The sequence below is a fragment of the Bos javanicus genome, chromosome 16, assembly GCF_032452875.1.
Source record: "Bos javanicus breed banteng chromosome 16, ARS-OSU_banteng_1.0, whole genome shotgun sequence".
NCBI lineage: Eukaryota > Metazoa > Chordata > Mammalia > Artiodactyla > Bovidae > Bos > Bos javanicus.
Window position 1 is genome coordinate 8,727,393 of NC_083883.1, and position 72,089 is coordinate 8,799,481.

At 39.7% G+C, this 72,089-nt stretch overlaps 1 protein-coding gene across 1 annotated transcript; it reads left to right on the plus strand.

Moving 5' to 3' along the window:
* The first annotated feature begins 23,069 nt into the window (after positions 1-23,069).
* Positions 23,070-48,145, plus strand: LOC133227554 (uncharacterized). The gene is made up of 14 exons (XM_061382155.1): positions 23,070-23,152; positions 25,375-25,500; positions 27,334-27,395; positions 27,851-27,872; positions 29,530-29,600; positions 30,055-30,079; positions 32,194-32,264; positions 32,721-32,745; positions 35,863-35,930; positions 36,391-36,415; positions 40,715-40,762; positions 45,621-45,706; positions 46,124-46,231; positions 47,876-48,145. The coding sequence occupies exons 1-13, from the start codon at positions 23,125-23,127 to the stop codon at positions 46,208-46,210; spliced, it is 744 nt and encodes a 247-aa protein (XP_061238139.1). The 5' UTR covers positions 23,070-23,124; the 3' UTR covers positions 46,211-46,231; positions 47,876-48,145.
* The last annotated feature ends 23,944 nt before the right edge of the window (positions 48,146-72,089 follow it).

Sequence of the window (72,089 nt, forward strand, 5' to 3'; positions counted from 1 at the left end):
TTCTCCACACCCTCTCCAGCATTTATTATCTGTAGACTTTTGGATCACAGCCATTCTGACTGGTGTGAAATGGTACCTCATAGTGGTTTTGTTTTGCATTTCTCTGATAATGAGTGATGTTGAGCATCTTTTCATGTGTTTGTTAGCCATCTGTATGTCTTCTTTGGAGAAATGTCTATTTAGTTCTTTGGCCCATTTTTTGATTGGGTCGTTTATTTTTCTGGAGTTGAGCTGTAGGAGTTGCTTGTATATTTTTGAGATTAGTTGTTTGTCGGTTGCTTCATTTGCTATTATTTTCTCCCATTCTGAAGGCTGTCTTTTCACCTTGCTAATAGTTTCCTTTGATGTGCAGAAGCTTTTAAGGTTAATTAGGTCCCATTTGTTTATTTTTGCTTTTATTTCCAATATTCTGGGAGGTGGGTCATAGAGGATCCTGCTGTGATGTATGTCGGAGAGTGTAAAACACTAAAATTTTTATAATTAAAGTATTATAGAAAATCTTAGTAACTTTCATTTGGGCAAATGTTTCCTAATATACTCACACAATGAATGAAGGGTATAATAAAATCAACAAATGTATTAACCAAACTTTTGAAAAGATGTTTAGTCTTCATAGATGCTGACAAAGAAGAGAAAGGATACATCACAGATTGGGAAGACATATTTATAAAATTTGTATGTGAAATTTGCCTCTGTTGTTGTTAAGTCATGTCTCTGCAAGCCCAAGGACTATAGCATGCCTGAGCCCTCTGTCTTCTACTATCTCCTAGTGCACGTGTATGCCCATGCGCAGTGTCCGACTCTTTGCAACCCTATGTACAGTAATCCACCAGACCCCTCTGTCCATGGGACTTTCCATGCAAGAATACTGGAGTGGGTTGCCATTTCTTCCTCCAGGGGATCTTCCTGACCCAGCCAAGGATCAAATACACATCTCCTGCGCTTTCTGCATTGCAGATGGATTCTTTACCGCTGAGCCTTCAGGGAAAACTATCTCCCAGAGTTTGCTCAAATTCATGTCCATTGAGCCATTGATGCTGTTTAAGCATCTCATCCTCTGCTGCTCTTGACTCCTTTTGCCTTCAATCTTTGCCAGCTTCAGGGTCTTTTCTACGCAGTTGGCTCTTCACATCAGGTGGCCAAAGTATTGAAACTTCAGCTTCAGCAATAGTTCTTCCAATGAATATTCAGGGCTGATTTCTTTTAGGATTAACCGAGAACTGACAATACATTTTGACTATTTTATTTTATATGATGATTAGATTATCACTAAAGAGATCAGGTTTTCTGGGATCAGTGTTATAATTTGCTCTGGTTTTATGTTAAGAAAAGAGAAAGTAACAATGTGGGAATAGTTGGTAAGTGAGTCTCATATCCTAAGAATAAGTGGGTTTACTTATTTTCAAAGGGCTACGTACAAAAAACAAAGTATAATAATAATAAAATTTATGACTTCTTCTTGCTACTTTTCATACAATTTATACACATAAAAATAAAATAAGCAACTCACTTGCACCCTTAATTTCATGGTGGACAAATTAAGGGTCCATTACAATAAAAGAAATATCCACAGTCCAGAAAAGGAGAAAATTTAAATTTTCATCCTTGCCTCCAGGTACACACATTGAATTCATACAGTTTCAAATTTTCAAAGCCTATCACTTGCCAGAATTGATTTGGGGAATCAGTAGGCAAAAACAAAATCACCAACAACAAGTAGTTTTAAATGAAGGCAAGCGTATCAGGAGTAGCAATAGCATGCTTAAATCTTAGTAGCAGCTGTATAATATAATGTAGTTCAAACCAAATTAATTCTAATAACCCACAGTTTTGTCAAAGAATAAGTCAACTTTGAAGAAAAAAAAAATGTGTTTAGAACTTTCAAATACCTTGAATAGAGTCTTCGCATTTGAAGGAAAAGAATAAACCTTCACTAACCCAAGGAGTTATCACAGTATGTTCATGTTACAAGTGCTTTGTATATTTTTTAAGAAGAATAAAGCCAATAATGTTCCCTTTTTGTTTAGATGCTAGCATCAGAAATCTATTATTATTGTATTTTATCTCATGATCTTTAGGGATTAAACTTCAGAGCTGCTGAGAACAGTCACCGTAGAGATATGTAAAATCTCTTGTTGCTTGACTGAGGGCAGAAGACTTAGAAATAATACTAAGGGTGAATCTACTCTTACTGTGTACCTAAAATCATTTATTCTACCTGGATCCAGTACTCAAGCTGGCCATGCTAACAGAACAATATAATTAACCTTTCCTATAAATTAAATGTGTGCATGATCTATGTAGCTCTTGCTTATAATAATTTTCCATCATTTGAAGAATGTGGTAGAAAAATAACTTTCTACCAGTGGTTAGGTGGTTTTAAGATTAATTACAAATTTAAGTTTTTAAACAAGCTACCTGTTTTCAGGGAAAAGAGAATAACAATGTGTGTGTGTGTAACTGTTCACACAGTTGTGTGTGTAAATGGTCAATACATTTCAAAAGGCACACATTCTTTTCAAGAAAATGAGGCTGAAATATATATCTTTTAGAATACATTCATGTTTTTAATAATAGTTTCATTAATGTTATTTTCACCGTAATTTGTCTTTATTAATTTCACACATATTTACTGGGTGCTTTTTTAAAAATACATTATTGTGGTAAGAGTACAACAGGAGATCTACCCTCTGAACACATTTTTAAGTGTATAATAAAGTACTGGTAGTTATAAGCACAGTGGTGTTCAGCTAACCTGTAGAATTTATTCATCTTGTGCAGTTGAAACTTTTTGTCCTTTGATGAACAGATCCTCACATTCCACCCCTCCCCCGCCACACTCCCTCCTCAGTCCCTGGCAACACCCACTCTGTTCTCTGCTTCCATGGGTTTGACTATTTTAGTTACCCTCATTGAAGTGAAATTATACAGTGTTTGTACTGTGACTGGCTTATTTTACTTAGCATATGTCTTCAAGTTTTACTCAAGTCATAGTATATTACAGAATTTCCTTTTCTTTTTAAAGGCTGAATAATATTCTATTGTGTATATAAACTATATTTTCTTGATATGTTTATCCATCAACAGACATTTAAGTTGTTTATGCACCTTGGCTGTTGTGATCAGTGCTGCAATGAACATGAGAGTGCTAATATGTCTTTGAGATCCTGATTTTCACACTTCTCAGTAAATACCCAAGGTGGAATTACTGGAATACTGGGGAGAATTTTTTTTTTTAATTTTTTGAGGAACCTCTACACTGCTTTCTGTTGCTGCTGCACCATGTTGCATACCCCAGCAGTGTGCAAGGGTTCTAATTTCTCCACGGTCTCACCAAGACTCATCTTCTGCTTCTATGAAAAAAACCATACTAACAGGAGAGAGGTGATTTCTCACTGTAGTTTTGATTTACAGTTCCCTGATGATTATTGGCAGTGTGGTCAAGCTCTTATACTACAGAACAGAACAATAGTATAATCCTGGCCTAAAGACAGACATAAAAATTGAAAGCGATTGCCTTTAAGAAAGTACAAATGAGTGTGGTAAATGGGGCAAGGGACTTTTATTGTTGTTCTAGTACTTTGATTTTATTTAAAATTTTTAAGTTGTTTATTCTGGCTTTTATTTCAATATATCTAAATACTATACTATTTTTGTATAAATTTTATACTTTATTGATTTTTATTTTTTCCACCCAAACCCCTGTCCATTGTGTTAGTAATGCCATCCAACCATCTCATCCTCTGTTGTCCCCTTCTTCTCTTGCCCTCAATCTTTCCCAGCATCAGGGTCTTTTCAAGTGAGTCAGCTCTTCGCATCAGGTGGCCAAAGTACAGGAGTTTCAGCTTCAACATCAGTCTTTCCAATGAACGCCCAAGATTGATATCTTTTAGGATGTACTGGATGGATCTCCTTGCAGTCCAAGGGACTCTCAAGAGTCTTCTCCAACACCACACTTCAAAAGCATCAATTCTTCGGCGCTCAGCTTTCTTTATAGTCCAACTCTCACATCCATACATGACCACTGGAAAAACCATAGCCTTGACTAGATGGACCTTTGTTGGCAAAGTAATGTCTCTGCCTTTTAACATGCTGTCTAAGTTGGTCATAACTTTTCTTCCAAGGAGCAAGCTTCTTTTTATTTCATGTCTGCAGTCACCATCTGCATTGATTTTGGAGCCCCCCCAAAAAAATGTCTCTCACGGTTTCCACTGTTTCCCCATCTATTTGCCATGAAGTGATGAGACCAGATGCCATGATCTTATTTTTCTGAATGTTGAGTTGTAAGCCAACTTTTTCACTCTCCTCTTTCACTTTCATCAAAAGGCTTTTTAGTTCTTCTTCACTTTCTGCCATAAGGGTGGTGTCATCTGTATATCTGAGGTTATTGATATTTCTCCCAGAAATCTTGATTCCAGCTTGTGCTTCATCCAGCCTAGCATTTTGCATGATGAACTCTGCAAATAAATAGGCAGGGTAACAGTATACAGCCTTGACGTACTCCTTTCCCAGTTTGAAACCAGTCTGTTGTTCCATGTTCAGTTCTAATTGCTGCTTCTTGTCTTGCATACACATTTCTCAGGAGACAGGTAAGGTGGTCTGGGATTCCCATTTCTTTAAGCTTTTTTTGTGATCCACAGAATCAAAGGCTTTGCTGTAGCCAATAAAGAAGAAGTAGATATTTTCTGGAACTCTCTTGTTTTTTGATGATTCATCGGATACTGGTAATTTGATCTCTGGTTCCTCTGCCTTTTCTAAATTCAGCTTGAACATCTGGAAGTCCATGATTCACATAATGTTGAAGTCTGGCTTGGAGAATTTTAAGCATTACTTTACTAGCTTGTGAGATGAGTGCAATTGTGCAGTAGTTTGAGAATTCTTTGACATTGCCTTTCTTTTTTTTTTTTTAATTAATTTATTTTTTAATTTATTTATTTTAATTAGAGTAATTACTTTACAATATTGTATTGGTTTTGCCATACATCAACATGAATCCACCACAGGTGTACACATGTTCCAAATCCTGAACCCCCCTCTCACCTCCCTCCCCATATCATCCCTCTGGGTCATCCCAGTGCACCAGCCCCAAGCATCCTGTATCCTGCATCAAACCTGTGTGGAAGAAATGGCATTGCCTTTCTTTGGGATTGGAATGAAAACTGACCTTTTCCAATCCTGTGGCCACTGCTGAGTTTTCCAAATTTGCTGGCATATTGAGTGCAGCACTTTCACAGCATCATCTTTCAGGATTTGAAATAGCTCAAATGGAATTCCATCACCTTCACTAGCTTTGTTCATCGTGATGCTTCCTAAGGCCCACTTGACTTCACATTCCAGAATGTCTGGCTCCAGGTGAGTGATCACACCATCGTGATTATCTAGGTCATGAAGATCTTTTTTGTAAAGTTCTTCTGTGTATTCTTGCCACCTCTTCTTAATATCTTCTGCTTTTGTTCAGTCCGTAACTTTTCTGTCCTTTATTGTGCAAATCTTTGCACCAAATATTCCCTTGGTATCTCTAATTTTCTTGAAGAGATCTCTAGTCTTTCCCATTCTATTGCTTTCCTCTGTTTCTTTGCATTGGTCACTTAGGAAGGCTTCTTTATCTCTCCTTATTCTTTGGAACTCTGCATTCAGATGTCTATATCTTTCCTTTTATCCTTTGCCTTTAGCTTCCAATTTTATTGATATATAATTGACATATAGCATTGTATTAGTTTATGATATACAGATACTGATTTGTTATATGTATATATTGCAAATGATTACTTCAATAATTTTGATTAACATGTAACACCTCACTAGTTACACATTTTTTGTGTCACATAAATTTTAAATTTTACTCTTTTAGAATTTCAGATATAAAGTACTTTATTAACTGTAGTCATCTACTGTGCATTATATTGCTAGAATTAATTGCCATATAGCTGTAAATTAGTACCTTTTGTATACCTTGTTCTATTTCCCCTGCCCCCAGACCCCTCCTCTGGCAATCACCAATCTGTTTTCTGTTTGAGTTTGCTCATTTCTTTGTACTTTGCTTATTTGTTTTCTTCAGTTCAGTAGCTCAGTCATGTCTGACTCTTTGTGACCCCATGGACTGCAGCATGCCAAGCTTTCTTATCCATCACCAACTCCCAGAGCTTGCTAAAACTCATGTCCACTGAGTCAGTGATGCCATCCTGAGATGAGTGTGATCTCATCCTCTGTCCTACCCTTCTCCTCCTGTCTTCAATCCTTCCAGCATCCAGTGAGTTACTTCTTTGCATCAGTTGGCCAAATATTAGAGCTTCAGCATCAATCCTTCCAGTGAATATTCAGGACTGATCTCCTTTAGGATGGACAGGTTTGATCTTGCAGTGCAAGGACCTCTCGAGAGTCTTCTCCAACACCGCAGTTCAAAGGCATCAATTCTTCAGTGGTCAGATTTCTTTATGGTCCAACTCTCACATCCATAGATGACTACTGGAAAAAGCATTGCTTGAGAAGATGGACCTTTGTTGGCAAAGTAATGTCTCTGCTTTTTAATATGCTATCAAGGTTCGTCATAGCTTTTCTTCCAAGAAATAAGCACCTTTTAATTTCATGGCTGCAATCAACATCTGCAATGATTTTGGAGCCCAAGAAAATAACGTCTCTCACTTTCCACTGTTTCCCCATATATTTACCATTATGTGATGGGACTGGATGCCATGATCTGGATGCCATGTGATCTGAGAACTTGCAGATGCATAAGCCGGATGTAGAAAAGGCAGAGGAATCAGAGACCAAAATGTCAAAATCTGCTGTATCATAGAAAAAAACGAGAGAATTCCAAGAACTAAAGATCCTCTTGATGAAAATGAAAGGGGATATTGAAAAATAAAGTTGACTTTTAAGTTAAATTTTTCACTATCCCCTTTCATTTTCATCAAGAGGATCTTTAGTTCCTTGCTTTCTGCCATAAGAGCCATGTCAGCTGCATCTGTGAGGTTATTGATATTTCTCCCAGTAATCTTGATTCCAGCTTGTGCTTCATCCATCCTGGCATTTCACATGATGTACTCTGTATAAAACTTAAATAAGCAGGATGACAATATACTGCCTTGACATACTCTTTCCCAATTTGGAACCAGTCCAAAGGATAAAGAGAAGCCATAAAGAGGTTAAGTATCTTGACCTTTAAATTGATTGGTTAGAAATAATGTGATTTAATCAAGGATATAAAAACTGCTGTAAGTTCCACCTTGGGGGGACTCTTTACCCCTCTCAGTGTCTATGCTGAGAGCTTTGTAATTTCCTCCTCTTTAATAAAGCCTGTTTACTTGCTCCATGAGTGTTTGTGTGTTTGTAGATTCCATTCATTGGTTCCATGGACAAGAACTCGTATTCCCATCGCATATCTGGGGTTATTGATATTTCTCCTGGCAATCTTGGTGCCAGCTTGTGCTTCATCGAGCCCAGCATTTCCCATGATGTACTCTGCATAGAATTTAAGTAAGCAGGGTAACAATATACAGCTTTGACGTACTCCTCTCCCAATTTGGAACCAGTCAATTGTTTCATGTGTAGTTCCAACTGTTGCTTCTTGACCTGCACACAGATTTCTCAGGAGGCATGTTAGGTAGTCTGGTATTCCCATCCCTTGAAGAATTTTCCACAGTTTATTGTGATCCACAGAATCAAAGGCTTTAGCATAGCCAATGAAGCAGAAGTAGATGTCTTCCTGGAATTCTCTTGTTTTTTCTATGATACAGTAGATTTTGACATTTTGGTTTCTGGTTCCTCTGCCTTTTCTACATCCAGCTTATACATCTTCAAGTTCTCAGATCACATACTGTTGAATCCTAGCTTGAAGGACTTTGAGCATTACCTTGCTAACATGTGAAATGAGTGCAATTGTGCGGTAGTTTTAATTGGTGGCTCAGATGGTAAAGCCTTTGCCTACAATGCAGGAGACCCGGGTTCATCCCTGGGTCAGGAAGGTCTCCTGACAAGGAAATGGCAACCCACTCCAGTATTCTTGTCTGGAAAAATCCCATGGATGGAGGAGCCTGGTAGGCTACACTCCATGGTGTTGCAAAGAGGCAGACACAACTGAGCAAGTTCACTTTTCTTTCACTTTAACATTCTTTGGCATTGCCATTTTTTGAGATAGGAATGAAGACAGATATTTTTAAGTCCTGTGGCCACTGCCGAGTTTTCTAAATTTGCTGGCATATTGAGTGCAGCACATTCACAGCATCATCTTTTAGGTTTTGACAAAGCTCAGTTGGTATTCCACTACCTCAAATAGTTTTATTCGTAATGATGCTTCCTCAACTTTGCATTCCAGGATGTCTGGCTCTAGGCAAGTGATCACACCGTGGCTATGCAGGCCATTAAGATCATTTTTGTATAGTTCTTCTGTGTATCCTTGCCACCTCTTCTTAATATCCTTTGCTTCTGTTAGGTCCATACCATTTCTGTCCTTTGTTGTGTCGATTTTTTCATTAGACATTCCCTTGGTATTTCTAATTTTTGATAAGAGATCTCTAGTGTTTCCCATTCTATTGTTTTCTTCTATTTCTTTGTTCACTCAGCAATTTTTGACTCAGGAATGTTTTCTTGTCTCTCCTTCCTATTCTTTGAAACTCTGTATTCAGGTGGATATATCTTTCCTTTTCTCCTTTGCCTTTTTCTTCTCTTCATTTCTCAGCTATTTTTTAGGCCTCCTCAGATAATCATGGAGAAGAAAATGGCAACCCACTCCAGTATTCTTGCCTAGAGGATCCTGTGGACAGAGGAACCTGGTGAGCTGCTGTCCATAGGGTCTCATAGAGTCAGAGATGACTGAAGCGCCTTAGGATGCATGTATGCATTGGAGAAGGAAATGGCAACCCACTCCAGTATTCTTGCCTAGAGAATCCCAGGGATGGAGGAGCCCTCTGGGCTGCTATCCATGGGGTCACACAGAGTCAGAAATGACTGAAGTGATTTAGCAGCAGCAGCAGATAACAATTTGTCTTGTTGAGTTTCTTTCTTTTGGGGATGGTTTTGATTATCACCTCCTGTACAGTGTTATGAACCTCAATCCATAGCTATTTAGGCACTCTGTCTATCAGATCTAATCTCTTTAATCAATTTGTCACTTCTACTATATAATCATAAGGGATTTGATTTAGGCCATACCTGAATGGTTTAGTGGGTTTCCCCACTTTCTTCTATTTAAGTCTGAATTTTGCAATAAGGAGTTCATGATCTGATCCACAGTCAGATCCCAGTCTTATTTTTGCTGACTGTATAGAACTCTGTGTTCCACTGCAAAGAGTATAATCAATCTGATTTTGGTTTTGACCATCTGGTGATGTCCATGTGTAGAGTTATCTCTTGTACTGTTGGAAGAAGATGTTTGCTATGACCAGTGTGTTCTCTTGGCAAAACTCTCTTAGCCTTTGTCCTGCTTCATTTTGTACTCCAAGGCCAAACTTGCCTGTTACTCCAGGTATCTCTTTATTTCCTTCTTCTGCATTCCAAGCCCCTATGGTGAAAAGCTCATCTTTTGTTGGTGTTAATCCTAGAACATCTTGTAGGTCTTCATAGAACCATTCAACTTCATCTGTTTCAGCATTAGTGGTTGGGACATAAACTTGGATTATTGTGATAGTGAATGGTTTGCCTCGGAAATAAACAGAGATCATTCTGTCACTTTTGAAATTGTACCCAAGTAATGCATTTCAGATTCTTTTTTGACTATTAGGGCTACTCCATTTCTTCTAAGGGATCCTTTGCCATATGTATGACTTTTTGTGAATATAGACTGCAGCCTGCCAGGCTCCTCTGTCCATGGGATTCTCCAGGCAAGAAATCTGGAGTGGATAGTGATCCTCTTCTCCAGGGGCTCTTCCCGACCAAGGAATCAAACCCAGATCTCCTACATTGCAAATTCTTTACCATCTGAGCTACTAGGGAAACCCCAAATTATTATATGATTCAGCAGTTCTACTCCTGCCTATGTATCTGGAGAAAAACGCCAATATGAAAAGATATATGTACCGCAATGTTTGTAGCAACACTATTTACAATAGGCAAAACACAGAAGCAGTCTAAATGCCCACTGACAGCTGAATGGGTAAAGAAGAGTAGTACATGTATACAATGGAATATTAGAATATTCAGCCATAAAAAGAAAGGAAATAGATGTGGGGAGACCTAGAATCTGTCATAGAGTGAAGTAACTCAGAAAGAGAAAGATGAATATTATATATTAATCAATATATATGAAATCTAGAAAAATGGTACAGATGATTCAATTTACAGGGCAGAAATAAAGACACGGACATAGGAAATGGACATGTGGATACAGTGGTACGTGTAAGGGAGGGTGGGACAAACTGTATATATACATACACACACACACACACTACCACATGTAAAACAGCCAGCTAGTGGCAACATGATATAAAGAAGCACAGGGAACTCATTTTGGTTCTGTCATGACCTAGAGAAGTAGGATGGTAGGGGTGGGAGGGAGGTCTCACAGGGAGGGGATATATGTATACATATACCTGATTCACTTCCTTGTACAGCAGAAACTAATGCAGCATCATAAATCAATTATACTCCAATAAAAAATAAAAACAAAACAAAAAATAGCATGATTTCCCCTTAAAGAAAACACATTAAAAATAATAGTCACAATAAATTCACACACTATATTTTAAATATATTACTTAGGTAAAGATGAGTGCATGCATAGTTGCTCAGTGATATCTGACTGCTACTCCATGGACTGCAGCCTACCATGTGCCTCTGTTCACAGGCTTCTCTAGGCAAGAACATTGGAGTGGGTTCCCATTTCCCTCTCCAGTTATCTCCTTTTAAACTAACTTAAATCACAATACTATTTCTTTTCTTTTCTTTGCCATGAAGCATGTGCAATCTTAGTTCCCAGACCAGGATGGAACCCATGCCCTCTTAATTGGAAGTGTGGAGTCTTAACCAGTGGACCACCAGGAAAGTCCTCAAGAAGTTTGTTTTATGAATGTTTCTGCACACAAAAAATGACAACATATTTTTCCTACTTCATAAATCCTATAAAAATAAAAATTAAAAAATAAATCATTTTAGTTAACTAGAACCTCCTTTCTCTGTTGAATTCATAATGGTAATAAGGCTTGAAGCCAAAGTGAAGTTAGCTCTCATTCATGATATAAATACACATTCAGTTTATAAAGCACTGAATATGTCTAAGTAAAATTATGTAGAGAGTTTATTAAATCACCTAAACTGGTTACATATTAATACTCTTCTTCCTCATTTTTCTTGTGGCTCAGATGGTAAATAACTCATCTGCAGTGTGGGAGACCTGGGTTCGATCCCTGGGTTGGGAAGATCCCCTGGAGAAGGGAACGACTACCCACTCCAGTATTCTGGATTGGAGAATTCCACGGACTATACAGTCCATGGTCCCAAGAGTCAGACACAAGTGAGCAACTGTCACATTCATGTGTTAATTATATATATTTCTTAATCAACCCAGTTCAGTCTTGTTTTCCTCCAGTTTTGAAACATATAAATCTGTCTATATTTGAACATGAGATGAGGCTACTGGCTTGAGTTTACAGCTATATTTAATATGATATAATATTTTATTTATTATATAATATATTAATAAATTATAATATAATTAAATAGTATACAATAATGTAATCTACAATATACATAATTATAATAATATTATATATTATAATGTGTGGTATTATATTAATATTAATATATAATCTATAAAATATAACAAGACCAGGAGATGACTGTGGCTCAGATCATGAACTCCTTATTGCCAAATTCAGACTGAAATTGAAGAAAGCAGGGAAAACCACGAGAGCATTAAGTATGACCTAAATCAAATCCCTTATGATTATACAGTGGAAGTGAGAAATAGATTTAAGGGACTAGATCTGATAGATAGAGTACCTGATGAACTATGGACAGAGGTTCATGACATTGTATAGGAGACAGGGATCAAGACCATCCCCACGGAAAAGAAATGCAAAAAAGCAAAATAGCTGTCTGAGGAGGCCTTACAAATATCTGTGAAAAGAAGAGAAGTGAAAAACAAAGGAGAAAAGGAAAGATATAAGCATCTGAATGCAGTTCCAAAGAACAGCAAGAAGAGATAAGAAAGACTTCCTCAGCAATCAATGCAAAGAAACAGAGGAAAACAACAGAATGGGAAAGAAGAGAGATCACTTCAACAAAATTAGAGATACAAAGGGAATATTTCATGCAAAGGTAGGCTCAATAAAGGACAGAAATGGTATGGACCTAACAGAAGCAGAAGATATTAAGAAGAGGTTGCAAGAATACACAGAAGACCTGTACAAAAAAGAGCTTCACGACCAAGATAATCAAAATGGTGTGACCACTCGCCTAGAGCCAGACATCCTAGAATGTGATCAAGTGGGCCTTAGAAAGCATCATTACAAGCAAAGCTAGTGGAGGTGATGGAATTCCAGGTGAGCTTTTTCAAATCCTGAAAGATGATGCTGTGAAAGTGCTGCACTCAATATGCCAGCAAATTTGGAAAACTCAGCAGTGGCCACAGGACTGGAAAAGGTCAGTTTTCATTCCAATCCCAAAGAAAGGCAATGCCAAAGAATGCTCAAATTACCGCACAATTGCACTCATCTCACACGCTAGTAAGCGTCTGTCTACAATGCAGGAGACCCAGGTTCGATTGCTGTGTTGGGAAGATCCCCTGGAGAAGGAAATGGCAATCCACTCCAGGATTGTTGCCTGGAAAATGGACAGGGGAGCCTGATAGGCTAAAGCCCATGGGGTAGCAAAGAGTCAGACACAACTGAACGACTTCACTTTCACTTTAACACGCTAGTGAAGTAATGCTCAAAATTCTCCAAGCCAGGCTTCAGCAATACGGGAACCAGGAACTTCCAGATGTTCAAGCTGGTTTGAGAAAAGGCAGAGGAACCAGAGATCAAATTGCCAACATCCGCTGGATCATCAAAAAAGCAAGAGAGTTCCAGAAAAACATCGATTTCTGTTTTATTGACTATGCCAAAGCCTTTGACTGTGTGGATCACAATAAACTGTGGAAAATTCTGAAAGAGATGGGAATACCAGACACTTGATCTGCCTCTTGAAACACATATGCAGGTCAGGAATCAACAGTTAAAACTGGACATGGAACAATAGACTGGTTCCAAATAGGAAAAGGAGTATGTCAAGGCTGTATATTGTTACCCTGCTTATTTAACTTATATGCAGAGTACATCATGAGAAATGCTGGGCTGGAAGAAGCACAAGCTGGACTCAAGATTTCCAGAAGAAATATCAATAACCTCAGCTATGCAAATGACATCACCCTTATGGCAGAAAGTGAAGAGGAACTAAAAAGCCTCTTGAGGAAAGTGAAAGTGGAGAGTGAAAAGTTGGCTTAAAGCTCAACATTCAGAAAACAAAGATCATGACATCTGGTCCCATCAGTTCATGGGAAATAGATGGGGAAACAGTGGAAACGACATCAGACTATTTTTTGGGGCTCCAAAATCACTGCAGATGGTGACTGCAGCCGTGAAATTATAATTATCATATATGTGATAATACTTATATATAATATATAATATAAAGTATATATTATGAAATAATATAATATGATATATAATATAATACATATAATATTATATGTTATAGAATGAAACAGAATGAAAACATGGAGACCAAGTGATAATCCTGAAAACATTGATCCATCCATGTACCCAGCTTTCCTAGAAATCAGTCAATCCTTAGAATATAGAATTACACAAGAGAAAAACACAAAAACTGAAACATATCTATTTGATGGTTTTAAATTTAAAGTTAAATATTTTTGTCCCATATCTTCATCACCAATGAAGATAAGGCATTAGGTTGTACCTCTGTATTACTCTCTGCTGCTGCTGCTGCTAAGTCGCTTCAGTCGTGTCCAACTCTGTGTGACCCCATAGACGGCAGCCCACCAGGCTCCACTGTCCCTGGGATTCTCCAGGCAAGAACACTGAAGTGGTTTGCCATTTCCTTCTTCAGTGCATGAAAGTGAAAAGTGAAAGTGAAGTCGCTCAGTCGTGTCCGACTCTTCACGACCCCATGGAGTTCAGCCCACCAGGCTCCTCCATCCATGGAATTCTCCAGGCAAGAGTACTGGAGTGGGGTGCCATCGCCTTCTCTAGACCCTAAGATTTGGGAACAGAAGGAGAATGTTGCTATTCCCAGAGTTCAGTAGTGTATCTATCACATTGTATCATTTGGAACATATTTATAAAACTCTGAATAAAAGGACAACAATCTCTGTCATATTTTCCATGTCACTCTATATCATAATCCTGAGGTGGAAAACTGTGAGTCCATGTTGATTTTTTTTTCCCATTTCTTTTCATTTTCCTTTTATTTTGATATAATTATTTCTTACCCTTCTGTGTTTTCTCTATAACCACACATTATAGGGGCTTCAAGTTAATCTACTTAACCTCAGAAATATTCAGGGATGTCTCCATAATCAGCAGGGATTTCTAACCATTTTATGACATGTGTAATAAGAGGAAATTTCTGACTATATAGATCACAACTGAAAAAAAAAAAAAAAAGAAATAAAAATCTAGTGACTTTAACTCATCCAAGATGTCTATAGGCTTTGCAAGCACCATTTCTCTATATTTAATTTATTTTTGCTTGAAGTATCTAAAATAGTTTTTGGTTTCTTTAAAAAAATTATGAATGAAGCAAAATAGAGCACTGAGTGTTTCTAAGAACTGGAAAATAAAAAATGGAAAATGAGAATTGTTTACTGGAAATTATTACATCCTAAGTGAACAAAGTATGCTGTCTTTCCAAGGCATCGTATCCCAAGTGACTTCTTAAATTATCATATGTGCTTGAAGAAAGTGTTCTTTGAAGGCATGGCTTAGAGAGGCTAACTGTCCTGTGCTCAGAGGCTCTGTCATGTTCCACTCTTTGCGACACTATGGACTGTGAAGCCCGCCAGGCTCCTCTGTCCATGGGACTTCCCATGAGACTCCAGGCAAGAATCTGGAGTGGGTAGTGATTTCCTTCTCCAGGGGATCTTCCTGACCCAGGGATTGAACCTGAGTCTCCTTCATTACAGGAGCCACCTGGGAAGCCTGGAAGGGTAACTAGATTTTACCAAAACAGAACTGAATAGCAACAACAACAACAAAAGTAAAAGATTGGCCACTAAAAAAATTGGTTACTTTTGTCGACATGGAATCTCCTACAGATATAAAATGACTAGTTTGGGATTTCAAGTTCTCAGCCCAAGCATGATAAAAAGGCTCTGATGCATTTTAAAGGGGTGCCTAGGTGGTGCAGTAGTAAATAATCCGCCTGCCAATGTAGGAAATATAAGAGTCTTGAGTTTGATCCCTGGGTTGAGAAGATCCCCTGGAGTAAGAAACAACAACTCACTTTAGTATTCTTGCCTGGAAAAATCCATGGGTAGAGGAGCCTGGAAGGTTACAGTCCATGGGGTTGGCAAAGAGTCAGACACGACTGAGCATGCACACACAGCATGGTTTTTTAAAAATCACTCTTTAAGTGATCTTTTACATTTTATAGTTGTAGAATATAGCAATCTATAAACACTAGACCCACCTAATCCTGTAGTTTTAATTAAGCAGTAACTGGATTAAAAGCATAAATAAATCACTTACATAAAATTTAGAGCATTAATTAGAAAAACACATCACCCTTAAATTTCATCTGAGTATGTATGTAGAAGGATTTAGATGGATCTGGGCATTGAGCTACAAGCTAGATAGTTTACATGCTATGTGTTTCATGGCTCTGAAAATAGCTGGCAGTGGTGTGGGTTATTATTTTGAGTGGAGTGGTGGATCCTGCCACATTATGATTGTAAAGACATGGATCTGCGACTTCCAGGGGTACTGCATTGGTCTTCCAAGTCTAGTTAGTAAAACCACTCTCTCCAACACAGTCAAGGCTAACAACAAACTTCCACAAAATTAAACAATCATGAAAAATTAAAATGATGGCTGAGAATAAGAAAGAAAAAGATAGTAGAAAAAGGAAATTAAAAAATTAAAAACACCAATACCTCAAGAGTAGTTTTAGGCCTTCAGTAATAGTGAGGTAGACTTCATCCATTACATTTTAATTGGTATGTATTTAATTAATTAAGATTAGCATTTAATGCCATATATTTAATTAGTACATTTAATTGCCACTACTTTCCTTATTCCTAAATATTACATATAAGATGTGTTGGTGCTCCACGTCCTGGCTGTTATAAATAGTGCTTCAGTGAGCACTGGAGTGCGTGTATCTTTTCAACCCTAAGTCTTAACTGAAAAATGACTGCAAATTGGACCTTACTACATGTCCTTAGGCCAGTGTCTTCCTAGGTATTTTATTTTCTGAAGACTTTTCATGTCTTTGGATGTGGATTTTACTTTTCCTGAATATAAAAGCTCTTTGCTCACTGCTCTTTTTATAAATATAGTACTCTATTTTTTTCCTTGCACAAATTATTACAAAAAGGTTGATGAAATTAAAATTTTTACGTAGTATGTGTCACTTGAATTTTTTGTTCTAGACGACCAAAAAACTTCCTTTAAAACCCAGCAGTTTCAGCAGCATATGCTCTGCCCTTACTACATCCAAGTTCTGTGCTCACTGTACTCATTTAATATGCAGTTTCAAAGAACTTGAAAAAATTTCTCCCAAAACTTAGTCTGTTCACTTAGAAAGACATGTTGGATGACTTCCCCATCCTTCTCTCCAGGGAATCCTGATATGTTCATGGATTTCCACATGGAGGTCCTTATTGAGAGACATTTAGGATCTTTTCCAACATTTCCCTTTAAGAAAATGGTGCAAATAAACTAGATTTATATCTCCTGGGCCAAGGTATATACAGGAAACACTCTTAGAAGTGAAGTCACAGAGCCCATAGGAGTGGGAAGATTCAGTGTTGACATGTGGGGCCATTGGCACCTCAGAGAGGCTAGCCATTGCCTTGTCCACTCAGCAGGGCGTTTGTCACTGAGGGGGCTGGGACCTGCCTGTGCACTCTTCAGTGAGGAAGGGCCTTGACCTCCAACCACCTCCTGCCACAGGCGCTTGCCTTTCATCTGCCTGCCCAGTCTGCACCCTCATCCCTCTTTTTCTTCTCCAGCTGTCTTCACTTTCATAATGCCTCTCTCTGCCTTACTAGCTGTGCCTCAGGACCATTACTCTCCTCCATCACCTGTGTGACCAGCTCCTAGACCATGTGGTAGCCAATGACCCCGTGTTAAAGTGGACTCTTGTCTGAATCAATTTACCAATTTGTGTTTTAGGAGAAATCAACAATTCCATCAATATTTCCAAGTTCACCGGAAAAGTGACTTACATCACTCTCATATAATAAAAGCAAACCCATCCTTCATTATAGCCCTCTTTGTTCCCAGTTTTTTTTTCTTTTTAAACCAGGTTCTCCTGAGTGTCTTGTGTAAGATTTGTCTATATCATTAGTTTGTTCACTAGCCATTAGTTTCATTGAGATCCTTCACTTTATTTTTCTGGGCAACTACTGATCTGATGAGGGCTTCCCAGGTGGTAGAGTGGTAAGAAATTCTCCTACCAATGCAGGAACATGGGTTCAATCCCTGGGTCAGGAAGGTCATGTGGAGTAGGAAATGGCAACCCATTCTAGTATTCTTGTACAGAGAATCCCATGGAGAGAGGAATCTGTTGGGCTATAGTCCATGGGCTCACAAAGAGTTGAACATGACTAAGTGACTCAGAATATACACACACACTCATCTGATTGTGGTTGCTTATTATCAGTTACATTTATGTATAATTTATGTATCATCTATTCACCCACTATAAATATACACTTCAATAATTTTAGTGTATTATTGAGTTGATTAAGCATCAACATGATCCAGTTTTAAAATATTTCTATCACAATGTCTGTTGAAATGAAAAACTAATTTTAATGTCCAATTTACCAAATTTTGTTTCATTACTTATTCTTTTTGGTATCATATCTATGAACTCTATTCATAGTTCAAACTCATAAAGATTTTATCCTATGTTTTATCCTCTTAAAAATAATTTTATCTCTTACATTTGTGTCTAGGGTACATTAAAAAAGAAAAAAAGACAAGCCCACTGACAGGAAGAACATATTTGCAAATCATTTGTCTAATAGCAGACTGATATCCAGAATATATAGTGAAATCTTAGAAATTAAAAATAAGGCACACTTAGAAATGGCAAAATATTTGAGTAAACATTTCTCCAAAGAAGATATGTAAGCACACAGAAATGTATTCAGTACAGTTCATTGTTAGGAAATACAAATTAAATCTACAATGAGACACCACTACACATTAGAATGTAGAGACAAAGTCTGAGGAGAGTAAAAAAAAAAAAAAAAAAGTATAAATGTACTTTATTCAGTCAGGTCAAATTTCCTGCATTTCAGTTTTGGTGCCAAACTTAAGTAAAATGCCTTAAAAATTTTAAAGAGAACTTTATGGATTCGGAATTGTCAGGAAGGTCCAGAGATGGACCACTCAATCAGATCTGGGTCTTGTTTTTGTTAACTGTACACAGCTTCTCCATCTTTGGCTACAAAGAATATTATCAATCTGATTTCGGTATTGATCATCTGGTGATGTCCATGTGTGGAGTTTTCTCTTGTGTTGTTGAGAGAGGGTGTTTGCCATGACCAGTGTATTCTCTTGGCAAAACTCTGTTAGCCTTTTCCCTGTTTCATTTTGTACTCTAAGGCTAAATTTTCCTAATACTCTAGATCCCTACTTTTTTATTCCAGTCCCCTATAATGAAAAGGACACCTTTTTGGGGTGTTAGTTCTATAAGGTCTTGTTGGTCTTCATAGAGCGTTTCAACTTCATCTTTTGTGGCATTAGTGGTTGGGGTATAGACTTGGATTACTGTGATATTGGATGATTTGCCTTGGAAATGAATAGAGATCATTCTGTTGTTTTTGAGATTGCACCTAAGTACTGCATTTCAAGCTCTTTCGTTGACTATGATGGCTACTCCATTTTTTTCTAAGGGATTCTTGCCACAATAGTAGATATAATACTCATCTGAGTTAATTTCACCAATTCCAATTCATTTTAGTTCACTGATTTCTAAAATGGCAATGTTCACTCTTGCCATCTCCTGTTTGACCACTTCCAATTTACCTTGATTCATGGACCTAACATTCTAGTTTCCTAAGCAATATTGTTCTTTACAGTATCAGATTTTACTTCCATCACCTGTCACATCCACAACTGGGCATTGTTTTTGCTGTGGCTCCATCTATCTCTTCTTTCTTTCTGGTGTTATTTTTCCACTCTTCTCCAGTAGGATTTTGGGCACCTACCAACCTGGGGAGTTCTTTCAGTGTCACATCTTTTTGCCTTTTCATACTGTTCATGGGGTTCTCAAGGCAAGAATACTGAAGTGGCTTTCTATTGTCTTCTCCAGTGGACCACATTTTCCCAGAACTCTCCACCATGACCCATCCATCTTGGGTGGCCCTACACAGCATGGCTCATTGTTTCATTGAGTTAGATAAGGCTGTGGTCAGTGTGCAACATAGTGATTCATAAGTTTTAGAGGTTTTACCCCACTTACAGTTATTATATAATACTGGCTACATTCCCCATGTAGTAAAATGTATATTTGTAGCTTATTTATTTCATGCATGGTATCTTTATCTCTTAATTCCCCATCATTATTCTTCCCCACCCTTCCCTCTTCCCACTGGTAACCACTAGTTTGTTCTCTATATCTGTGAGTCTGCTTCTTTTTTGTTACATTCACTAGTTTGTTGTGTTACTGAGATTCCGCATATAAGTGATATCATTCAGTATTTGTCTTTTTCTGATTTATTTCACTGAGCATAATACCCTCCAAATCCACTCTCCACACACACACACATACATACATACACACACACACATAACATATTCTTTATCCATTCATTGGCTGATGGATACTTAGGTTACTTTCATATCTTGGCAACTGTAAATAATGCTGCTATGAACAGTGGGGTCCATGTGTTTTTTGAAATAGAGTTTTTTTTTTTTTAGGTATATACTCAGGAGTGGAACTGCTGGATCATATGGTAGCTCTATTTTTAGTTTTTTGAGGAACATTTATACTGTTTTCTGTAGTGCCTGTTGCAAATTACATTTCCACCAACAATGTGGGAGGGTTCCCTTTTCTCCATATCCTCACCAAAATTTGTTATTTGCATACCTCACTGTGTTTTGTTTTTTCTTTTTAAATCTGCATTTCTCTGATGATTAGTGATGCTGAGCACCTTTCCATGTGCTGCTATTGAGTATTTTTAAACTGATAAATACAAGTATAAATCTTAACACCTGTCTAATTTCTTGTGGGTCTTGGCCCTTTCCTTTAACAATAGTTGATACAGGGTGATGAGGGCTTACTTATCACTGACAGATGTCCTGGAAATAACACTGTGTAATGTCCACAGTTAAGCCTGAAAAGGCCATGAGCCACTCAGGTCAATCTCCTGACAGAGCCCTCCACCACCAAGAATGAGCTCTGCAGTCCTGCCTGCTGGGATGAAGCCCAGGCCTCGCGGGGAGGCTTTCTGAAGCTCCTCCGGCAAACCCAGCTTCAGCTGCTGATGTGGCAGTGACGTCACTTCCACAGGAGTCCAGCTCCTAGTGTTAGTGTCAACCTTAACTGGTAAGTCTCCTTTCCTGAGACCCTAACATCTAGAGCAGAAAGAGCCATCCCCACTGTGCCCTCTCTGAATTCCTCACCTTGGGACCATGAGCAAAACAAAGAAGGTGTCTCATGCCATGACATTGAGGGTTAGTTTATAAAAAACATTTTATATTAAAAGTGACAAGGAAAAAATTTGTGGAAAAAACTTGTGGAAAATTCACAGGCTACAAAGGAAGATAAATGAAATTCTGTGTTTCCTTCCTTATCTCTTCTGTAGCTTTCTAGATTCAGTTTCTGGAAGTAACAACTGTTAAGTTTTTGTCCTCTTTCCAGATTTATTAATGGAACGATCAGATAGCGCTGATACTCTGACAAGCATTTTTCTAAGAGCTTTACCTACATTTACTCAGTTACTCTTCATTCACCATAGATTCTCAGGTGGTAGCTCGAAGGAGAGTCCTCTGCTTCATTCTGATTTCCTTCCAAAACTGGGTGTCTGAACTCCCTTTTGAATGATGTCCCTCCAATATATTTGGAAATATATTCCCTAGGGTCTTGCCTGGCAGTCTAGTGGTTAGGACTTTGCCTTCCAAATTCCTGGAAGCAAAAAATCTGAAACCATAAAAAACAACTGAAGCAATATTGTAACAAATTGAATACATTAAAAAGTCCTATTAAAAAATAAATACATTTCTTAATTCTTTTTTAAATTTTGTTCCTCAACTTCCTTATTTATACATACACACACACACACATACATTTTCCATCAAGCTGGGAAGCACTAAAATTTTTCATTTCGAGTAATGTAATGAGCCTGTTGTTTTCTACCCTCAGTCATATCTAAGTTGGGTAACCCTTGGGAAAAAAAAATATGACAACATCTTAATTATTGTTTTACTTCATCAAGGACCCATTTAGTCTGTTAGTTCAGATATTTGGAGGTGAGGTGAGTCAGCAATGAAAGGCTTCCCTGGTGGCTCACACAATAAAGAATCTACCTTCAGTGCAAGAGACACAGGTTTCATCCCTGGGTTGGGAAAATCCCCTGGAGAAGGGAATGGCTACCCACCCCAGTATTTTTGCCTGGAGAATCCCATGGACAGAGAGACTGGCTGGCTACAGTCATTGAGATGCAAAAAGATGGACCTGCCTGGGTGGCTAACACTTTCACACTTTTTTTTTTTTTTTTCCATCAATGATAAGGATTTGTACTAAACCTGGGCTTTCCAGATGGCTCAGTGGTAAAGAATCCATCTGCCAATGCAGGAGACAAGTAGAGAAGAATTCCATCCCTGGGTTGTAAAGATCCTCTGGAAAGGCAATGGCAACCTACTCCAGTATTCTTGCCTTGAAAATTCCATGGACAGAGGAACCTGGCGGTCTATAGTCCATGGAGGTCACAAAGAGTCAGACGTGATTGAACACCCAGGGGCACACATACAGTACAGCATTCCATGTCTTGTAAGGGTACATACTTTGTTTTAATAGGGCAACTTTTCATCTTTCTCCTAAAGTTTTCACTTCTACGTTTAGGGAGCTGGTCACTTATCATTCTATAGTCAGTGTTCATGACCATCAAAATGGGGTGTGATTAGGTTTTAAATTATGACCCAGAACACTCTTAGTCCTAGAGTTTTGGGTTGTTTAAAGTTCTTCATTTAGAAAAACAGTAACTACACTTACACCCAACCTGCAGTTGAAAACACAGTGATTTGGTTTTTGTTACTTGTTCAGTGAATAGCCAGGGTTAACACACAATAACAGACAAAGTGTTAAATGAATTGGCAGAGATTGAGGGGTAAGTAAGTCTGTAAATTTGGGTGCATAGAGAGGAAAGGAAGTGGTTTATGTAGAAAATGAGAGAAGGGTTTAAGTAATTTAATAAGCATATGGTTAGAGAGAGAATATGACATTTTACAATTGAATTTTGATTAATGCTACCTTTTATATCAACTGGAACATATTTTAAATTACTTCATCTAGAAATTTCTGGTGACTTAGAAATACTAGAAATAATTGGAGATGATGTATCTACAGGAATATGATGCATTTTATTCTCAACGTGTTAGCCTTGTCCCTCTTCACCCTGAGATGTTCACAAATATCTATATTTGTGGGACAGGCAATTTTCTCTCATATAAATTATTTTTCTATATCAGGGCAGAATCTGTAAGCCTGGGATTCAGTTTTGAAATAAAATGTTTATTCTGCAAAGCTAAATTTGTCCATAGAAACACACTTTTTATATAACAGCCTTTGGACTCATCCTGTGCAGAGTCCAGTTCACTCTGAAAGTTCTGTGATGAATCGTCTCCATGGTAATGTGATGATACACATTCTGCATTCTATACCAATTGGCACTTTGTGAGCTGAGAGGTTCACATAAGTGAGAAGAGTTCATCTTCAACCTTGAGTGTTTTTTAAATGGGCAACTTGAATTGTTGTTCTGGAGGTAGGTTCCTACTGATCCTCTAAAGGCTGTTTCTTCAAATGGGCTGGTTAACTTTTACTGAAGTTTTTTCCTCATCTTTTTTTTTTTTTTTCCATCATTCTAGTTTATCTACAGAGATATAAATGTATTATATACTTTTGCCTTATTCCTTAATTTATACTTTTTGATTCTTCTGTTAGCTGGGAGCCTTAAATATCTTCCTAAATTTAGAAAAATGTACAATTTTCTAGTGTCAGGTTTGTACATACTCTACCAGAGAATAGATGGAAAGAACTGAAGCAGGAGAACCATGATGTCTCCCCAAAAATGGACATTACAGGAAAAGGGGATTACAGCTCAACTCTTCTAAATGTAGCTTCCCAAATCTACAAGTACTAGCAATGTAAATCCAGAAACTTTTAAAAATGAAAAAACCTGGGATTTACTGGTGGAATTTCCATGGGTGGATGTGAGCAGGATCACCGTTTGCCTTTGTCAGGGAGTGTGATGAGACGGGGCCTTGCTGCTAGGTTAGTAGGATGAACATTTGGTCACTGAGGGAAAGAAGGTCTGTGTGTTGATCCTCAAGGAGAATCTTGGGGTGAGGTCTCTAGTCTATGAATATGGACATGACTTTCAAAAAGCATATGGGGCTCTACTGTCTTCCACTACAGGGTCTAGAGTATGATGAGTTGATAGAGTCAGAATTTCAGTGAGGGAAGACTCAAGGTCCTGCCCATTCTTAGCTAGCACTTTGTCCAGGCTGCTCAAATCAGTGCTCTGATCAGCTGTAAGACTTTGAGCATCAGAGACTTAATTAAAACACCAAAGCCCAGCACAGATGACCACCTTCCCAGTTAACTCATATTAACTCCTCATCTAGACTTGGTCAATGGAAGCAAAGTTAATTCTTGGTAGAGCCATCATGTAGCTTTTGGTTTAGAAAATTCTGAGCTCTGAGCTAACTTGGATGCCAAACAGACTACTGGTCAACTCAGCAAGATGACATTGAAAAGGCTGTTGTGACATGGTTGCCCATGTGAAGAATCTGGAGGATGGACAGAATTGAAATCCTATGGTCCTTCTGAGGAGCTTTGCCTCAGAAGAAACTTGTATTTTTGGATCAGAAATGGAAATATAGAGACAAATGGTGGAAGGAGGATTTGAGTTCTTTTTTAGGATGAGTCATCTTCTCCAGGGCATCCAGCTCTCAACCACAGAAAGCTAGGGCCAGGAGAATTTGAGAGGGGGGGTTGCATTCACCATTGTGTGCTCTTGGAAAGTCACTTGATCTCTCTAAATTTCAATACCTTCTACTGTAATATATGGTTACAGCCCCCTCTTTGTTCCCCCCATCCTCCCCAACAAGGCTGGATATCAGAGGAGGTGATAATAGATACTCTCCATAAACTGTAAAGCTTTGTTTCTGTGACAAAGGTGGAGTAAGCTTCCATCCCCACTTACTTGGAATCATCAAAATACCCTCTCTGCTTTCAACCGCTACCAAAGGTCCACCTTATTCTTGACATCACTCAAGACTGAACTCTTACAGAGCATTTATGAAGCTTTTCTATTTATTCATTTGACTGCTTTGGGTCTTAGTTGTGGTACATGGGATCTTCGTTGCACCATGTAGATCTTTCATTGCAGTGCACTGACTCTAGTTGTGCTACCTGGGCTCAGTAGTTGCACCATGTGGGCTTACCTGCTCTGAGGCATGTAGGATCTTACTCCCCTGACCAGAAATCAAACACCTATTCCCTGCATTTCAAGGCGGATTCTTAACCACTTGACTTCCAGGTAAATCCCTCCTTCATTTCTCTAACATTTTACCTATATTTAATCATTCTTTGCCTCATAATACTAAAAATAGGCCATATTAACATTTCTCCAACTCAGTACAGGAAACTGAGGCAAAGATAAATCCAAATATCTTTCCAAGTACCTGCTTCTCCTAAATAGGATCTGAATCCAGTCCATCAGGTGTGGTCACCATGCTCTGCTGAGCTTCTAGGTCTCAGCTAAACAGACATATTTGTAAACACAGCCAGTCTGTTGGGTGCTTTCAGTGCACATCAAACTGCAGATCTTCTGAAGTCCACTTTGGATTCAGGAGGCCCTGCTAGGCATCTGGTGATGAAGGGGACCAGAGGACTGAACTGTGGATCAATTATTATTAGTTTCTATGTGTTCTTCTGCTGGCAAGACATCAACTACTCTCACCATTATAATGCTTCTCCCAGGATGTTTTGTCTGGAAGACCAAAAAAGACATTCCTCAGAGTTCAAGAACATTAAAGACCAGCTGGGTCAAGAGAGTTCATTGTTGGCCACACAGTAGGATGCACCCTATAACTGACCCAGTTGAAGGTACTGTGGAAATTTTCTAAGTTCACTCATGAATAAATATTGTAGTATGTTCAGTGTCTCATATTTAAGAAAAAATGGAAATATTAAGCAATGTTCTTCTTTTGTTTCATGTGTTCAAATTGAAACTATGTCAATTGGTACTGTTTTAAGTATGGAAGGAAACATGCATTTAAAATTCAACATTTGATTCATGTTTAAGACTGAAGATGATCTCTAGCTATGATTTGGACATTAGCTAATTTTTTAACATTAGCTGTGATATGTTCCTCCCTGAAGCTATGTTTCATGATTTCTTTAAATTATTAGACTTTATTTAGAACAGGATTACATTGACAAAAAAGTTGTACAGAAAATACTGAAAATTCTTATATCCTATCACTCCAGTTTCAACTATCATATGTTACTCACAGATACCATATGTGTAGTACATTTATTGAAATTCATGAGATAATAAATTTTTAGTAATTAAAAGTCCATAGTTCACCTAAGATTCACACTTTGTATTGTTATATTCAATGATATGTTAAATATGCACAATATTATTTATCACCATTATGGAACCATACAGAAATCTGTACATTAGTGTTCATAGGGTATTCTTAGTAGTCAAATGGTAGAAGCAACCCAACAACCATCATGTGATGAATGGGTAAATGAAATATGACATATACTCAGAATGGAATACTATTCATCTATAAAAATGAATCAAAAAATAAAATTTAAAAAAAAGTAAAAAAAAAAAAAAGAAAAAACCAAAAAGAAAAAAAAAATGAATTAAGGATTGAAATATGTTACAAAATGGATGGGCCAAATAATACAAAAATGTATTATGGTTATTGAAATAATGCTGGCACAGAAAGACAAATATTGTATGATTCCACTGGTTTAGGGTACACAGAATAGGCAAACACATGGAAACTGGAAATACAAATTACCAAGGCCAGGAGGTAAGAGAGAAGGTGGATTATGACTTCATGAGTACAGAGGTTATACTCGATCTGATGAAAAAGATTTAGATGTAGATGATTTTGATAGGTATGCAAAAGTAGAAAATGCTATGAAACTTTTTAATTCTTAAAAATTATGAAAAGAATAAATAGAATGTATATTTTTTAAATATAAATTTATTTATTTTAATTGGAGGTTAACTTTGATCACAATGCTCAATTGCTGTGTCGTGTCTGACTGTTTGTGAGCCCATGGACAGCAGCACACCAGGCTCCCCGCCCTTCACTATCTCCCAGAGTTTGTTCAAATTCATGTCCACTGAGTTGATGATGCCATCTAACCATCTCATTCTTTGTGCCCCCACCCCCTTTTCCTCTGCCCACAATCTTTCCCAGCATCAGAAGCTTTTCCAGTGAGTCTACTCTTCACATCAGGTTGTCAAAGTATTGAAGCTTTAGCATCAGTCCTTCCAATTAATATTCAGGGTTGATTTCCTTCAGAATTGACTAATTTGAACTCCTTGCTATCAAGAGTCTCTTCAGCACCACTGTTATAAAACATCAATTCTTTGGCACTCAGCCTCCTTGATGGTCCAACTCTGTACATGACTACTGGAACATAGTGATTTTTAGTGCTTACCTTTGTCAGACTAACAATTTCAAGTTGATCAGGTTCCCCTTAGCTAGAAAGCTAAAGGCTCTTTGTCTCATTTCTTAAACATTCATCTCTTTAGCCTTCCTCCACCTACCGGGAAGGTTGTCCAACAGATCTCAACCCACACTTATTGACCACCCACATCCGTACACTGCTCCCACATGTCCACATTAGCATGGTCTCTCCAATCAGCATCACAGGTGTCCTGACTACCCCTCTACGTCCTCCTAGAGCTCCCTGAGGACGAGCTGTCCACCTCAAATTTGGAGGAAGAGGCCCTGCCCACCGGTGCGGTAAGTGCCCCAATCTATCTGAGGTGAAAGCGTTACTTCATGGCTTTACTTTTCAGTTGAGTTCAGATAAGGGTTCACAATATTCAAGACAGCTCATACAAAGTTTTTAATTCAGTGGATGAATGTTGAGTCTTCAAGCAGAAAGCTTATACAAAAGGACATTATTTAAAATGACAACATTAATTAGAAACTGTGGTTGGGAGCACATGTCTCAGCTGAAAGCTTTCCCTCTTGAAATAAAATTTTGTAACTGCTAGTCAAAATGGGCTTGAGAGATATTTCAGGGAAAGCATGAACCTTTCCCACAGGCATCCTCTCTGTTTTGTTTTTGGGTCATGGACTCAACAACACTTTCCCATTTGGTTTTTTGAGGACAAAAAAGAGAACAAAAGCCCTGTATGCATAGTACACAAGATGCTGACACCCTCACACTGTTTTCTTCTCTTTAATTACAGGTGAAAGAAACCAACAAAAATGGTAAATATTCAGGAATCATCCCTCTGCTGAGAAACAATCTACATGATGGAGGCAGGGGTCTCTTGCGGGTTGTGGTTGGAGAGGCACCCTGATCCTGGGTCCCTAAAGGGGCAGAGGGGTGGGACTGCAGAGAAGAGACTGATCTCCCAGGATGAACAATAACTGTGTTCAATGGTCCTTGGAAACCACTACATCATTTAGATGCTTTGGGTTTGTGTGAATCAGGGTTGTAGTGCCTTGTGTGAGCCCATGTGATGTGGTTTTGAATCTCCGTATGTGTGTATGTGTGTGTATGTGTGTCTCCTCAGAAATGTTTTCCTCTTACACAGCACAAGTCAGGTGTGAACTTTGTGAATACCTCTCATCACCACTACACACTGCCTATACATTATGTGATTCTTTCCTCAGCTTAGCCATTCCTCAAGTTTGGTTAATGTTCATTTTCCTCAGATGAAGATGGTGCTGAGAAAAATGGCCTTAGCTCTTGACCTCCTAAATGGAAAAGCCAAACTGAAAACATAGGGATGGTCCCAGTGTGTCTGCACTGCACCCCTGACCTGCACTGATCACTCAGTCATGGGATGCTCTGTCATGGAGAAAGGGGGTCCCTGCATCTGTGTCCATGCCTGCAAGTACTAGCAGCTCCAGAGGTTCAGACCATGGCCATCCTTATAAGATAGCCTCAGTGGTCACACAATCCAGGGGCAAACATAGATGGGCTAACGACCAACTTTGGCAGAGTTATCACTCTGAAAGACACCTCAGGACTTGCATCCTCCCAGTCAACTCACAAATTCTGAAAGTTGTGTGGCCGACACTGTAGGCCAAATATGTTGGTGCTACTGTTATTGCTTAAACAAGGATAAAGCAGATAATGACCAGGGAGATACTTCATTGTACATTATCATAAGCCTTACATTGATAAACCCTGTAGCACACACTCAAGGGAAGATGTCAAATAGATCACAAAGTGATACTTGATAGTTAGCCTAGTGACCATGACTCTATTTGTAAATCTCCTGCACAGCTGGGTCATAGACATCTTTCACCCATGCTTCTTATCCACAATGAACTGTCCCACAAATTGTCTGACATCCGTGAGTGTGACAGCCACTGACTCAGCGGACATACAAATATTGTTTGGAAAATGAAGACTGGGGAAAAATATCACATGACTGATAGTAGCAATTTGGAATAGTAGGGTTGAATTCAGTCCTCTAACAGAATTTCCTTTCAATCAAGAATAAAGGCTCATAGAAGGCCCATTGGTAAGTTAAATGGCTGTAACTGTGGATCCTGGGGATGCAGTGATCTAGGAAGGACTCCAGAAGACAGGGGTGATTTAGCAGGAGTTGTAAACAGGCAAACGGGTCATGGATCTCTGTCATTGAAAGAGGGCATGCATTTTAGTGTTTCTTTTGTCCTCATTGGTTAGATTATCTCTAGTTAAATTGCAGAAGCTGTGTTTCATTTCATTCCTGCTCCTCTCCTTTGCTCCCCTTCCTTCAGCAGCTTGACTCAACATCAGCTCAATCCATAGTTACTAACCTCCCTCATGCATGCACTCCATCACACGTCCCAGTCAAATAATAACAAAGGCTGAGTGACTGGTGAGCAGCCTCAGCTGTGTCCTGACAGCTGTGCTCTGTCCCTTTAGCACCCCAGGAGGACCTGGTAGAGGAGCTGCCCCAGGCCTGCGCAGAGGAGCAGCCTCTGAGCATGCTGAAGGTAAGCTCATCTCTCTCTATCGGGGAAAAGACTGCTCCATCACTTCTTTATTTTTATTCAGCTGAATACAGTTATAGTAGTCTGACAATGTAAACTCTCACTGATGTATGCAATTCCTTGGCTGCAGAAATACTGAGGTTAAATCTATTATCAACACAGACATGTTTCAATAGGACATTAAAAATAGACGGCATCAGTTACTACCGTAGGTGCTTTTAGGAAGAGAATTTTTCTCCTCTGAAAAGTAATTTTGTAATTATTGGTTAAATTGAAACTGAGACCTCTTAGGTGAAAAAGCCCAGCCTTTTAAAAGGGTGCCTGCCCTGTTTTCCTTTGGGGCCACTGACTTAAAGAATTTTAGTTATCTGAGGATAAATATCAGATGACAGGAGACTTACTGCAGATAATACATGATGCTGAGACCCTCACACTGTTTTCTTCTCTCTAATTGCAGGCACATGGAGTAGTCTATGAACACGGTAAATATTCAGGGATCATCCCTGTGCTGAGGTACAGTCTAGAAGGATGTGGGGCTCTCTTGATGGCTCTAGTTGGAGAGGCACCCTGATCCTGGGTCCCTAAAGGGGCTGAGGGGTGTGGGTGCAGAGGAGAGACTGATCTCCCAGGATGAACAATGACTGTGTTCTATGGTCCCTGGAAACAACTACATCATTTAGATGTTGTGGGCTTGTGTGAATCAGGGTTGGGGTTCCATGTGTGAGCCCACGTGATGTGATTTTGAATCTCTGTGTGAGTGTATGTATGTGTGTATGTCCTCAGAGATGTTTCCCTCTTAGCACAAGTCAAGTGTGAACTTTCTAAACACTTCTCATCACCACTGCACACTGGCTATACATTACATGATTCTTTCCTCAGCTCAGCCGTTCCTCAAGTTTGGTTAATGTTCATTTTCCTCAGATGAAGATGGTGCTGGACAAAATGTCCAAATTCTTGACCTCCTAAATAGAAAAGCCAAATTGAATATCTAAGTGTGGTCCCAATGTGGTTGCTCTGGACACCTGACCTTCATTTGACACTCAGACCTGGGATCCTCAGTCATGGCACATGGGGATCTCTCCATCTGTGAGCCATGCTGGGAGCTACTGGCAGCTCCAGAGGTCCATATTGTGCCCTTTATTATAAGGGGAGTTCAGTTGTCACTTCCCTGGTGGCTCAGATGGTAAAGAATCTGCCTACAATGTGGGAGACCCAGCTTTGATCCCTGGGTTGGAAAGATCCTCTGGAGAAGGAAATGGAAACCCACTGCAGTACTTTTGCCTGGAAATTCCCATGGAGGGAGGAACGTGGTAGGCCATAGTCTATGAGGTCGCAAAGAGTTGGACATGACTGAGTGACTCCACCTTCACTTTCACTTTTCAGTGGTCACAAAAACCAGGGCAACAAAGTCGTGTCAGACTCTTTGTGACCCCATGGACAGTAGCCTACCAGGCTCCGTGGTCCATGAGATTTTCCATGCAAGAAAATGAGTGGACTGCCATTTCCTTTTCCAGAGTATCTTCCCAACCCAGGGATTGAATCTGGGTCTCCTGCATTGCAGACAGACACTTTACTGTCTGAGCCACTAGGGAAGCCCCAAAGATGGATTAACAGACAATTTTGGCAGAGTCTGTAGTATGAAAGGAACCTTGGGACTTGCATCCTCCTGGTCAAATCACATATTCTGAGAATTATGTGCTCTTATGTAGACAATGTAGGTCATAACTCTTGGTAGTAGTGTCATTGCCTAAAAAAGGAATAAAGAAGATTATCAGGAAGATACTTCATTGTATTAGGTCACATTAAAATAAGCATCACATTCATTAAACCCTGTAGCACACACTCAAGGGAAGGTGTCAAATACATCTCAAAGTGGAACTTGTTAGTTAGCCTAGTGACCATGACTGTTTATGTAAATTTTCCTGCACAGCTGGGTGCAAGATAGTCAGCATTCATCCCATGCTTCCTCTCTATAATGAACTGTCCCACTAAATGTATGACTTCTGTGAGTGTGGACAGCCACTGACTCGGTGGACATGCAAATATTGTTTGGAAGATGAGGACTGGGAAAGAATATCACATGACTGACAATAGCTTTTTGGACAGGTCGGACTGCATACAGTCCTCTAACAGAGTTTGCTTTTAATCAAGAAGAAATTCTCATAGAAGACTTGTTAAGTACAATAGCTGTAACTGTGAATGCTGGGGAGGCAGTGATCTAGAAAGAAATGCAAAAGCCAGGGGCGATTTACTAGAAGCTGTAAACAGGCAGGAGGGACATGGGTCTCTGTCACTGAAAACTGGCATGCACTTTAGTGTTTCTTTTGTCCCCATTGGTTAGGTTATCAGTAGTTAAATGCAGAAGCTGTGTTTCATTTCTTTCCTGCTCCTCTCCTTTGCTCTCCTTCATCCAGCAAAGAGGATGATTCAATAGCAGCTCAGTCTATAGGTACTAACCTCCCTCATACATGCACTCCACCCCATGACCCCATCAAAAAAAAAAGCAAATAAAACAGCAAAAACAGAAAAAAAATGCTGAATGATTGGTGAGCAGCCTCACTGTGTCCTGATGTTTACTATGTGTCCATCACTCTAGATCCCCTGGAGGACCCAGTGGTGGAACTTTGCCGGGACTGGGCTAAGGAACAGAGTCTGAGTACCTTGAAGGTAAGCTCCTCTGTCTTTCTCTGGCATAGGAACTGTTGCTTCACTTATTTTTTATTCAGTCAAATACAGTTATAGTAATTTGATAATGTGCATTATCACTGATGTATGCAATTCCTTGGCTGGGGAAATATTGAGGATAAACCTATTATCATTACATGCCTGATTCAAAAGGACATTAAAAAAAAAAAAAAGACATCAGTTACTACTCTAGGCACTTTCCTCAGTAGAAATTTTTCCCCCAAGAAAAGTAATTCTGTAATCATTGGTGAAGTTATACCTGAGAGTGCATATGTGAAGTTCGTCAGGCTTTTCAACAGGGCTCCTCTCTTTTTTGGAGTGGACCATTGAGTTGAAGAGTTTAAGTTTTCTGAGGAAAAAACTCTGATAACAGATGACTTACTGGAGAGAAAACATGATGCTGACACCCTCACACTGTTTTCTTCTCTCTAATCACAGGCATACGGAGCAGTCTGTGAACACGGTAAATATTCAGGAATCATTTCTTTTCTGAGGAACTATAGAGTTGATGAAGGTGGGGCTCCCTTGCTGGCTCTGGTTGGAGAGGCAACCTGATGCTGGATGCCTACAAGAGTTGAGGGCTTGGGGTGCAGAGAAGAGGCTGATCTCCAAGGAAATAGCAATGTCTGTGTTCCATGGTACCTGGAAACAACTACATTCATCATTTAGATGCTGCGAGTTTATTTGAATTAGGGTTGAGAGCCCAGGTGTGGGCCCATGTGGTATGTTTTTGGTGCTTTGTGTGTGTGTGTTTCTTCAGGAGATGTTTCCCTCTTACACAGCACAAGTCAACTGTGAACTTTCTAAACAGTTCTCATCAGCACTGCACACTGATTATACATTACCTGATTCTTTTCCTCAACTCAGCCATTCCTCAAGTTTGGTTAATATTCATTTTGTTCAGATGAAGATGGTGCTGAGAAAAATAGCCTTTGCTCTCGACCTCCTAAGTGGAAAAGCCAAACTGAAAACCTCGGGGTGGTCCCAGTGTGACTGCTCTGGACCCCTGACCTGCACTTATCACTCTCATGGGATCCTCAGTCATGGAGCAAGGGAGTCCCTGCACCTATGTACATGCCTGGAGGTACTAGCAGCTCCAGAGTTCCAGACCATGTCCACCATTATAAGGTGGGCTCAGTGGTCACCAAACCCAGAGCAACCAAATTTACATGAACTGCTAACTTTGGCACAGTCATTAGTGGAAAGGCACCTCGGAATTCACATCCTCCTGGTCAACTCACAGTTTCTGAGGGTTGTGTGGCCTTGTGTAGACAGTGTATGCCATATCGGTTGGTTCTAGTGTCCTTGCTTAATCAAGCAATAAAGCAGATTATCCTCAGGGAGATATTACACTGTACGGGGTGAATTTAAAATAAGCCTTACATTGATTGAACCCTGTAGCACACACTCAAGGGAAGGTGTCAAATAGATCTCACAGTGGAACTTGTTAGTTAGCCTAGTGACCATGACTGTTTATGTAAATTTTCCTGCACAGCTGGGTGCGAGATAGTCAGCATTGATCCCATGCTTCCTCTCTATAATGAACTGTCCCACTAAATGTATGACTTCTGTGTGTGTGGACAGCCACAGACTCGGTGGACATGCAAATATTGTTTGGAAGATGAAGACTGGGAAAGAATATCACATGACTGACAATAGCTATTTGGATAGGTTAGATTGAATACAGTCCTCTAACAGAGTATGCTTTTTTATTTTTTTTTAATTTTATTTAATTTTTAAACTTTACATAATTGTATTAGTTTTGCCAAATATCAAAATGAATCCACCACAGGTATACATGTGTTCCCCATCCTGAACCCTCCTCCCTCCTCCCTCCCCATACCATCCCTCTGGGTCGTCTCAGTGCACTAGCCCCAAGCGTCCAGTATCGTGCATCGAACCTGGACTGGCATCTCGTTTCATACATGATATTTTACATGTTTCAATGCCATTCTCCCAAATCTTCCCACCCTCTCCCTCTCCCACAGAGTCCATAAGACTGTTCTATACATTACTGTCTCTTTTGCTGTCTCGCATACAGGGTTATTGTTACCATCTTTCTAAATTCCATATATATGCGTTAGTATACTGTATTGGTGTTTTTCCTTCTGGCTTACTTCACTCTGTATAATAGGCTCCAGTTTCATCTCTGGAGAACAGTGTGGAGATTCCTTAAAAAACTGGAAATAGAACTGCCTTATGATCCAGCAATCCCACTGCTGGGCATACACACTGAGGAAACCAGAAGGGAAAGAGACACGTGTACCCCAATGTTCATCGCAGCACTGTTTATAATAGCCAGGACATGGAAACAACCTAGATATCCATCAGCAGATGAATGGATAAGAAAGCAGTGGTACATATACACAATGGAGTATTACTCAGCAATTAAAAAGAATACATTTGAATCAGAGTTTGCTTTTAATCAAAAACTAATTCTCATACAAGACTTGTTAAGTACAGTAGCTGTAACTGTGAATCCTGGGGATGCAGTGATCTAGGAAGAAATCCAGAAGACACGTGTGGTTTACCAGAAGCTCTAAAGAAGCATGAGCGCTGTGGGTCTCTGTCACTTAATTCTGGAATGCAGTTTAGTATTCTTTAATCCCCATTGTGTAGGTTATCACTAGTTAAAATGCAAAACTGTGTTTTATTTCTTTCCTGCTTCTCTCCTTTGCTCTCTCTCATCCAACAAAGAGAATGATTCAACAGCAACTCAGTCCATAGTTGCTAATCTCCCTCATGTATACACTCCACCCCATGTTCTCATCAAAAACAACAACAAAAAACAAAAACGCTGAGTGATTCTTGAGCAGCCTCACTGGTGTCCTGACAGCTACTCTGTGTCCTTCTAGCTTCCTAGGAAGATCAGTGAGGTGGAGAAAGTGTGCTTTTTATTATAATCAACTGTCCCACTAAACATATAGCCCCTGTGAGTATCGACAGCCACTGACTCAGTCAGTGGACATGTACACAGTGTATATAAACAAATATTGACAGAAAAGTATGATATTATTCATAGCATAAATGGTAGGATTCAGTGTTTTCAAATCTTGTATATTTGATTTTCTTTAAGACAAGTGATTAGTGAATTAATAGAATGGCCCAGGATTAAATTCAGTCCTCTAACAGTTTACTTTTAATCAAGTACAAAGTCTCATAGGAAACATGATGAACAGAGTAGCAGCAACTGTGGATCTCGGAGGAAGAGTGATCTGGGAAAAATCAAGAGACTGTGGCAATTTAGCAGGAGCTCAAAATGAGCAGGAGTCATGGGTCTCTTTCAGTGAACAGTACATGCATTTTAGAGTTTTTCTTTTTATAGATTGAATATTTCCTTTTTATTAGGTTTCTCTTAGCTAGAGGGCAAAGCTCTGTTTCCATTTCCTTCCTCCTCTCCTTTGCTTTCCTTCCTCCTCCAAAGAGGATGAATGAACAAAAGTTCAGCCCATGCTTACTAACCACCATATCCATACACACCACCCCATGTTCACACAAAGGAAAAAACACTGTTTTTTCTTTTTTCCTAATTCCTTTGCAGCCTCACCACCCTTCTAACAGCTACTCTGTATCCCTCTAGATTTCACTAAGGACCTGATAGTCAACCCAGCTTGTGACAGGACAGAAGAGATTCCATGTGACTCCAAGGCAAGTTTTTCTTTTTATCCTGGTCTGAGATAGAAGTATTGTTTCATTTCTCTTTCAGTAGAATAAACTTATGAATCTTTGAGTGTGTTCATTTTAGATAGAAACAATTCCCTTGGTTGGGATAATGTTGAGTGAGAGTCTTATTACCAACTCATGATGCCTCAGTCCACAAGTTATTAAAATTGTTAGCATCCATTACACCCTGTACAGAGTTCTCTATCCTATAGTATATTTTCCTCTAAGAAAGGAATTCTGTAATTTCCAACCCAAGTGGACTTGGAAGTTTCATCCTCCAGGCAAAGGTCTTGCCTTGCATCCTGAGTATGTGTGCTCTGATCTTGCTGGGTTCCCTGGACTCCACCACTGTTCCTCATCAGGCTTTCCACTATCACCTAATGAACCAAAGACTGTGCATCTGTGTGATCTTACCCTCATAGTGTCTTCTCTTCTGTACTTGCAGGTGGCCCTTTCAGCATGTGCAAGTGGTACGTATTCTACAATCATTCAGTTGGGGAGATAAAGCTTTGTATATGAGAACGTTAGGGCTTTCTCACTGGTTTTAGTGTAAAGGGAAACTGATTCCAAATTCCTGCTGGGAATGAATACGGGGGCCCTGGTGATATAAAGTAGTTTTCAAGTAAAATAATGTGGCTGATTATTGTAGTTCCAGGAAGAAACTGTACTATGGTTAATAATGTAGGTTTGTGTCCATGGAACTGGGTATGTCCCTAATCGTAATGAATAGTGTGATTCTTCTTGTGTGTGTGCATTTTTTGTGTTGTGTTTTTCCCAATTTTTGTCACCCTAAATATCACTGTCAACTCTCCACCCCCAAAATTCCCATCACCATTGCACCATGAATGAGGATGTATATACACATTCATTGTATGCTTTGATTTTATGCCAAGCGTACATCCTTTAACCTGGAAAATAAATCCCATTACTCTCCATGAAAATATTTTCAAGATTCTTTTTAACTTTTATTATTATTTTTTTTTATTGTCTGTACTGGGCCTTCATTGCTACGCAGGCTAGTCTCTACTTGTGGAAAGCAAGGACAACTCCCTAGTTGTCGTGAGTAGGCTTCTCACTTTTGCGGCTGCTTTTGTTGCAGAGCATGGGTCCTAGGGCTCTCTGACTTCCTCATTTTTGGCATGTGGGCTCAGTAGTTGTGGCTCCTGGGCCCTAGGGCACAGGCAGTAGTTGTGGCACATGGGACTAGTTGCTCTGGGACATGTGGAATCTTTCCAGTCCAGGGATCCAGTCCATATCTCCTACATTGGCAAGTATATTCTTTTTTTTTTTTTTTTTATGCTTTAATAAAAAAGTTTTTATTTTCAGTAAATTATTTTCAACATGTGTACCTTTTCTTTTTTTTTTTCTTTAGTTTTATTTATTTATCTACTTTACAATACTGAGCCACCAGGGAGGCCCTACAGGATTCTTTTGAACAAAACTGTTTCAGAACCTCCCTTACTGGGTCAATTACACCTTTGCTGCTGCTGCTGCTAAGTCGCGTCAGTTGGGTCAGACTCTGTGCAACCCCATAGACGGCAGCCCACCAGGCTCCTCCGTCCCTGGGATTCTCCAGGCAAGAATACTGGAGTGGGTTGCCATTTCCTTCTCCAGTGCATGAAGGTGAAAAGTGAAAGTGAAGTCGCTCAGTTATGTCTGCCTCTTCGCCACCCCATGGACTGTAGCCTACCAGGCTCCTCTGTCACTGGGATTTCCCAGGCAAGAGTATTGGAGTGGGGTGCCATTGTAAATATTGTCTCCTAGTAGGTCTTATGGTATTTTGATTGGTCATGATTAATCACTCTGCCACTTCCCTCATTCACACTCTTTCCTATTAGAGCCTCCAAATGAATCTTCCCCCCTCACCCAAGGCACCTAGTACTGGGGAGGCTCCTTCCTTCTTCAGGGAGCCCCTGGTGGTACCTGCAGGCCACACCCAGTTCTAGAGGAATCTAAGAAAGAAGACCCTCTAGGAATAGATGAAGGAAATTCAGTACAGTTTTGCCTCTTAAGCTTTGAAATGTTCAGTCTGTCCTGTTAATTCCATGTTGTTCAGTACATCTCTAGAACTTTTCCATCTTGCAACTAAAACTTTATAGTCATTGAACAGACATTCCCTGTATCAACCTCTTCCCAGCTCTTGGAACTACCCTTTACTCTCTGTTTCCCTGAGTTTTCCTTTAGATAACTCAGGTAAATAGAATTGTGCAATATTTGTCTTCCTGTGACTAGCTTATTTCACTCTTACTGACATCCTCATGCTTCATTCATTGCTGCAAATGACAGGATTTCCTTCATCAATAAAGACTGAATCACATTCCAGTGTATATATATACACCACATTTTCTGTAATGATTTATCTGCCTGTGGACACTGGGTAGTTTTTTTAATCTTGGTTGTTGTGTACAATGTGGCAATGGATGTGAGATTGTAGATATCTCCTGGACATTCTCATTTTATCTCCTTTGGACATACACTCAAAAGAGTGATTCCTCAATCTTATAATGGTTCTCTTAATAATTTGTTGAGGGACTTCTAAACTTCCATAGTGACTACACCATTTTCCATTTCTACTAACAGGGTACAAATGTTCCACTTCTCTACATCCTTGCCAATACTTGTTATTTTATTTTTATAATACACATCCTGAAAGGTGATATCTTTTCACTTGGTTAGCTCAGTGGGTAAAGAATCTGCCTGCAGTGCAGGAGACCCTGGTTCGATTCCTGGGTCAGGAAGATCTACTGGGGAAGGGATAGGTTACCCACTCCAGCATTCTTGGGCTTTCCTTGTGGCTCAGCTGGTAAACAATCTGCCTGCAATGCAGGAGAGCTGGCTTCAGTCACTGGGTTGGGAAAATCCCCTGGAGAAGGGAAAGGCTAGCCATTCCATTATTCTGACCTGAAGAATTCCATGAATTGTAAAATCCATGGGGTCGTAAAGAGTTGGATACGACTGAGCGACTGACTTGCACTTTCCATTTCACTGATACTTAGTGATGTTGACCACTTTTCTTATGTATACTGATCACTTCTATTTCTTCTATGAAGAAATGTCTGCTGCTGCTGCTGCCAAGTCACGTCAGTTGTGTCCAACTCTATGCAACCCCATAAACGGAAGCCCACTAGGCTCCCCCTTCCCTGGGATTATCCAAGCAAGAACACTGGAGTGGGTTGCCTTTTCTTCTCCAATGCATGAAAGTGAAAAGTGAAAGGGAAGTCGCTCAGTCGTGTCCGACTCTTAGCGACCCCATGGAATGTAGCCTACCAGGCTCCTCCGTCAATGGGATTTTCCAGGCAAGAGTACTGGAGTGGGTTGCCATTGCCTTCTCCTGAAGAAATGTCTATTGAAGCTTTTTACACATTTTTTAAACTCAGTTGTTTGCCTGCTGTTGTTTTGAAGTTGCAGTTACTTTTTTATATATTCTTGATATTGTCCTGTTATTCAGATACAAAGTTTGCAGGTACTTCCTCTCATTCTATAGGTTGCCTTTCTGTTGATTGTTGAGGAAACTATCCTTTCTTCACTTGGTAATTTTAGAACCTTGGCAAAGATCATTTGGCCACACACATATGAATTTATTCGAGATTCCCTTCATTGGTCTCTCTGCCTATTTTGTTTCTGGTAGAACTCTATTTTGACTGCTGTGGCATTCTAATGTGTTTTGAATTTAGGAGGCCTTAAGGCCCCATTGTTCTTTGCACTCAAGATTGTTTTTTCTCTTTGAATTTCTTTTGAGTTCCATAAGTATTAGAATTGGGGATTCTTTTTTTCATTTCTATAAAAATGACATGAGATTTTGTGAGTTGTTTCAATGTATATGTACATCACATTTAGTAGAATAAGAAGGTCAGTCTGTGACCTTCTAGTCTATGGCCATATTCTAGTCTATGAATATGTATGTCATTGAAATTACTTGTCTCTTCTTTCTTTCAACAGTGTCCTGTGGTTTTCAGTGCACAAATCTTTCACTTCCTAAGGAGCCTTTTCCACTGCCTTGCTTGGGTGCCCTAGAGTCAGGGATGGAAAAGATGGGCTTATGAAGAGAATGAATGTTTCTCCTTCCCCTCTGTACCTACTCTCTGGTTACTTGTAGTACAGGAGTGCTGGGCCATGCCCTTTACCTCTGCCTACAAATGAGCTCCCTACGGGGATTTTTCTTTGAAACTGAGTATTTACCTTTCTATTGGAATGTCCACAAGGAATCTCCCAATGCCTGGCCTGTGTCCTAGAGCCCCAGGTATACCTACATATGAATGATCATTTTAGGCCAACAAATCTGCAATAAAGAACAAATGAGGACAGGCAGTTTGTTGCCTTTTCCTTATCTTTGGAGTTCTTAGAGCTGAACTTTCCAGTGTAGTAGCCACTAGTCAGATCTGCCTATTTATAATTAACCTATTTCAAACAATACTTAACTTGATATATTAAAAACAAAACAAAAAAACACACAATTACCTGGTCACCCTAGCCATATCTCAAGTATGTCCATAAGTGTTGAAATTTCAGGTTGGTAAGCTTGAATGCAAGCTATATTGGTCCTGTAGAAATGTAAGGTTGAAAGGTGATTCTCTCAGCATCTCTCATGTGAAATATTCCAACTGTGATCACCATCTTGTTGAAGGGCTCTGACTCCACAAAGCACAGGGGAGGTCTGTGAACCTGCAGGGACAACCAGAAAGATGCTGTGTGAGCAAAGTGGAGAAGGAGAAATGGGTGGGTCAACTTGTATAATAACTGTATTATTGTTCATGGTTGTCTTTCTACAGACTGCTTCTTGGAGAGTGTCAGCAGCAGTGATACAGAAGATAATGCAGGTAGGGAACAACTCTCAGGTGGGATTTAGAAGGAGAGGGTTCCTGGACCACTCAGGTTACACCTGCTTCTGTGGAGATGAAGGAAGGTGAATATAAATTCAGGAAGAAGAAGGAAATGTATTAGAACTGTGATTTGTTCTTCATACATTTTAATGATATAATAGAGCTATGTGTCCATGTACTATATATTGTGCTGTGCTTATAGTCATCTCTCCTTGCTTTTCCATTTAGAAATGGCCTTTCTCACAAGACACCTCTTTCCTTGGCCTTTCACCACCAAATATGAAAGCTTGGTTTCTGGGTAGTATCTGCAGGGTAGTATGGACAGGGACATTAGCTTCGTGTTTAAATTCTCCTATGATGGCCACATCCTAGTGGGCACAAAAGTCTCATAGTCACTTAACACTGGAGACCAAGTTCTGCAATAAGTGTCAGGTGATGGGTGAAACGTGAACCCTCTCCATCTGCATTTTCAGGACATGTGGCTTCCCCTCATGTTTGTCCTCACTGTTTATTCCTCATATGAAGGGTGCTCTCAGGATTGGATGAGTCAAAGCACACCTGCTCTAGCATCCCTGCCTGGGCTGAGTCTCCTGGAGCTCATCTCAGCACCACACCTCCCCAAGGATGCTGTGCTGAAGGTGCTTCCACGTGAGAGCAGTCCATGTTCAGCTGCCCCTAGAGACCAGCATGGCCACAGATTCTAGAGACTGTGAAGGGGCCACTAGACTTCTTTACACATATTCTCACAGCCCGACTGACCTTGTCTCCAGGAACTGAGCAGACTTGTCAGAGACTCAGAGCAGCAGGACTCGGGGTCACTGATCTTTTTAGAACTCACTATTCCCTCCAGACAAGCTCCAGATGGTTTTTATCACCATCTTTGCACACTCCTCAACTCGTTTATTTATCTTTTTAATTTTTTTTGCATTTGATTTGTTGTATTTTCTTATACATTTTGAGTATGAGCTTCTTATTTGAATATGTTTTGTATTTTTTCTGTGGGTTATCTTTTTATCCTATTGATTATTGAAGAGGCTACACTTTTCCTGTTTTGTGGTCTTAGAAACTTGGTGAATTTTATTTGACCATGTATCCATGAATTTACTTGGGGGTCCTTATTCTGGGCTTTAGGGCTATGCATCTGTTTCTATGTCAATATCATACAGGTTTGATTCCTATATCTTTGTAATGTGCCTTGAAATCAGGAGGGGAAAAACTTTGATCTTTGTTCTCAAGATTATTTTGTCTTTTTACAGTCTTTAATGGTTCCATATATCTTTTTGAATTTGCTTTTTCCATTTCTATGAAATTTATGCTAATATTTTGATTGGTGTTGCAATGAATTTTTATCTAGCTTTGGGTAGCATAGAAATGTCAGCAGTACTAAGTCTTCAGTCTATGAGCATGATATGTCATTTCAATTCCTTGTGCCTGGTTTAATTCTTTCAGTATGGTTCGTGGTTTTCAGTGTGCAGGTTGTTTGCTTTCTAAAGGTACTTTGTCCTTGACCTCTCTGGATCTTTCAGAGTCAGTGGTTGGAAGGATGATCTCATGAAGAGACAAAGTGTCCCTCTTTCTCTTCTGCACATGTTCTCTGATTATGTTCAGCACAGGTGCCCTGGGCCCTGTGCCCATACTCTTCCCCTCAAAAGGAGCACCTGCTGGGAATTCCTCTAAGATCTGGGTGTTGACATTGTTTCAGTGTCCCAAAGGCTCATGAGTACCTGGGATGTGTGCATGAGCCCAGGAGAAACACATAAATAAATCACCAAATCAGGCCAGCCAAATACCCTGCAGAAGCTGTTGGGCTACACTTCACAGGCCTGCAAGCCCTGTACTGCCTAGATTTGAGGCCAAAGAAAGGTCCCAGAGTTTACAGAGATATCAGAGTTTTAATAGATGGAATGTCTTATATATCTGAAGTAAAAGGGTCCTGGAGAGACACCTACTGTGGACAGCATGTGACAGGCAGAACACAGAAGCTGCAATATTCTTCACTCTGGGGGGATGGGGAATCTACCAGTTACAGGGGGAATTAACAGCAGATTGGCTCATTGGTTACCACAGAAACAAGTAGAGGGCCACATCCCTCTCTTACCCCCTCAGGCTAAATACTTTCATAGGCCAGAGATCTTTTCTTTGTTAATCTACAGGAAAACAGCTATCTTGAAAAGTGCAGAAAATGCAGAGGGAATAACCAAGAGAAAGGTGGTAACATTCTATATATATTCATTTGTTCAGTCACTCAGTTGTGTCTGACTCTTTGTGATCCAATGAACTATATCCCCCCAGCTTCTCTGTTCCTGGTATTCTCCAGCTAAGAATATTGAAGTGTTTCCATTTCCTCTGCCAAAGCATCATCCCAACCCAGGGATTGAACCCATGTCCCCTGCATTGGTAGGCAGATTCTTTACCACTGAGCCATCTGGGAAGCCCTACGCCCTCCCTTTTACCACAGTGCCCTGGTATTCCATAAACTGTTCTGCCACAATCTATCAGAAGTGTTAGAACCATTGGAGCTGATCTTAAGATTCATTCAGTCTTCCCTGGTGGCTCAGACAATAAAGAATTCACCTGCAATCCAGAAGACCTGGGTTAAAACCCTGAATCAGGAAGATCCCCTGAAGAAGGAAATGACTAACCACTCCAGTATTGTTGCCTGGAGAATTCCATGACAGAGGGGCCTGGTGGGCTACACTTTATGGGGTCACAAATTGTCCAACACAACTGAGTGATTAAGCACACACATATATAAACATATATAGAGGATATTGTGAATTACAGTGTGGTAGCCACTAGCCAGATGTAACTGTTATAGTTTGTTTAAAGGCATGTTTTAAATGGTGAAAAATACTTGCAATTTCAGATAGGTTAGCATGAAGGTGAGAGCTCTAATGGGCCTATAGAAGTGAAAGGTTGAAAATTGACTCTTTCAGCATCCCTGTCTTTAGGTTTGTAACTGAGATCAGTGTCTTATTGAAGGGCTCTGACTGCACAGAGCACAGATGACTGCCATCTGCTATCCACAGTGGGGTGTCTCTTCAGAACCTTTGGAAAAAGGTCGAGGTGATGCTGTGAGAGCCAGAAGGGCCTCAACTGGAGCAGGAGAAGTGGGTGGGTCGCTTATTCTAATCACTTTGTTGCTCATGGTTGTGTTCCTATGGAATGTGTTGTGGAGAGCATTTGGTGTGGTGGTGAGGAAGGGGACACTGGCAGGAAACAACATTCAAATAGGACCTGACAGGAGAGGGCTCCTGAAAATATAGGGTTAAACCCTCTGCTTGCAGGCTAAGGAAGGTTAACATGAAATTAGAAAGAAGGAAATGTGTGTAGAGTTGTGAATTACTCTTTTCATATTTTAATGATATGATAGAGAAATTGTGTCCTGGACTTGCGTTGTGTTCTGTTTACAATCACCTTTTCTTGCTTTGCTCTTCAAAGATTATTTTTCCTGTAAGAGCTGCTCTCTCCTGCTTTTGTCACTGACTAGTATGAAAACCAGGTCTCTGGTCAGCACATCTCGAGTATTGCTCATTGCAGACTCTGTTTTCTATTGCATGTTGAACTATGATGGCCATATCCTAGTGGGCACAAAACTCTTATTGTCACTTGACACTAGAGACCACGTCCTTGCATGCATGTGAAGTAGTGTGTGAGATGTGAACTCTCTCCTCCTGCACTTTCAGGACTTGTGACTTCCTCTCATGTTTCTCCTCACTGTTAATCCCTCAAGTAAAGGGCACTCCCAGGGGTGGATGAGTCACAGCATATAGGCTCTGAGTCCCTGCCTGGGCTCAGTCTCCTGGAGCTCATCTCAGCCTCTGCACCAGCAAAGGCTGATGTGCTGAAGGTGCTTCCATGTGAGAGGTCCATGTCCAGCTGCTCCTACCTCCATGGCTTCAGACTGTACATTCTGTGAAGAGTCCACTGGGCTTCTTCACACACTTGCTTTCACAGCCCTGCTGACCTGGTCTTCTGGGATTGAGCAGTCCCAGGGCAGCAGGTCCTGGGGTCACTGCTGCTCTCAGAACCCACTGTTCCATCCAAAGTGTCCTGCCCCTTCTCCTCAACCCCAGGCCTGCCCCATCCTCTGTCCTTTCCTTACACCTTCCCAGGTCTCATCCCTCCAGTTTTCCAAGTCTTAGTGCAAACCAGGAAGCTACCAGATGTTTATCGAGGACCCTTGTCACATCATTCTGGCTAAATGGAATTGGAAGCGTTTGCCTCTGTCCTAAGGGTCTGTAAAACTTAAGGTGTTGCTGTGAGCATTAAGTATCCCCCAGGTAACTCAGATCACCAAAGGCAACAGGAGAGTCTCTGTTATGTGAAATTTTGTCCTTCCCTCCCCCAGGGCTCAAAACACTCTCAGGTCCATGCCCAGTCCTCCCTGGCAGGGATGGATTATTTAATTAAATAATGGGCTGATAGAAGACAGTGGCCATACACCCATGGTCCTTCTTCCAATGTTCCCATGTTGGATAACTCTAGGGTTGATGGAGTTTCAAGGAGCAAGGGAAGGAACAGTGATAAGAGGAGAGAAATGAGGAAGGAAGTAGAGGAGAAACAGGGGGAGAAGGAGGGAAGTGAGGTCATGGGCAGAGATGCATGGAGACAGTGACCGCCTGGAGGAGGAACAGGTTGACATGGCCTCATTCCTGTTCGCATGTAGACAAGTTGAGAGTGGTGACAGGAAGCTGCAGTTCAGAGACCCACTTTTTCACTGAAGAGGTGAAACACTGAAGCCCTGGGTTGTCCCTGGAGAAAAGGCACCAGGGGTCCCAGGGTCAGGCTCTGAGGGGCACCAGGGTCCTCCAGTCACATCCTGACTCTAAGTCTCTCCTTTGCTTTCCCACAGACTCTCCACATGACTACTACCCTCAGACATCAGAAAAATGCATGGAAGATAATAAAGATTCAGAGATAGAGAGCAAGAATACAGAGGTCATTTCTTCCTTCTTTCATATTTTTAAAAGTTTTCTCTTTTTCTGATCCATAGACTCTTCCTTGTAACCCTTCCCCATCTCCACTTTCCGTCTTTTCGTGATTATCCTCCTGGAGCACCTGGTTTCTTATAGGCACGGGGGATCCTGGGAGCTTATATAAAACCTGTGAATCTGTCTTCAGCTCTCTTCCCCTACTCTCATAGCATTGCCCCAGCTCCTGACCTCATGTCTGCACCCTTCAACCTGGTTTTGTCACTATGACTGGCCTGAGAAGGAGTGGAGGCTGGAGTTAGTATGTCTGGATCCATGCAGTTGAAGTGCCTGCATGAAGTCTGCCCTGCCCTGGGTTACCCCATATAGTTGCTTTCCTGCCCTGAAAGAGCTTGGACCTGCCTGACTGATCTCTTTCTTTCAGATTTCAGAAAACTCTTTGCTTGTTTGCTGGAGGAATGTTTTTGGGGGTATCAAAGATAATAAAGAAGACCAAGAAAAGCAAGAATGAATGTGGGACCTGGGTGAAAAGGTGAAGCAGAGAAGGGCACATGTCTGCATCATGTCCTCAACTCACTTGGTGGGGCTTCAGAATCACCAGCAAAAACACTGGGGTCTGTTGCTGAGTGTGACCACAAAAGTGGAGACAAGAGGGTGGTAACAGTCCGTCCATGCAGACGAGAGGAAGATGCCCTGAGCACGTCTCCCCAGGGTACAGGTCCTGTCCCCAGATGCCCCTGAGGTTTCTGGGCTGGCTCCTCCGGCAGCTGTTACATTTGCAGGGAGGCTGGGGGGCACTGTGGAGCCACTGTGTGCCTGAGTCAAGGAGCCGCTGTTCTCTTTGAAGATCCCCACTGGAGGCTTCCTCATCTCCCTCTGCAGGACCCAGCTCTGCCCACCCAACCCCCCAAAGGCAGCAGGGGATACCCCTAGTTCATCACCAGCTGCAGAGAGAGGTTGGGGAGGCCCCACGCTCCCCAGGCCTGGGCTCCTGGGAACAGAGTGAAGGAGACACAGGTGCCCAGAGCTCCTGTAGGCAGGAGTCACCTGGCAGCTCCACATCCCTGTGGGTGCTCCCTGGTCCTGAGGGTCCCAGCCAGCCTGAGAGGTTTCCTCAGTCAGGTGTCCAGTCTGGGGTCCCTCAGGTTCTTGAACCTGGAGTCCTTGGTCACTTCAGGCACCATTTCTTAATCTGAAGTTGGAGGTTCTGCAGATTCTTCTGTGTATGTGTCCAACTGAAGACACACCAGAAAGCAATACAGTGCCATTTGGGATGCTGGTAGTGGTAAGGGAGCCACCTATCAATGCAGGAGACACAAGAGACTCAGGTTCAATCTCTTGGTAGAGAAGATCCCCTGAGGAAAGGAAATGGTAACCCAAGCCAGTATTCTTGCCTGGAGAATCCCAGTGACTTGAGGAGCCTGGTGGACTATAATCCTAGGCTGCACAGAGTCAGACATGACTGAACTGAGCAGCATACTTGGGATGAGTGGCAGGATTCAAGTTGCTTATGTTCCTTTTATTTTTTTCTGATTCTGTCATTAACAACACATCTTATTTTATTATAATTTAAAAATCAGTGTCTTCTGTCAAAGTTTAGTGTTGCAACATGCTAAACATAAAATGCACCTTTTTATTACAACAATATAATAACAGTTTAAAATCATAAACCTCAGGAGAGTTTGGCTGGGGCTTGGAAATGATTATTAGGGAAAATATAGACCCTAGGTGTCTGTCCATTTCCAATGCTCAGGTCTCAGGAGCAGTTGTACTGAGTGTAGGATGGGTGGATATGTTCTCATACCCCCCACGACATCTGACCTCCTGCTCCTCCCAGGGGCTAGAGAGAAGGGAGGACTCAAGCATTCAGCCCTGGATCCCAGAGTCCCCTGTTCCTCTGACTGAGTCTCACTGTCCAGGGTACCCATCAGTTGAGGGTTGCCGGCCGGATGCCCAGGTGTACTCGCTCCTATGGGACATTTCTAAACACTCCCTGCTGACAGAAAACACACTCAGGAAGTAGAATCAAATAGGCCCAGTGCCCTGCAGATCTGAGCTCCAAAGCCAAGTCTAGATCCTGGGAAGTCTTCTGGGTCATGCACACCCTCCTCAGGGAGCCCTCTTCTGTCTGACTCTGCACCTCCCAGGGACTCCATCACCTGTGTTGCTGTTGCAGGCTCTGATCTGAATCCATGAAGACCTGGACCTGGACCCCATCCTGGACTCCACAGGGGATACAGCCCCCACAGCACCAAGAGCCTCATCTGGACCAGATCATAAGAGGCCTCCCTGCTTCTCTCCTGAGGGTCCTCATTTAGTACAGCTTCAGTTGTTTTGTTGTATAGATTTAGTATTAGTTTTTTCTACAGTGTTATCTATATGTTGTGCATTTATCTGTATGTTCAATATTTATATGTAAGGTTTTTCATTAAATTTTTAAAATATATCTTTTTTAAAATAATTTTTCTATTAAAGCACACATGTGTACAGAAAAGCACCCTCAACAGAGGTGGAACTTAATGAATTGTCATAAGGCAGTCACCCTTGTGTCCACCACAAAGACCTCCCCCCTCACATACAACCCAGTCTTCGTTGAGTAAGGAACTGCAAATTTAGTCCTTGCATCTGTCCTCATGTCACTGTCTTTCAGTTCAGTTCAGTTCAGTTGCTCACTCCTGTCCGACTCTTTGCGACCCCACGAATCACAGCACACCAGGCCTCCCTGTCCATCACCAATTCCTGGAGTTCACTCAGACTTACGTCCATCGAGTCAGTGATGCCATCCAGCCATTTCATTCTCTGTCACCCCCTTGTCATTATCTTTAAGGATTCTGTTTTTGCATGTCTGCTCATTCCACTAGTCAAAGGAGATCAATATTACCCTAGCTCTTTCATGATTTGCATGTCAGGACTTTTGAAACTCATTTTGCTTGACTGATAAAAAGTTCCTAATTCATCATTTCTCTCTCATGTAACTTAAATGTGTTTGTCTCTTTTCTTCTAACAGAGATTTTCTCTCTGAAAAGGCTCTTAAATTTCTAGTTTTTATTCCCTTTTATTTCTCCCACTCTTTTATTCTAGCTGCCCAAAGGACTTTTATTTTTAAAACCTAGTAGCTTGACTATAAGAGAAGGCAAAGGCACCCCACTCCAGTACTCTTGCCTGGAAAATCCCATGGATGGAGGAGCCTGGTAGGCTGCAGTCCATGGGGTCGTGGAGAGTCGCACACGACTGAGCAACTTCACTTTCACTTTTCACTTTCATGCATTGGAGAAGGAAATGGCAACCCATTCCAGTGTTCTTGCCTGGAGAATCCCAGGGACCGGGAAGCCTGGTGGGCTGCCGTCTATGGTGTCGCACAGAGTTGGACACGACTGAAGCAACTTAGCAGCAGCAGCAGAAGCTTTACTACAGTATCATCTGCTATTAGTCATTGCAAGTATATGCTCATTCTTTTTAATAAACACTTTCAAAGAATTTTTTTTCCCAGAAAACTTTGCATCAAAATGTTTAATATTTGCTGTGTATCTTTGCTGTGATTTTAATCTTTCACAGACTCCAATCATTCATACGAGGGCAGGGCATACTAGTGTGCTGCAGTCCATGGGGTGACAAAGAGTTGGACAGGATTGAGCAACTAAACAACAATCAATCATTCATTTATCAGATCTCTTATGGTGATCTTCTACTTTTTTTATTATTATTATTATTATTTTTTACTTTAGCAGAAAATATTAAGAGATGGCAAGAATACACAGAAGAACTATACAAAAAACATCTTCACTACCCAGATAATCATGATGGTGTGACCACTGACCTAGAGCCAGACATCCTGGAATGTGAAGTCAAGTGGGCCTTAGAAAGCATCAGTATGAACAAAGTTAGTGGAGGTGATAGAATTCCAGTTGAGCTATTCCAAATCCTGAAAGATGATGCTGTGAAAGTGCTGCACTCAATATGCCTACAAATTTGGAAAACTCAGCAGTGGCCACAGGACTGGAAAAAGGAATTTTTCATTCCAATCCCAAAGAAAGGCAATGCCAAAGAATGCTCAAACTACCGCACAATTGCACTCATCTCACATGCTAGTAAAGTAATGCTCAAAATTCTAAAAGCCAGGCTTCAGCAATATGCGAACTGTGAACTTCCAGATGTTAAAGCTGGTTTTAGAAAAGACAGAGGAACCAGAGATCAAATTGCCAACATCCGCTGGATCATGGAAAAAGCAAGAGAGTTCCAGAAAAACATCTATTTCTGCTTTACTGACTATGCCAAAGCCTTTGACTGTGTGGATCACAATAAACAGTGGAAAATTCTGAAAGTGATGGGAATACCAGACCACCTGATCTGCCTCTTGAGAAATTTATATGCAGGTCAGGAAGCAACAGTTAGAACTGGATATGGATCAACGGACTGGTTCCAAATAGGAAAAGCAGTTCGTCAAGGCTGTATATTGTCACCATGTTTATTTAACTTATATGAAGAGTACATCATGAAAAACGCTGGACTGGAAGAAACACAAACTGGAATCAAAATTGCCGGGAGAAATATCAATGACCTCAGATATGCAGATGACACCACCCTTATGGCAGAAAGTGAAGAGGAACTCAAAAGCCTCTTGATGAAAGTGAAAGAGGAGAGTGAAAAAGTTGGTTTAAAGCTCAACATTCAGAAAACAAAGATCATGGCATCCGGTCCCACCACTTCATAGGAAATAGATGGGGAAACAGTGGAAACAGTGTCAGACTTTATTTTTCTGGGCTCCAAAATCACTACAGATGGTGACTGCAGCCGTGAAATTAAAAGACGCTTACTCCTTGGAAGGAAAGTTATGACCAACCTAGATAGCATATTCAAAAGCAGAGACATTAGTTTGCCAACAAAGGTTCGTCTAGTCAAGGCTATGGTTTTTCCTGTGGTCATGTATGGATGTGAGAGCTGGACTATGAAGAAGGCTGAGCATGGAAGAATTGATGCTTTTGAACTGTGGTGTTGGAGAAGACTCTTGAGAGTCCCTTGGACTGCAAGGAGACCCAACCAGTCCATTCTGAAGGAGATCAGCCCTGAGATTTCTTTGGAAGGAATGATGCTGAAGCTGAAACTCCAGTACTTTGGCCACCTCACGCGAAGAGTTGACTCACTGGAAAAGACTCTGATGCTGCGAGGGATTCCGGGCAGGAGGAGAAGGGGACAACAGAGGATGAGATGGCTGGATGGCATTGCTGACTCGATGGACGTGAGTCTCAGTGAAGTCCGGAGTTGGTGATAGACAGGGAGGCCTGGCGTGCTGCGATTCATGGGGTCGCAAATAGTCAGACACAACTGAGAGACTGATGTGATGTGATCTGATCTGATTGGAATGTGAGACAGCAAAAGAGACACAGATGTATAGAACAGTGCTGGGGTCCTGCCCCGGCTGATCCAGGGTATTCGAAGCGGAGATGGCGTCGGCGACCTATTTATTTAAATATTTTATCAAAGATATAAAGAGTAATAGGATGAGGATAGCTCAGTAGGAAAATTCAGTGGAGAAAAGAGGCTGAGTAGCTTGGTTTACGCGGGAGACCAATAAAACTTCAAGACAAGAAGTTTGCACCACTTACGTAGGCCGCAGGCGTCCTTCCGTTCTCCCAAAGGAGAGGAGACACTGAGGCCTCCCTGGTCGGATCTTAGAAGCCCAGGCATAATTAGTAAGCATGGCGGGTTCCGCGCTCCAGATGGAGACTCAACCAGAGTGAGAGAGAGAGCGACATGGGGAGACCAGTATTTCGAGAAACTGATCCCAATTCTTTATTTTCCATGGTCTACTTTTATACACTGAGATGTTATGCAAAAGTCACGTGGGGTCAGCAGTCCTGACTTTTATCAAAGTCAGGTGCTTCATACAAATGTATACAGAGGTCTTAGGGGGTGTTACATCATCTTCTGGCCAGGGGGCCTGCTGACAATTTATGACCCTCTCCTTGTGACAGTGGTCAGTCAACCAGGACACTTATTTCTCCAGGGGTGATTATTCTTAAAACAGACACCACCCAAATAAAGTTACATTCCTATAGGGTGAGGGTGTAGTGGGTTTTAGTTAAGGAAATAATTTACTTAGCCTAAGGTCTAACGTGATTAATATCAAAGGTTAATACTTATTTCTTCTATATACTCATTAACGTGTGTAAGGGCAGGGGATGTGGAGACTTAGCAACAAACATTGGCTCAACAAATGAAAAACCCTTCACCAATACAATTTCTAATCAGCCCATTATACTTATCCTAATAGTTTTCTAACTTTTCTAAGGAACCTGTTTTTAGAAGGTTTAAAGCATCTCGTGCCTCTCACGGTTGGGAGGCTGTGAGCGATCACACGTGGCTGGACAAGCCTGTCAGGCAGGCCAGAGAACCTTCAGAGGAGTTTGTAGGTTAAAACACTCTTGTCACACCCAGGAGTTTTTATTAACTGGAGCTCTAGGTTAACTCCTTCTCCGAAAGACGTGGTGGGGTACAGCCCCCCATAAAGTCAGAGGTGTAGGTGAGAGCACAAAGTAGTAAAGTAGGCAGGCTCTGGTTATGGGGGTAGATGCTCAAGGATTTCCAGGGGGACTCCTGAGGCTCGATCCCACCTTTGCGTATGTCGAGCCTCCTTCCTCATGACCTTTGCCATGGGTGGAGTACCTCACTCTGGCCCCCAACAGAACAGTCTTTTGGATCTTCTACTTTTAACATATTATTCAAATATTTTACAGCTTTTTCCTTAATTTATTTGCCAGAAGTTTTTTTCAAAATAATTTTTAACAGACTTTCTTTTCATCTACTGTTTCTCATAAGGCATTATTTCTCAGTGTCTTTCTCCTACTTTTACTTTCATTTACAAAGTGATTTTTCAATTTTTTCTTATTCTTTTCTGAGTCCCATGTACTGATTTCTGAGTTTTCTCAATTCTGATGTATGATGTCCTTTCCAAACTTTAACTGAAGAAAAAAAGAAAATAATTTTTTTCTCTTTTTCTCTATTTTTTGTTTTTTAACACTTCTTACTCTATTGTTAAGCACATCATCATACAGGAATGAGAATATTTATATTTATGGACAAGTTGCTAAGGATTTCTGTAAAGTTTACTTATTCCCAGTTTTTTTCTAATTGAAGTATAACTGTAACTTAATTTAACTACAACACTGAGATGTACAATATAGTGATTTGGTATTTTTGTATATTACAAAATGGTCACCACAATAAGGCTAGTTACCAAATTATTCTCATTGACTGTATTCTCCATGGTGTACATTTTGTTCCCTGGACTCATTATTTTGTAAGGGAGTTTTGTAAGTTTTAATCTCTCTCGCCTAATTCTCTCATCACCACAACCCTCTCCTCTCTGGTAACCACTTCTTTGTTGTCTGGATCTATGACTTCATTACTGTTTGGTTATGTTGGTTCATTTGTTTTTGGTTTTTGGTTTCCACATACAAGTGACATCTTACTATATTTGTCACTCTGTCTGACATTTTCCTTAGCATAATACTCTCTAGGTCCATCTGTGTTGTCACAAATAACAAGATATCATTTTTCTTTATGACTGAGCAATAATCCATGTAGACCAAATCTTACCCATTCGTCTTTTGATACACACTTTGAAAAAATACCCATATATGGAATTGCTGGATCATATGGTATTTCAATTTTTAATTTTTTGAGAAAATTCCATACTTAGTGTATATAAATTAAAATATTACCCAATAAGGCAACCTAATACCTACAGTTGGTATTTTCTGTAACTGAACTATTTAGAGTGACACTTGCTGCTACTGTTACTGCTAAGTCACTTCAGTCGTGTCTGACTCTGTGCGACCCCATAGATGTCAGCCCACCAGGCTCCCCCATCCCTGGGATTCTCCAGGCAAGAACACTGGAGTGGGTTGCCATTTCCTTCTCCAATGTATTAAAATTAAAAGTGAAAGTGAAGTCACTCAGTCGTGTCCGGCCCTCAGAGAACCCTATGGACTGCAGCCTTCCAGTCTCCTCCATCCATGGGATTTTCCAGGGAAGAGTCCTGGAGTGGGGTGCCATTACCTTCTCCATTTGGACACCTATAAAAATTATAGGAGCAATTTTAATAAAATCATTTTGATTAGAAAGCAAATTCATTTTGATGTTATTGGATCAGTTGGGAGGATAAAGGTTGAAATGCAGAATTATGGAGAAAAGGGACATAGAAAGTGAGGGAATGCATAAAAGTATTGATTTTTCTACAGAGACCAAGCTCATCCAGCTCACCACACAACAGAACAATAAATCAGAGGCAAGCTGCTTTGGTGAGAAATAGCAACTTTAATCAGAAATCCAGCTGACTGAGGTGATGGACTAGTTTAGCCCAATGAACCCTCTTTCTCAGTTCAAGCTTCAATTAAGTTCAGTTCAGTCGCTCAGTCATGTCCGACTCTTTGCGACCCCATGAATCGAAGCACGCCAGGCCTCCCTGTCCATCACCACTCCCAGAGTTCACTCAGACTCAAGTCCATCGAGTCAGTGATGCCATCTGGCCATCTCATCCTCTGTTGTCCCCTTCTCCTCCTGCCCCCAATCCCTCCCAGCATCAGAGGCTTTTCCAATGAGTCAACTCTTTGCATGAGGTGGCCAAAGTACTGGAGTTTCAGCTTCAGCATCATTACTTCCAAAGAAATCCCAGGGCTGATCTCCTTCAGAATGGACTGGTTGGATCTCCTTGCAGTCCAAGGGACTCTCGAGTCTTCTCCAACACCACAGTTCAAAAGCATCAGTTCTTCGGTGCTCAGCTTTCTTCACAGTCCAACTCTCACATCCATACATGACCACTGGAAAAACCATAGCCTTGACTAGACGGACCTTTGTTGGCAAAGTAATATCTCTGCTTTTGAATATGCCATCTAGGTTGGTCATAACTTTCCTTCCAAGGAGTAAGCGTCTTTTAATTTTATGGCTGCAGTCACCATCTGCAGTGATTTTGGAGCCCAAAACAATAATGTCTGACACTGTTTCCACTGTTTTTATACTAAAAGGGGGTGAGGTATCACTGGTTGTTGCAAACTTCTTGGTACCAGAATACTTTGTTCTTGTAGTTGTCCATATAGATCTGGTCACAGTGTTCTTACAAACGTCCAAAAATACACATGCTGTTCTCTGTTCTGCAACTTAAAGGAAAAAAAAATATATATATATATATATATATATATGTGTGTGTGTATATATATATATATATATAATTGGGAGAGGAAGAGAATGGGAAGATTTGGGAGTATGGCATTGAAACATGTATAACATCATGTATGAAACAAGTCGCCAGTCCAGGTTCAATGCATGATACTGGTTGCTTGGGGCTGGTGCACTGGGACGACCCAGAGGGAAGGTATGGGGAGGGAGGAGGGAGGAGGGTTCAGGATGGGGAACACATGTATACCTGAGGGAGGAGGGTTCAGGATGGGGAACACATGTATACCTGTGGCGGATTCATTTCGATATTTGGCAAAACTAATACAATATTGTAAAGTTTAAAAATAAAATAATATAAAAAAATAAAAAATAAAACCCTCAGAAAACAAAACAAAACAAAAAAATTAAATTAAAAAAAAACTGAGGTATGCTGCTGCTGTGGCTGCTAAGTCACTACAGTCATGTCTGACTCTGCGCGACTCTATAGACAGCAGCCCAGCAGGCTCCCCCATCCCTGGGATTCTCCAGGCAAGGGTACTGGAGTGGGTTGCCATTTCCTTCTCCAAAGCATGAAAGTGAAAAGTGAAAGTGAAATCGCTCAGTAGTTTCTGGCTCTCTCTGACCCCATAGACTGCAGCCTACCAGGCTCCTCTGTCCATGGGATTTTCCAGGCAAGAGAGTTTAGGTGCACAGTAAGGTGATTCAGCTAAACATATACACATATATTACTTTTGGTATTATTTTCTATCATAAGTTATTATAAGGTATTGACTAGAGTTCCCTGTACCATACAGTAAATCTTTGTTGCTTGTTGCATATCTATTTTATAATTAGAAATCTAGCATTCTATTCATGCTAAGTCAAACAACTGGAATCAAAGTGTCATAAATTTTTAGTTAGGCAGAAATTCATGTTTTTTTAAATATATTTTATATGAATTATATATATGTATACAAAAGTATTTCTACTACACTTGATAAAGGGTTAAGAAAGAACATCAAAAAAGAGATGAGAAATTGGAAAACATAAACTAAATGAAATTGGACCACTGAATATGAAATAGAAAAAATGAAACAAACTAAATAAAAGTAAAAGATCATCATACAGTCCAGTTGTTTTCAACCATGACTGCTCATTAGAAACCTATTATCATTTTATTATTTGTTTTTGGTTTATTTTCTGTAGGTCTTTTTCTTGTCTTGTGTTTTCTGCCTAGAGAAGTTCCTTTAGCATTTGTTGTAAAGCTGGTTTGATGTTGTGAAATTGTCTTAACTTTTGCTTGTCTGAAAAGCTTTTGATTTCTTCAGCAAATCTGAATGAGTCTCTTTCTGGGTAACTGCAGTATTCTTAGTTGTAGGCTCTTCCCTTTCATTACTTTAAATATATGGTGCCATTCTCTTCTAGCTTTCAGTGTTTCTGTTGAGATATCAGCTTGATGGGAGTTCCCTTGTGTGTTGTCATTTTTCCCTTGTTGTTTTTAATACTTTGTCTTTGTCTTTAATTTTTGTCAGTTTGGTTACTATGTGTCTTGGGTTGTTCCCCCTCAGGTTTATCCTGCCTGGAACTCTGTGCTTCCTGGACTTGGTTGACTATTTTCTTTCCAATGTTAGGGAAGTTTTCAGGCATTGTGTTTTGTTCTGCAACTTTTGATACCTATATGAATTGAAGTATTATACCTGTAAAGGTCAGAGTCTTGAGAATGTATATTTTAGGCTATGGGCAACATTCTCTTACAAAAGGTGCAGAGCCAGCATTTCTAAGCACAGGCAACAGAGCATAAGTCTTAAAGGAACAGATTCAGTATGGAGTCAGGGTTCTTCTCTGTTACAATATCTCTGCAAAGGCAGAAAGCAAACATTAATTTGTCCAAAGAAGAAAAACAGAATGCTGGAGAGTTTAGTGGGAAAAGTATTTCCCCAATAAAATATCTGAGATTCAATCCCAAGTATCTAGGTGGCACTAGTGGTAAAGAACCCAAACTGCCAATGCAGGAGACATGAGAGATGTGGGTTCAGTCCCTGGGTTGGAAAGATCCCTGGAGGAGGAAATGGCAACCCACTCCAGTGTTCTTGTCTGGCAATTCTACTGACAGAGGAACTTGGAAAGCCACAATCCATAGGGTCACAAAGAGTTAGACATGACTAAATAGAGAAAACCAGTAGGCCATTTAGGTATGATCTAAATCAAATATCTTATGACTACACAGTGGAAGTTAGAAATAGATTTAAGGGACTAGATCTGATAGATAAAGTGACTGACGAACTATGGATGGAGGTTCATGACATTACACAGGAGAAAGGGATCAAGACCATCCCCATGGAAAAGAAATGCAGAAAAGCAAAATGGCTGTCTGGGGAGGCCTTACAAATATCTGTGAAAAGAAGAGAAGCAAAAAGCAAAGGAGAAAAGGAAAGATATAAGCATCTGAATGCAGAGTTCCGAATAATAGCAAGAAGAGATAAGAAAAGCTTCCTCAGTGATCAATACAAAGAAATAGAGGAAAACAACAGATTGGGAAAGACTAGAGATCTCTTCAAGAAAATTATAGATACCAAGGGAACATTTCATGCAAAGATGGGCTCGATAAGGACAGAAATGATATGGAACTAACAGAAGCAGAAGATATTAAGAAGAGATTGCAAGAATACAAGAAGAACTGTACAAAAAAGATCTTCACGACCCAGATAATCACAATGGTGTGAGCACTCACCTAGCCAGACTTCCTGGAATGTGAAGTAAAGTGGGCCTTAGGAAGCATCACTATGAACAAAGCTAGTGGAGGTGATGGAATTCCAGTTAAGCTATTTCAAATCCTGAAAGATGAAGCTGTGAAAGTGCTGCACTCAACATGCCAGCAAATTTGGAAAACTCAGCAGTGGCCACAGGACTGGAAAAGGTCAGTTTTTATTCTAATCCCAAAGAAAGGCAATGCCAAAGAATGCTCAAACTACTGCACAATTGCACTCATCTCACACACTAGTAAAGTAATGCTCAAAATTCTCCAAGCCAGGCTTCAGCAATATGTGAACCATGAACTTCCAGATGTTCAAGCTGGCTTTATAAAAGGCAGAGGAACCAGAGATCAAATTGCCAACATATTCTGGATCATGGAAAAAGCAAGAGACTTCCAGAAAATCATCTATTTCTGCTTTATTGACTATGCCAAAGCCTTTGACACTGTGGATCATTCTACAAGAGATGGGAATACCAGACCTCCTGACCTGCCTCTTGAGAAATCTATATGCAGGTCAGGAAGCAACAGTTAGAACTGGACATGGAACAACAGACTTGCTCCAAAGTGGAAAAGGAGTATGTCAAGGCTGTATATTGTTACCCTGCTTATTTAACTTAATGTAGAGTACATCATGAGAAATGTTGGGCTGGAAGAAGTATAAGATGGAATTAAGATTGCTTGGAGAAATATCAATAACCTCAGATATGCAGATGACACCACCCTTATGGCAGAAAGTGAAGAAGAACTAAAGAGCCTCTTGATGAAAGTGAAAGAGGAGAGTGAAAAAGTTGACTTAAAGCTCAACATTCAGAAAACTAAGATTATGGCATCTGGTCCCATCACTTCATGGCAAATAGATGGGGAAACAGTGGAAACAGTGTCAGACGTTATTTTGGGGGGCTCCAAAATCACTGCAGATGGTGATTGCAGCCAGAAATTTAAAGACGCTTACTTCTTGGAAGGGAAGTTATGAGCAACCTAGATAGCATATTAAAAAAAAAAAAAGAAAAGAAAAGAAACAAAAGCAGAGACATTACTTTACCAGCAAAGTTCCATCTAGTCAAGGCTATGGTTTTTCCAGTGGTCATGCATGCATGTGAGAGTTGGACTGTGAAGAAAGGTGAGTGCCGAAGAATTGATGCTTTTGAACTGTGGTGTTGGAGAAGACTCTTGAGAATCCCTTGGACTTCAAGGAGATCCAACCAGTCCATCCTAAAGGAAATCAGTCTTGGGTGTTCATTGGAAGGACTGCTGCTAAAGCTGAAACTCCAATACTTTGGCCACCTCATGCGAAGAGTTGACTCATTGGAAAAGGCTCTGATGCTTAGAGGGATTTGGGGCAGGAGGAGAAGGGGATGACAGAGGATGAGATGGCTGAATGGCATCACTGACTCGACGGATGTGAGTTTGAGTGAAAGCCGGGAGTTGGTGATGGATACAAAGGCCTGGCGTGCTGTGATTCATGGGGCTGCAAAGAATCAGACACGACTGAGCAACTGAACTGTACTGAACTGAACTGCAGCAACTTAACATATAGCACATAATAAATCTGTATATGTGTGTCCAGTTTTTGACTGTATTTTTTCTTCCTGGAAGAATAAATATTAATACTTAACTTGCATATTTGATGTCAATAGAATTGTATTTGCTCAGATGTAACAGTGTACAAAAAAGATCTTCACGACCCAGATAATCATGATCGTGTGATCACTGATCTAGAGCCAGACATCCTGGAATGTGAAGTAAAGTGGGCCTTAGAAAGCATCACTACAAACAAAACTAGTGGAGGTGATGGAATTCCAGTTGAAGTATTCCAAATCCTGAAAGATGATGCTGTGAAAGTGCTGCACTCAATATGTCAGCAAACTTGGAAAACTCAGCAGTGGCCACAGGACTGGAAAGGGTCAGTTTTCATTCTGATCCCAAAGAAAGGCAATGCCAAAGAATGCTCAAACTACCACTCAATAGCACTCATCTCACACGCTAGTAATGTAATGCTCAAAATTCTCCAAGCCAGGCTTCAGCAATATGTGAACTGTGACCTTCCTGATGTTCAAGCTGGTTTTAGAAAAGGCAGAGGAACCAGAGATCAAATTGCCAACATCTGCTGGATCATAGAAAAAGTAAGAGAGTTCCAGAAAAACATCTATTTCTGCTTTATTGACTATGCCAAAGCCTTTGACTGTGTGGATCACAATAAACTGTGCAAAATTCTTCAAGAGATGGGAATACCAGACCACCTGATCTGCCTCTTGAGAAATTTGTATGCAGGTCAGGAAGCAACAGTTAGAACTGGACATGGAACAACAGACTGGTTCCAAATAGGAAAAGCAGTTCGTCAAGGCTGTATATTGTCACCCTGTTTATTTAACTTATATGCAGAGTACATCATGAGAAACACTGGACTGGAAGAAACACAAGCTGGAATCAGGATTGCCGGGAGAAATATCAATAACCTCAGATATGCAGATGACACCACCCTTATGGCAGAAAGTGAAGAGGAACTCAAAAGCCTCTTGATGAAAGTGAAAGAGGAGAGTGAAAAAGTTGGCTTAAAGCTCAACATTCAGAAAACGAAGATCATGGCATCCAGTCCCACCATTTCATTGGAAATAGATGGGGAAACAGTGGAAACAGTGTCAGACTTTATTTTTCTGGGCTCCAAAATCACTACAGATGGTGACTGCAGCCATGAAATTAAAAGACGCTTACTCCTTGGAAGGAAAGTTACGACCAACCTAGATAGCATATTCAAAAGCAGAGATATTACTTTGCCAACAAAGGTTCGTCTAGTCAAGGCTATGGTTTTTCCTGTTGTCATGTATGGATGTGAGAGCTGGACTATGAAGAAGGCTGAGCGCTGAAGAATTGATGCTTTTGAACTGTGGTGTTGGAGAAGACTCTTGAGAGTCCCTTAGACTGCAAGGAGACCCAACCAGTCCATTCTGAAGGAGATCAGCCCTGGGATTTCTTTGGAAGTAATGATGCTGAAGCTGAAACTCCAGTACTTTGGCCACCTCATGCAAAGAGCTGATTCACTGGAAAAGACTCTGATGCTGGGAGGGATTGGGGGCAGGAGGAGAAGGGGACGACAAAGGATGAGATGGCTGGATGGCATCCCTGACTCGATGGACGTGAGTCTCAGTGAACTCTGGGAGTTGGTGATGGACAAGGAGGCCTGGCGTACTGTGATTCATGGGCTCGTAAAGAGTTGGACATGACTGAGCGACTGAACTGATCTGATCTGAACAGTGTTTTGTAAACTTTTTTGCAACTAATTATATTGTTACATATTTCCCAAGTTGATATAGATATTATATTTTCAAGGATGAAATACAAAATACACACAAAATTTTGTAGTTGAAAAATTGTGAATCATTTTTGGATTTTATTTAGTAAAGTCTTCAAGTTATACTCTTAATAATTGACTAAAGCTACGGTTGAATTAGAATTGTGATGATTTTTGTCCTGACCAAAACTACTATCTCATGACTGTAAGGTCACAATGGGTTGTATTTTGGGCAGGATATATGTATGTGAGTGTAAAGAAGCAATATCCAGAAATGAGTTATAACAATGTTAAAACATACTTGAAGTTTTTTTGCTTGTTTGGTCTGTGACCTAATGCCTTTTTTGTTAAAGTTGTACTTTGAAAAGATTCCAAGTCATATCTCTATTGATTTATGAATGTCTTTGTCACTGATTCTTGGCATCAAACATGATGTTTACCACTTCTTTGGCATCTTATGGGCTCTTTTCCACTTCTCTGTGGGCATTGGGTTTGAGTAGCCTGCTTGGCCTGGCAATTGTTCCCATCAACTACAGAAATATGACATTTTTTTCTTTTTTTTTTCCTGTGTCATGGTTGGTTATAGTCACTCTGCCCTTGACACCTGCAATCCTAAATGTCTTCATTATTGATCCTCTTGTCTTCATGACTCAGTCTTAACTTTTGCCCTGAAAGAATATGTTGGGGGAAAACAGAGAGACCTTTGCTCACAGAGTTTCCCCTTGATTTATCCTGACTCTTAATATGTACTGTAAAAATGAATACAAATCATAGTTTCCATTTGTATCATGAAACCTACCAAGTAATAAATATTAAATTGTAAGATATTAAATATATAAAAGAAAATATTTCCTAAGGTTAAAAATTGAAAAACATTTATTTTTTTCAATGACCATCATTTATCAAATCTTGAATATAACTATTTTTTGTAAGTAATATTCCTCATAGCTTATCACATTTTCAGTATTTTATCACATGAATTTGTTGAAGCTTAGATGATCCTGTTCCATGGATTAATTTTCAAAATGCAATTTTCTTTGGTTTGGTTTGAAAATTATTTCTGTGGCCTTTTCAAAAGGTTATATAAATGTATACATTTCTTACCAATGTTTCTCTACAACAACTAAACGCATTTTTATAATTAACAACCCTTTCTGAACAAAAACCTGAAATTTTTATATGAATTTCTGTGAAAATTGATACGATTCTTCAGCTAGAAATATGGCTATTTTAAAATATAAACATGTCCACACCTGTTAAAGGATTTTGAGTTAGATTTTATCTGCTCACCCTTATACGTACTATTAGTTGATTGAATAGAAGAATCTGAATTTGTTTCATGAAGAAAAAGATACTTTGCTGCTTTGTTTTCCAAAGGTATACTACAAATTTACACTGCAAACAGTAATGTATATGAATGCCAGTTGTTCAATATATACATTGCCTTTTGGCATATTTTTGTCCTCATTTTAGCCATCCTGTTGAGTATGTAATGAATCCTAATTTTGGTTTAATACATTTTTTCCTGATGACCAATGATATTATACATGCAAGTTTTGGGGTCATCCCTTTCTTTGCCAACTTTTGTTGGGTTATGTGAATTAGTAATACATTGGACTTCTTTATATTTGAGAATATGAGTCTTTTCTTGGAAAAATATTTATCTCAAATAACTTTACTGATGCTTTGGCCTGTGTATTTACTCTTATAAAATGCCTTTGGTAAGGAAAAGCTTTTATTCATAATATAGTACATTTTCTTATCTTTTCTTCTATGGTTATTACTTTTCAAATCCTGGTTAAGAAATAATTTCTACTCTAAGATTCTGAAAATATTTCCCTATGCTTTATCTTCTAACAGACAATTCTACTTTTATTTGAATTTATATCTGCAATCTCTCTAGAATATATATATATGTGTTTAGTGTGAAGTTGTTGTTGTTGTTATTTAGTCGCTAAGTCTGACTCTTTGTGACCCTATGGACTATAGTCCACCAGCCCCCTGTGCCCATGGAATTTTCCAGGCAAGAATGCTGGAATGGATTGCCATTTCCTCCTTCAAGGGATCTTCCACAAGGACTGAACCCACATCTCCTGTGTCACCTGCTTGGCAGGTGGATCTTTACCACTGAGCCACCTGGGAAGCCCTTAGTATGAGGTAGGAGATCACAATATATTTTTTTTGTATGTGTACCTATTTAAATAAACCCATAGAATTTCTTAAAAGTATTACAATTTCCTCTCACTTCACTGCAGTGGAACGTTTGTTACACATAATGTTAACTGTGCAAAGTATTAATGTATATTTTGTCTGGCTTCTGTTTTATTGGCCATTTTTTCTTCTGTTTTTACCCTAGTGTTTCACTATCTTATTTATAATGCTGTAAAAGAGCCTTGATATTAGTTGTATGGTAGTTTGAACATTCTTTGCTCTTGCCCTTCTTTGGTATTGGAATGAAAGCTGCCCTTTTCTAGTCCTGTGCCCATTGCCAAGTTTTCTGAATCTTCTGGCATATTGAATGCAGCACTTTAACAGCAACATCTTTTAGGATTTGAAATAGCTCAGCTGGAATTCCATCACCTTCACTAACTTTGTTCAGAATGATGCTTCCTAAGGCCCACTTCACTTCAGACTCCAGGATGTCTGGCTGTAGGTGAGTGATCACACCATCATGATTATCTGGATCATTAAGATCTTTTTTGTACAGCTTCTTATAATGAGTACACATGAGTACACATCTTATAATGCAAGTACACACTATTTATTATATGGCAACAATGATGGGGCAGTCTCTCCGATAATTAGGTATGTTACAGAATGCTCACTTGTTGTCAGCTAGAGGAACCTTCTCTTGCTGTCCCTGAACCTTATAATAGGGCCACTGGGCTGGGACCTGAGTGGGCCCACTAGTAGCTGGCAACAACTTTTGACCAGAACCAGTAAGAAAATCAAGATCTCACATAGCTATGAAAAATTAATTATTCTGAAAACCTCAGTGATCTACGAAGAGAGTATGTGTCTACAAGTATAAGAACAGTTTTGGCAACACCATGATTTAAGCCTAGTGCACTTGGAGAAGAGAATCCATCTATGCCATGCCCAGATTTCTATCCTGCAGAAAGTGGATACATAAATGAACATTGCTTTGTCATTAAATAACAAAAATCTAAAATATAGGAGTAACTTTTACTTTTTTTCTCTGTGCACCCATTTTACCTTCTCTAAGCATTTATTACAACACTCACATTGTAACACAAGCATTGTGAATGTTTATCTGTCAAACAATGTACAAAGACAGTATTTTATTCACCTCAGTATTTTTTTAAAATATACATTTATTAATTTTAATTGGAGGTTAATACTTTACAATATTGTATTGGTTTTGCCATACATCAACATGAATCCACCACAGGTATACACGTGTTCCCCATCCTGAACCCCCCTCCCTTGGACAACAAGTTTGTTTGGTTTATAAGCAGCTTAGTAATTTTTCTCAAGCCTTCTTATTCTATATCTGTAAAATAATTGCTATCTTCACAAAAAAAATAGAAAAATTATAAAAATATTTCAGAACACTTAACATTCTCAGTGGAAATATTTTCTTCTTTACAAAGTTGTCTCTACAATTTTAGCTCAAAGAACTTTACTCAGTACTCTGTGGTGACCTAAATAGGAAGGAAAGCCAAAAAAGAGGGGTTATATGAACACATACAGCCAATTCACTTTGCTGTACAGTAGAAACTAACACAACATTGTAAAGCAACTGTACTCCAATAAAATTAATCAAACAAACAAAAAAAATAAACCAAAAAACCCACCAAAAACAAAAAACAAATTTTTCCTTACGGTTTTTGTAATGTGTCTTCTAGAACACGTTTCTTAAATTGAAACAAAATGTATTAGTGCTATTCTAAATTGTTTTATTTGATTAAAAATTAAATAAAAATTTCCCATTAGATTCTAAGAGAGAAGCTTCCAGTGGGCACTGGATACAAGTGGCAGAGGCTGTCCCCAAAGGAGGTAGGTACTTAGTGCCTGCTACATCCAGGCTGTCACTTTTTCTCACTTTCCCAGCTTCATCAGTACACCTGCCTGGAATTATTCTAATATGAGAGCACTCTCTGTTTCTTGCTGGTACCATATCTTAAAAGACTATATTATTTTTTTTTCCACTCACAATTGCATGTTGCTTTGTGTATGTGAATATGGTTTCTTTGTTTTCCTGCTTTACAATACTTCAAATATGGATTTATTGTTTACTCATTAACTAAAGAATATTTAAATTTTCCTGATTTTTGGTCTTAATTAAAATACTGCTATAAACTTTCTTGTTGATGTTCTGTGGTATACATTTATGAGTTTCTCTTGTATATAAAATTTGTAGTGGGACTTTTCCATCATAGAGTGTATTATAAGTATGCATGTGTGCTTAGTCCCTCAGTCATGTCTGACTCTTTGTGACCCTATGGACTGTAGTCCACCAGGTCCTGTATCCATGGGATTCTCCAGACAAGAATACAGAAATGGGTTGCTATGCTGTCCTCCAGGGGATCTTCCCAACCCAAGAATCAAACCTGCATCTCTTGTGTCTCCTGCATTGGCAGGGGATTCTTTACCACTAGCACCAGCTGGGAACCCCAATCTAAATATTAAATGTAAATAAGTTAATCTTTTTGGGGGTGTTTGAAGGAGATTTTTTATAATAACAAGCGACTTGAATATGTAATTGAAACATTTTTTACATAGAAAATGATCATAATTGAATGTGATTAAGTCAGAAACAACCTAAACATCTGAACTAGTGATATGATTTAATAAGTAACAGCATAATTCCACTAACCCCATAGAGATGTTAAGCATGTAGCATGCATTCTATAACCATATTATGCAAAATATATGCTAAAATTTATAATGGATGCTACATTCAGGGAAAGTGCTTACAAATACAATTTATTTCAAGGAGCATGAAAAAATATATCCAGTCTTTGTCCTTCATTGTTTGCTTGTGTATGCTTTTACCTTTATGTGAATTTTGTAATTTCTAAATATTCTTCAGTTGGGATGTATAAATTTTATAATCAGAAACTTTCTCTGTAGCTGCAGGCTAAGTAGATAGATATGGAATATAAAACCAAACTCATTTTAGCTCAAATCCATTAAGAATTCTATGATGCACGATACTTGATGCTTGGTGCTAGTGCACTGGGATGACCCAGAGGGATGGTATGGGGAGGGAGGAGGGAGGAGGGTTCAGGATGGGGAACACATGTATACCTGTGGCGGATTCATTTTGATATTTGGCAAAACTAATACAATTATGTAAAGTTTAAAAATAAAATAAAATAAAAAATAAACTTAAAAAAAAAAGAATTCTATGATTCAATGCTCAGTTCTTAGCTCTCTTTCTCATCTTATGAATATAATTTGTCTGAGCATATATTTTGATAACTTCTGTGGTTATTTATAGTATTTGCATTTATTTCTTCTGCGTGTTGCTCCAAATCATTAAAAGTAACTTGAAATGTCTTAACCCATCACCGAACTACAGTCTATTGTTAGGAATAGGGGACATGAGAAGAGGATGAACTAGAACATAACATAATCAGCAGGCTCAATTTTATCAGAGGGAAAAAAAAAAAAAAGCTTTGAAGTGAGACCAAATCTGAACTTCAATCCTATTTGCAAATGTTTACATGTAGGCAAGTCTGCTTGCTTTCACATCTGTAAAGAAATCCGAAGATGAGAATGCTTGCATCATTGTTTTGCGTTAGTCCTTTTTGAGTGCTGTGTACACTGTCTACAACTGTATACAGCTCAGATGGTAGAGTCTGCCTGCAATGCGAGTTCGACTGGGTTCAATCCCTGGGTTGGGAAGATCTCCTGGAGAAGGGAATGGCTCCCCATTCCAGTACTCTTGGATGGAGAATTCCATGCACAGAGGAGCCTGGTGTGCTACAGTCCATGGGGTCGCAAAGAGGCAGACATGACTGAGTGACTTTTACTTTCACTTTTTCAGATGGTAAAGCGTCTGCCTACAACGTGGGAAAGCCAGGTTTGACCCCTGGGTCGGAAAGATCCCCTGGAGAAGGAAATGGCAACCCACTCCAGTTTTCTTTCCTGGAGAATCCCAGGGAAGGGGGAGCCTGGTGGGCTGCCGTCTATGGGGTTGCAAAGAGTCGGACACAACTGAAGTGACTTAGCAATGATTTCACTTGAGCAGTTTCCTTGTAATCATCTTTCCTCAAAACCTACCTCTAACATCTCTGATTACTACAATACCTATGCACGTCTGAGTACTAAGTCACTCCAGTCCTGCCTGACTCTTTGCAATCCCATGGACTGTACCCCACCACTAATCATGTGAGTTCTCCGATATCAACCTAAAAGGTTTCTGAAGTGGCAAAAAGCAAGGAGAAAATTTTAAGTTTGGGCTTTGCGTTTTTAGCAATATGATTAATATAAGAAAAATATCCTTAAGATAACTAGAACAATGATTTTACATATCACAGTGTATTAATCAACCTTCTATTGATGGGCATCTATGCTGTTACTAAGCCATTCCTTTAACTACAATACTGAGATGTGTCTTTCTGTTGTTTCATAAGAGAATTCCTCCTTTTTGATGTGATATATCTATAGTTTACCTTTTAATTATTATGCCATTGTATTGAAGCAACTTAGCAGCAGCATTATCTTTTTATCATTTAATTTCTTTGCATTTGTTCCTTTCCCCCTTTGTTTTCAAAGTGAATCACAAACTATTCTATTATTCTATGGTTTCTTCTCTAAAATTACATGAAAGATAGATTACATTTCTCTTTCAGTAATTCCCCTCACCCTCCTCCTATTCTATTTTAAATGAAGTATAATATACATGCTAAGTCACCTCAGTCGTGTCAGACTCTGTGCAACCCCACAGATGGCAGCCCACCAGGCTCTCCCATCCCTGGGATTCTCCAGGCAAGAACACTGGAGTGGGTTGCCATTTCCTTCTCCAATGCATGAAAGTGAAAAGTGAAAGTGAAGTCGCTCAGCCGTGTCTGACCCTCAGCGACCCCATGGACTGCAGCCTACCAGGCTCCTCCGTCCATGGGATATCACAACTCCATATATTTTCACAGGTAATCACATTCATGCAATGAGCACCCAGACCAAGAAAAAGCACATTACCATCCTATCAGCAGCACTCTGGAATATTACCATCCTATCAGCAGCACTCTGGATAAAGAAAGCGAAGTTACTAAGTTGTGTCCAACTCTTTGTGACCCCATGGACTACCAGGCTACCTGGTAGGCTGCTACTAGCCTCCCAGGCTGCTCTGTCCATGGAATTTTCCAGGCAAAAGTACCGGAGTGGGTTGCCATTTCCTTCTCCAGTGGATCTTCCTGACCCAGGGATCAAACCCGGGTCCCTGCATTGCAGGCAGACGCTTTACTGTCTGAGCCACCAGGGAAGCCCAATAATGCTCTGAATAATTCTATTCACTATAATCCTATTCACCTTGATCCCTAGAACAATGAAAATAACCTTTACACTATTTCTACTTTTCAGCATGTATACTAGATTGCCACAATTGTATTTTATATGAATCCACTATATTGTTTCCAGTCTTTTGGATTTCCTCTTTTGTGAAATGCCTCTTTATATCCTCTGCTTCTTTTTAAAATTCACATTTATATTATATTATAAAATGTTATATTCCATTCTAATAAGTATATATTATTCACTGAATCTTTGCCTGTGTATTGTCTTTTCATGTCTTTTACCATTAGCTCTGAGTTATTTTGTTATTGGCTTATTAAGAGACTTTACTTATTTTTAATGCAGAGATGTTAAAGATTTGTCTGCTTTATTATCAATACAAATATAAACTGATATTTTGTCTTTTAAAAGTAATTTTCATTTAAGAGACAATAATTGTTATACTCCATCTCAACAAATATCTCAACTTCAATAGCTCTTAGGTTATGTGACACAATAACAAACTTTATTTTCAAACTAACATATAATGTTATTATTTTCATAACTTTTTACAAAAGTATCTTGCATCTATATAAATGTTTATTTTTACACAAGAGTAAATATTCATAATTAAAATATTTATTAATTAAGACATATTCTGACTACAGTTAATCTATATCATGAAGGTTTAAAAGAGCAAACTGAGATTTAAGATTAAGAAGCAATTCACTAAATAGAGTCATAGTGAGTTCTTTTCTAATGTTAATACGACATTTTAATTTTAATACTTGACCTAGTGGATTTAACCATTGTTTCTTTCAAAATATGTGTGTTATATAAAAGTTAAGGGATTCCCTGGTGGCTCAGATGGTAAAGAATCTGCTTGCAATGCAGGAGATGTAAAAGATATGCGTTTGATCCCTTGGACAGGAAGATCTCCTGGAGAAGTGAATGGCTACCCACTCTAGTATTCTTGCCTGGATAATCCCATGGACAGAAGAGCCTGGTGGGCTACAGTCCATGAGGTCACAAAGAGTCAGACACAACTGAGTGAGTAATGACACACAAAAATTATATAAAACCTAGAAAGAAGTTAAAAGTTTTGATTAAATTGTAAGCAGAAATATTACTATCATTATTTCTTGGTTTGTGTGCATGTACAGAAGCAGAAGATATTAAGAAGAGATGGCAAGAATACACAGAAGAACTGTACAAAAAAGATCTTCATGACCAAGATAATCATGATGGTGTGATCACTGACCTAGAGCCAGACATCCTGGAATGTGAAGTCAAGTGAGCCTTAGAAAGCATCACTACGAACAAAGCTAGTAGAGGTAATGGAATTCCAGTTGAGCTATTTCAAATCCTGAAAGATGATGCTGTGAAAGGGCTGCACTCAATATGACAGCAAATTTGGAAAACTCAGCAGCGGCCACAGGACTGGAAAAGGTCAGTTTTCATTCCAATCCCAAAGAAACGCAATGCCAAAGAATGCTCAAACTACTGCACAATTGCACTCATCTTGCATGCTAGTAAAGTAATGCTCAAAATTCTCCAAGCCAGGCTTCAGCAATATATGAACTGTGAACTTTCTGATGTTCAAGCTGGTTTTAGAAAAGGCAGAGGAACCAGAGATCAAATTGCCAACATCTTCTGGATCATGGAAAAAGAAGAGAGTTCCAGAAAAACATCTATTTCTACTTTATTGACTATGCCAAAACCTTTGACTGTGTGGATCACAATAAGCTGCGGAAAATTCTGAAAGAGATGGGAATACCAGACCACCTGATCTGCCTCTTGAGAAATTTGTATGCAGGTCAGGAAGCAACAGTTAGAACTGGACATGGAACAACAGACTGGTTCCAAATAGGAAAAGGAGTATGTCAAGGCTGTATATTGTCACCTTGCTTATTTAACTTATATGCAGAGTAGATCATGAGAAACGCTGGGCTGGAAGAAACACAAGCTGGAATCAAGATTGCCGGGAGAAATATCAATAACCTCAGATATGCAGATGACACCACCCTAATGGCAGAAAGTGAAGAGGAACTCAAAAGCCTCTTGATGAAAGTGAAAGAGGAGAGTGAAAAAGTTGGCTTAAAGCTCAACATTCAGAAAACAAAGATCATGGCATCCGGTCCCACCACTTCACAGGAAATACATGGGGAAATAGTGGAAACAGTGTCAGACTTTATTTTTTTGGGCTCCAAAATCACTGCAGATGGTGACTGCAGCCATGAGATTAAAAGACGCTTACTCCTTGGAAGGAAAGTTATGACCAACCTATATAGCACAATCAAAAGCAGAGACATTACTTTGCCAACAAAGGTTCATCTAGTCAAGGCTATGCTTTTTCCTGAGGTCATGTATGGATGTGAGAGTTCGACTGTGAGGAAGGCTGAGTGCCAAAGAATTGATTCTTTTGAACTGTGGTGTTGGAGAAAACACTTGAGAGTCCCTTGGACTGCAAGGAGATCCAACCAGTCCATTCTGAAAGAGATCAGCCCTGGCATTTCTTTGGAAGGAATGATGCTAATGCTGAAACTGCAGTACGTTGGCCACCTCTTGCGAAGAGCTGACTCATTGGAAAAGACTCTGATGCTGGGAGGGCTTGAGGGCAGGAGGAGAAGGGGACGACAGAGGATGAGATGGCTGACTTGATGGACGTGAGTTTGGGTGAACACCAGGAGTTGGTGATGGACAGGGAGGCCTGGCGTGCTGCGATTCATGGGGTTGCAAAGAGTCGGACATGACTGAATGACTGTACTTAAATGATTTGTATAAAATATTTATAATAAAATTCAATTTTATAAATAGTACAGATAAAAATTTATAACTTACACTTTCCTATTAATGATAAAATGCAAATTTATTTCACTGTGTTAATTGTTGTCTTTATAGAAAAAAATCCATTCAAAATTTTAACTGCATAGTTATAATTGCAGTGACATATCTTCAATTAAATAAATTTTCCCTCAAATCACAAACTGTGTATTTATCTCCAAAACATTACTTGTAAGGTGGTTTCTGATCCAGTAAGATAATTCGGGCTAAAAAAGACAGACTCTTTTAAAATAGCTTAGAAAAATAATAGTGAATTGTGGTAGTCATGGCATGATTATATTAGAATTATGTAATAGCAGATTGACAAGGGTAAGCCTTTAGAAGTTATACACATAGGCTTAATTATAAAATTTAAAAGCTCTCTGTCTTTTCTAATATGAGAAATTATTTAATGTATATTTATAAATAATGAATGATTAAATGACTCATGCCTTATTTTAAAGGGTATATAAATGTATGATTGTGTTCTGAATCACAGTTGCTAATGCTTAAATATCTATTTAATTTCTGTTTTCATTTTATTTAAGAAATTATTCTATCCTGTTTAGATTGTAAGCTTAAACAGAAATACACTCTGTGGAAAAGAGGCTAATTTCAGTGTGGCAAGAAATTGTGGGTTTAACATATCATTCTGTGATCTATAATACTGCACTATAAAGTCTCCAGTAGGTACAGCTCCATCCCTAATAAACATGGACATGGTTAAAGGGTGAAGGAAAGGCTAAAATTATGTCAGTAACAGGGGGCAAAGGAAGAAGTGACTCCAGCATATCTTCCACCGTCTGTTCCCTTCAACTCACCACTTCATAAAAATGGAGGCTCTCTGCAGACAACTGCCATGAATCCCTTTAAAATATTAAGTAAAAGGCAACATATCACATGAATTCA

What these genes read in the sequence shown, in the direction of transcription:
- LOC133227554 (XM_061382155.1), top strand. Translation starts at nt 23,125, where the DNA reads ATGGGCAACTTGAATTGTTGTTCTGGAG. An exon ending in AGCCTCTGAGCATGCTGAAG is followed by an intron (nt 29,601 to 30,054) that starts GTAAGCTCATCT and finishes CTCTAATTGCAG; the next exon opens with GCACATGGAGTAGTCTATGA. An exon ending in AGAGTCTGAGTACCTTGAAG is followed by an intron (nt 32,265 to 32,720) that starts GTAAGCTCCTCT and finishes CTCTAATCACAG; the next exon opens with GCATACGGAGCAGTCTGTGA.